Source organism: Pan paniscus, chromosome 23 (assembly GCF_029289425.2).
Source record: "Pan paniscus chromosome 23, NHGRI_mPanPan1-v2.0_pri, whole genome shotgun sequence".
NCBI lineage: Eukaryota > Metazoa > Chordata > Mammalia > Primates > Hominidae > Pan > Pan paniscus.
The window spans coordinates 23,888,812-23,960,900 of NC_085927.1; positions in this window are offsets into that span (position 1 = coordinate 23,888,812).

The following is a 72,089-nucleotide window of genomic DNA, read 5'->3' on the forward strand; positions in this document are numbered from 1 at the left end:
TGCAGACTTTACAAACAGAGTGTTTTCAAACTGCTCTATGAAAAGAAAGGTTAAACTCTGTGAGCTGAACGCACAAATCATTAAGTTGTTTCAGAGAATGATTCTGTCTAGTTTTTAAACGAAGATATTTCCTTTTCTGTCATTGGCCTCAATTCGCTTGAAATCTCCACATGTAAATTAAACAAAAAGAGTGTTTCAAATCTACTCTGTCTAAAACAAGGTTCAACTCTGTGAGTTGAATACACACACACAAAGAAGTTACTGGGAATTCTTCTGTGTAGCATTTTATGAAGAAATCCCTCTTCCAACGAAGGCTTCAAAGACGTCCAAATATCCACTTGCAGACTTTACAAACAGAGTGTTTCCAAACTGCTCTATGAAAAGAAAGTTTAAACTCCGTGAGCTGAACGCACAAATCAATACGCAGTTTCAGAGAATGATTCTGTAGAGTTTTTAAAGGAAGATATTTCCTTTTCTGCAATTGGCCTGAAAACGCTTGAAATCTCCAACTGCAAGTTCCAGAAAAAGAGAGTTTCAAATCTGCTCTGTCTAAAGAAAGGTTCAACTCTGTGAGCTTTATACACACAACACAAGGAAGTTACTGAGAAATCTTCTGTCTTGCATTATATGAAGAAATCCCGTTTCCAACGAAGGCCTCGTAAAGGTCCAAATATCCACTTGCAGACTTTACAAACAGAGGGTTTTCAAACTGCTCTATGAAAAGAAAGGTTAAACTCTGTCAGCTGAACGCACAAATCATTAAGATGTTTCAGAGAATGATTCTGTCTAGTTTTTAAACGAAGATATTTCCTTTTCTCTCATTGGCCTCAATTCGCTTGAAATCTCCACATGTAAATTAAACAAAAAGAGTGTTTCAAATCTACTCTGTCTAAAGGAAGGTTCAACTCTGTGAGTTGAATACACACACACAAAGAAGTTACTGAGAATTCTTCTGTCTAGCATTTTATGAAGAAATCCCGCTTCCAACGAAGACTTCAAGGAGATCCAAATATGCACTTGCAGACTTTACAAACAGAGTGTTTTCAAACTGGTCTATGAAAAGAACGGTTAAACTCTGTGAGCTGAACGCACAAATCATTACGTTGTTTCAGAGAATGATTCTGTCTAGTTTTTAAACGAAGATATTTCCTTTTGTGCAATTGGCCTGAAAACGCTTGAAATCTCCAACTGCAAATTCCACAAAAAGAGAGTTTCAAATCTGCTCTGTCTAAAGAAAGGTTCAACTCTGTGAGCTTTATACACACAACAGAAGGAAGTTACTGAGAAATCTTCTGTCTTGCATTATATGAAGAAATCCCGTTTCCAACGAAGGCTTCTTAAAGGTCCAAATATCCACTTGCAGACTTTACAAACAGAGTGTTTTCAAACTGCTCTATGAAAAGAAAGGTTAAACTCTGTGAGCTGAACGCACAAATCATTAAGTTGTTTCAGAGAATGATTCTGTCTAGTTTTTAAACGAAGATATTTCCTTTTCTGTCATTGGCCTCAATTCGCTTGAAATCTCCACATGTAAATTAAACAAAAAGAGTGTTTCAAATCTACTCTGTCTAAAACAAGGTTCAACTCTGTGAGTTGAATACACACACACAAAGAAGTTACTGGGAATTCTTCTGTGTAGCATTTTATGAAGAAATCCCTCTTCCAACGAAGGCTTCAAAGACGTCCAAATATCCACTTGCAGACTTTACAAACAGAGTGTTTCCAAACTGCTCTATGAAAAGAAAGTTTAAACTCCGTGAGCTGAACGCACAAATCAATACGCAGTTTCAGAGAATGATTCTGTAGAGTTTTTAAAGGAAGATATTTCCTTTTCTGCAATTGGCCTGAAAACGCTTGAAATCTCCAACTGCAAGTTCCAGAAAAAGAGAGTTTCAAATCTGCTCTGTCTAAAGAAAGGTTCAACTCTGTGAGCTTTATACACACAACACAAGGAAGTTACTGAGAAATCTTCTGTCTTGCATTATATGAAGAAATCCCGTTTCCAACGAAGGCCTCGTAAAGGTCCAAATATCCACTTGCAGACTTTACAAACAGAGGGTTTTCAAACTGCTCTATGAAAAGAAAGGTTAAACTCTGTCAGCTGAACGCACAAATCATTAAGATGTTTCAGAGAATGATTCTGTCTAGTTTTTAAACGAAGATATTTCCTTTTCTCTCATTGGCCTCAATTCGCTTGAAATCTCCACATGTAAATTAAACAAAAAGAGTGTTTCAAATCTACTCTGTCTAAAGGAAGGTTCAACTCTGTGAGTTGAATACACACACACAAAGAAGTTACTGAGAATTCTTCTGTCTAGCATTTTATGAAGAAATCCCGCTTCCAACGAAGACTTCAAGGAGATCCAAATATGCACTTGCAGACTTTATAAACAGAGTGTTTTCAAACTGCTCTATGAAAAGAACGGTTAAACTCTGTGAGCTGAACGCACAAATCATTACGTTGTTTCAGAGAATGATTCTGTCTAGTTTTTAAACGAAGATATTTCCTTTTCTGCAATTGGCCTGAAAACGCTTGAAATCTCCAACTGCAAATTCCACAAAAAGAGAGTTTCAAATCTGCTCTGTCTAAAGAAAGGTTCAACTCTGTGAGCTTTATACACACAACAGAAGGAAGTTACTGAGAAATCTTCTGTCTTGCATTATATGAAGAAATCCCGTTTCCAACGAAGGCTTCTTAAAGGTCCAAATATCCACTTGCAGACTTTACAAACAGAGTGTTTTCAAACTGCTCTATGAAAAGAAAGGTTAAACTCTGTGAGCTGAACGCTCAAATCATTAAGTTGTTTCAGAGAATGATTCTGTCTAGTTTTTAAACGAAGATATTTCCTTTTCTGTCATTGGCCTCAATTCGCTTGAAATCTCCACATGTAAATTAAACAAAAAGAGTGTTTCAAATCTACTCTGTCTAAAACAAGGTTCAACTCTGTGAGTTGAATACACACACACAAAGAAGTTACTGGGAATTCTTCTGTGTAGCATTTTATGAAGAAATCCCTCTTCCAACGAAGGCTTCAAAGACGTCCAAATATCCACTTGCAGACTTTACAAACAGAGTGTTTCCAAACTGCTCTATGAAAAGAAAGTTTAAACTCCGTGAGCTGAACGCACAAATCAATACGCAGTTTCAGAGAATGATTCTGTAGAGTTTTTAAAGGAAGATATTTCCTTTTCTGCAATTGGCCTGAAAACGCTTGAAATCTCCAACTGCAAGTTCCAGAAAAAGAGAGTTTCAAATCTGCTCTGTCTAAAGAAAGGTTCAACTCTGTGAGCTTTATACACACAACACAAGGAAGTTACTGAGAAATCTTCTGTCTTGCATTATATGAAGAAATCCCGTTTCCAACGAAGGCCTCGTAAAGGTCCAAATATCCACTTGCAGACTTTACAAACAGAGGGTTTTCAAACTGCTCTATGAAAAGAAAGGTTAAACTCTGTCAGCTGAACGCACAAATCATTAAGATGTTTCAGAGAATGATTCTGTCTAGTTTTTAAACGAAGATATTTCCTTTTCTCTCATTGGCCTCAATTCGCTTGAAATCTCCACATGTAAATTAAACAAAAAGAGTGTTTCAAATCTACTCTGTCTAAAGGAAGGTTCAACTCTGTGAGTTGAATACACACACACAAAGAAGTTACTGAGAATTCTTCTGTCTAGCATTTTATGAAGAAATCCCGCTTCCAACGAAGACTTCAAGGAGATCCAAATATGCACTTGCAGACTTTACAAACAGAGTGTTTTCAAACTGCTCTATGAAAAGAACGGTTAAACTCTGTGAGCTGAACGCACAAATCATTACGTTGTTTCAGAGAATGATTCTGTCTAGTTTTTAAACGAAGATATTTCCTTTTCTGCAATTGGCCTGAAAACGCTTGAAATCTCCAACTGCAAATTCCACAAAAAGAGAGTTTCAAATCTGCTCTGTCTAAAGAAAGGTTCAACTCTGTGAGCTTTATACACACAACAGAAGGAAGTTACTGAGAAATCTTCTGTCTTGCATTATATGAAGAAATCCCGTTTCCAACGAAGGCTTCTTAAAGGTCCAAATATCCACTTGCAGACTTTACAAACAGAGTGTTTTCAAACTGCTCTATGAAAAGAAAGGTTAAACTCTGTGAGCTGAACGCACAAATCATTAAGTTGTTTCAGAGAATGATTCTGTCTAGTTTTTAAACGAAGATATTTCCTTTTCTGTCATTGGCCTCAATTCGCTTGAAATCTCCACATGTAAATTAAACAAAAAGAGTGTTTCAAATCCACTCTGTCTAAAACAAGGTTCAACTCTGTGAGTTGAATACACACACACAAAGAAGTTACTGGGAATTCTTCTGTGTAGCATTTTATGAAGAAATCCCTCTTCCAACGAAGGCTTCAAAGACGTCCAAATATCCACTTGCAGACTTTACAAACAGAGTGTTTCCAAACTGCTCTATGAAAAGAAAGTTTAAACTCCGTGAGCTGAACGCACAAATCAATACGCAGTTTCAGAGAATGATTCTGTAGAGTTTTTAAAGGAAGATATTTCCTTTTCTGCAATTGGCCTGAAAACGCTTGAAATCTCCAACTGCAAGTTCCAGAAAAAGAGAGTTTCAAATCTGCTCTGTCTAAAGAAAGGTTCAACTCTGTGAGCTTTATACACACAACACAAGGAAGTTACTGAGAAATCTTCTGTCTTGCATTATATGAAGAAATCCCGTTTCCAACGAAGGCCTCGTAAAGGTCCAAATATCCACTTGCAGACTTTACAAACAGAGGGTTTTCAAACTGCTCTATGAAAAGAAAGGTTAAACTCTGTCAGCTGAACGCACAAATCATTAAGATGTTTCAGAGAATGATTCTGTCTAGTTTTTAAACGAAGATATTTCCTTTTCTCTCATTGGCCTCAATTCGCTTGAAATCTCCACATGTAAATTAAACAAAAAGAGTGTTTCAAATCTACTCTGTCTAAAGGAAGGTTCAACTCTGTGAGTTGAATACACACACACAAAGAAGTTACTGAGAATTCTTCTGTCTAGCATTTTATGAAGAAATCCCGCTTCCAACGAAGACTTCAAGGAGATCCAAATATGCACTTGCAGACTTTACAAACAGAGTGTTTTCAAACTGCTCTATGAAAAGAACGGTTAAACTCTGTGAGCTGAACGCACAAATCATTACGTTGTTTCAGAGAATGATTCTGTCTAGTTTTTAAACGAAGATATTTCCTTTTCTGCAATTGGCCTGAAAACGCTTGAAATCTCCAACTGCAAATTCCACAAAAAGAGAGTTTCAAATCTGCTCTGTCTAAAGAAAGGTTCAACTCTGTGAGCTTTATACACACAACAGAAGGAAGTTACTGAGAAATCTTCTGTCTTGCATTATATGAAGAAATCCCGTTTCCAACGAAGGCTTCTTAAAGGTCCAAATATCCACTTGCAGACTTTACAAACAGAGTGTTTTCAAACTGCTCTATGAAAAGAAAGGTTAAACTCTGTGAGCTGAACGCACAAATCATTAAGTTGTTTCAGAGAATGATTCTGTCTAGTTTTTAAACGAAGATATTTCCTTTTCTGTCATTGGCCTCAATTCGCTTGAAATCTCCACATGTAAATTAAACAAAAAGAGTGTTTCAAATCTACTCTGTCTAAAACAAGGTTCAACTCTGTGAGTTGAATACACACACACAAAGAAGTTACTGGGAATTCTTCTGTGTAGCATTTTATGAAGAAATCCCTCTTCCAACGAAGGCTTCAAAGACGTCCAAATATCCACTTGCAGACTTTACAAACAGAGTGTTTCCAAACTGCTCTATGAAAAGAAAGTTTAAACTCCGTGAGCTGAACGCACAAATCAATACGCAGTTTCAGAGAATGATTCTGTAGAGTTTTTAAAGGAAGATATTTCCTTTTCTGCAATTGGCCTGAAAACGCTTGAAATCTCCAACTGCAAGTTCCAGAAAAAGAGAGTTTCAAATCTGCTCTGTCTAAAGAAAGGTTCAACTCTGTGAGCTTTATACACACAACACAAGGAAGTTACTGAGAAATCTTCTGTCTTGCATTATATGAAGAAATCCCGTTTCCAACGAAGGCCTCGTAAAGGTCCAAATATCCACTTGCAGACTTTACAAACAGAGGGTTTTCAAACTGCTCTATGAAAAGAAAGGTTAAACTCTGTCAGCTGAACGCACAAATCATTAAGATGTTTCAGAGAATGATTCTGTCTAGTTTTTAAACGAAGATATTTCCTTTTCTGCAATTGGCCTGAAAACGCTTGAAATCTCCAACTGCAAATTCCACAAAAAGAGAGTTTCAAATCTGCTCTGTCTAAAGAAAGGTTCAACTCTGTGAGCTTTATACACACAACAGAAGGAGGTTACTGAGAAATCTTCTGTCTTGCATTATATGAAGAAATCCCGTTTCCAACGAAGGCTTCTTAAAGGTCCAAATATCCACTTGCAGACTTTACAAACAGAGTGTTTTCAAACTGCTCTATGAAAAGAAAGGTTAAACTCTGTGAGCTGAACGCACAAATCATTAAGTTGTTTCAGAGAATGATTCTGTCTAGTTTTTAAACGAAGATATTTCCTTTTCTGTCATTGGCCTCAATTCGCTTGAAATCTCCACATGTAAATTAAACAAAAAGAGTGTTTCAAATCTACTCTGTCTAAAACAAGGTTCAACTCTGTGAGTTGAATACACACACACAAAGAAGTTACTGGGAATTCTTCTGTGTAGCATTTTATGAAGAAATCCCTCTTCCAACGAAGGCTTCAAAGACGTCCAAATATCCACTTGCAGACTTTACAAACAGAGTGTTTCCAAACTGCTCTATGAAAAGAAAGTTTAAACACCGTGAGCTGAACGCACAAATCAATACGCAGTTTCAGAGAATGATTCTGTAGAGTTTTTAAAGGAAGATATTTCCTTTTCTGCAATTGGCCTGAAAACGCTTGAAATCTCCAACTGCAAGTTCCAGAAAAAGAGAGTTTCAAATCTGCTCTGTCTAAAGAAAGGTTCAACTCTGTGAGCTTTATACACACAACACAAGGAAGTTACTGAGAAATCTTCTGTCTTGCATTATATGAAGAAATCCCGTTTCCAACGAAGGCCTCGTAAAGGTCCAAATATCCACTTGCAGACTTTACAAACAGAGGGTTTTCAAACTGCTCTATGAAAAGAAAGGTTAAACTCTGTCAGCTGAACGCACAAATCATTAAGATGTTTCAGAGAATGATTCTGTCTAGTTTTTAAACGAAGATATTTCCTTTTCTCTCATTGGCCTCAATTCGCTTGAAATCTCCACATGTAAATTAAACAAAAAGAGTGTTTCAAATCTACTCTGTCTAAAGGAAGGTTCAACTCTGTGAGTTGAATACACACACACAAAGAAGTTACTGAGAATTCTTCTGTCTAGCATTTTATGAAGAAATCCCGCTTCCAACGAAGACTTCAGGGAGATCCAAATATGCACTTGCAGACTTTACAAACAGAGTGTTTTCAAACTGCTCTATGAAAAGAACGGTTAAACTCTGTGAGCTGAACGCACAAATCATTACGTTGTTTCAGAGAATGATTCTGTCTAGTTTTTAAACGAAGATATTTCCTTTTCTGCAATTGGCCTGAAAACGCTTGAAATCTCCAACTGCAAATTCCACAAAAAGAGAGTTTCAAATCTGCTCTGTCTAAAGAAAGGTTCAACTCTGTGAGCTTTATACACACAACAGAAGGAAGTTACTGAGAAATCTTCTGTCTTGCATTATATGAAGAAATCCCGTTTCCAACGAAGGCTTCTTAAAGGTCCAAATATCCACTTGCAGACTTTACAAACAGAGTGTTTTCAAACTGCTCTATGAAAAGAAAGGTTAAACTCTGTGAGCTGAACGCACAAATCATTAAGTTGTTTCAGAGAATGATTCTGTCTAGTTTTTAAACGAAGATATTTCCTTTTCTGTCATTGGCCTCAATTCGCTTGAAATCTCCACATGTAAATTAAACAAAAAGAGTGTTTCAAATCTACTCTGTCTAAAACAAGGTTCAACTCTGTGAGTTGAATACACACACACAAAGAAGTTACTGGGAATTCTTCTGTGTAGCATTTTATGAAGAAATCCCTCTTCCAACGAAGGCTTCAAAGACGTCCAAATATCCACTTGCAGACTTTACAAACAGAGTGTTTCCAAACTGCTCTATGAAAAGAAAGTTTAAACTCCGTGAGCTGAACGCACAAATCAATACGCAGTTTCAGAGAATGATTCTGTAGAGTTTTTAAAGGAAGATATTTCCTTTTCTGCAATTGGCCTGAAAACGCTTGAAATCTCCAACTGCAAGTTCCAGAAAAAGAGAGTTTCAAATCTGCTCTGTCTAAAGAAAGGTTCAACTCTGTGAGCTTTATACACACAACACAAGGAAGTTACTGAGAAATCTTCTGTCTTGCATTATATGAAGAAATCCCGTTTCCAACGAAGGCCTCGTAAAGGTCCAAATATCCACTTGCAGACTTTACAAACAGAGGGTTTTCAAACTGCTCTATGAAAAGAAAGGTTAAACTCTGTCAGCTGAACGCACAAATCATTAAGATGTTTCAGAGAATGATTCTGTCTAGTTTTTAAACGAAGATATTTCCTTTTCTGCAATTGGCCTGAAAACGCTTGAAATCTCCAACTGCAAATTCCACAAAAAGAGAGTTTCAAATCTGCTCTGTCTAAAGAAAGGTTCAACTCTGTGAGCTTTATACACACAACAGAAGGAAGTTACTGAGAAATCTTCTGTCTTGCATTATATGAAGAAATCCCGTTTCCAACGAAGGCTTCTTAAAGGTCCAAATATCCACTTGCAGACTTTACAAACAGAGTGTTTTCAAACTGCTCTATGAAAAGAAAGGTTAAACTCTGTGAGCTGAACGCACAAATCATTAAGTTGTTTCAGAGAATGATTCTGTCTAGTTTTTAAACGAAGATATTTCCTTTTCTGTCATTGGCCTCAATTCGCTTGAAATCTCCACATGTAAATTAAACAAAAAGAGTGTTTCAAATCTACTCTGTCTAAAACAAGGTTCAACTCTGTGAGTTGAATACACACACACAAAGAAGTTACTGGGAATTCTTCTGTGTAGCATTTTATGAAGAAATCCCTCTTCCAACGAAGGCTTCAAAGACGTCCAAATATCCACTTGCAGACTTTACAAACAGAGTGTTTCCAAACTGCTCTATGAAAAGAAAGTTTAAACTCCGTGAGCTGAACGCACAAATCAATACGCAGTTTCAGAGAATGATTCTGTAGAGTTTTTAAAGGAAGATATTTCCTTTTCTGCAATTGGCCTGAAAACGCTTGAAATCTCCAACTGCAAGTTCCAGAAAAAGAGAGTTTCAAATCTGCTCTGTCTAAAGAAAGGTTCAACTCTGTGAGCTTTATACACACAACACAAGGAAGTTACTGAGAAATCTTCTGTCTTGCATTATATGAAGAAATCCCGTTTCCAACGAAGGCCTCGTAAAGGTCCAAATATCCACTTGCAGACTTTACAAACAGAGTGTTTTCAAACTGCTCTATGAAAAGAAAGGTTAAACTCTGTCAGCTGAACGCACAAATCATTAAGATGTTTCAGAGAATGATTCTGTCTAGTTTTTAAACGAAGATATTTCCTTTTCTCTCATTGGCCTCAATTCGCTTGAAATCTCCACATGTAAATTAAACAAAAAGAGTGTTTCAAATCTACTCTGTCTAAAGGAAGGTTCAACTCTGTGAGTTGAATACACACACACAAAGAAGTTACTGAGAATTCTTCTGTCTAGCATTTTATGAAGAAATCCCGCTTCCAACGAAGACTTCAAGGAGATCCAAATATGCACTTGCAGACTTTACAAACAGAGTGTTTTCAAACTGCTCTATGAAAAGAACGGTTAAACTCTGTGAGCTGAACGCACAAATCATTACGTTGTTTCAGAGAATGATTCTGTCTAGTTTTTAAACGAAGATATTTCCTTTTCTGCAATTGGCCTGAAAACGCTTGAAATCTCCAACTGCAAATTCCACAAAAAGAGAGTTTCAAATCTGCTCTGTCTAAAGAAAGGTTCAACTCTGTGAGCTTTATACACACAACAGAAGGAAGTTACTGAGAAATCTTCTGTCTTGCATTATATGAAGAAATCCCGTTTCCAACGAAGGCTTCTTAAAGGTCCAAATATCCACTTGCAGACTTTACAAACAGAGTGTTTTCAAACTGCTCTATGAAAAGAAAGGTTAAACTCTGTGAGCTGAACGCACAAATCATTAAGTTGTTTCAGAGAATGATTCTGTCTAGTTTTTAAACGAAGATATTTCCTTTTCTGTCATTGGCCTCAATTCGCTTGAAATCTCCACATGTAAATTAAACAAAAAGAGTGTTTCAAATCTACTCTGTCTAAAACAAGGTTCAACTCTGTGAGTTGAATACACACACACAAAGAAGTTACTGGGAATTCTTCTGTGTAGCATTTTATGAAGAAATCCCTCTTCCAACGAAGGCTTCAAAGACGTCCAAATATCCACTTGCAGACTTTACAAACAGAGTGTTTCCAAACTGCTCTATGAAAAGAAAGTTTAAACTCCGTTAGCTGAACGCACAAATCAATACGCAGTTTCAGAGAATGATTCTGTAGAGTTTTTAAAGGAAGATATTTCCTTTTCTGCAATTGGCCTGAAAACGCTTGAAATCTCCAACTGCAAGTTCCAGAAAAAGAGAGTTTCAAATCTGCTCTGTCTAAAGAAAGGTTCAACTCTGTGAGCTGAATACACACAACACAAGGAAGTTACTGAGAAATCTTCTGTCTTGCATTATATGAAGAAATCCCGTTTCCAACGAAGGCCTCGTAAAGGTCCAAATATCCACTTGCAGACTTTACAAACAGAGGGTTTTCAAACTGCTCTATGAAAAGAAAGGTTAAACTCTGTCAGCTGAACGCACAAATCATTAAGATGTTTCAGAGAATGATTCTGTCTAGTTTTTAAACGAAGATATTTCCTTTTCTCTCATTGGCCTCAATTCGCTTGAAATCTCCACATGTAAATTAAACAAAAAGAGTGTTTCAAATCTACTCTGTCTAAAGGAAGGTTCAACTCTGTGAGTTGAATACACACACACAAAGAAGTTACTGAGAATTCTTCTGTCTAGCATTTTATGAAGAAATCCCGCTTCCAACGAAGACTTCAAGGAGATCCAAATATGCACTTGCAGACTTTACAAACAGAGTGTTTTCAAACTGCTCTATGAAAAGAACGGTTAAACTCTGTGAGCTGAACGCACAAATCATTACGTTGTTTCAGAGAATGATTCTGTCTAGTTTTTAAACGAAGATATTTCCTTTTCTGCAATTGGCCTGAAAACGCTTGAAATCTCCAACTGCAAATTCCACAAAAAGAGAGTTTCAAATCTGCTCTGTCTAAAGAAAGGTTCAACTCTGTGAGCTTTATACACACAACAGAAGGAAGTTACTGAGAAATCTTCTGTCTTGCATTATATGAAGAAATCCCGTTTCCAACGAAGGCTTCTTAAAGGTCCAAATATCCACTTGCAGACTTTACAAACAGAGTGTTTTCAAACTGCTCTATGAAAAGAAAGGTTAAACTCTGTGAGCTGAACGCACAAATCATTAAGTTGTTTCAGAGAATGATTCTGTCTAGTTTTTAAACGAAGATATTTCCTTTTCTGTCATTGGCCTCAATTCGCTTGAAATCTCCACATGTGAATTAAACAAAAAGAGTGTTTCAAATCTACTCTGTCTAAAACAAGGTTCAACTCTGTGAGTTGAATACACACACACAAAGAAGTTACTGGGAATTCTTCTGTGTAGCATTTTATGAAGAAATCCCTCTTCCAACGAAGGCTTCAAAGACGTCCAAATATCCACTTGCAGACTTTACAAACAGAGTGTTTCCAAACTGCTCTATGAAAAGAAAGTTTAAACTCCGTGAGCTGAACGCACAAATCAATACGCAGTTTCAGAGAATGATTCTGTAGAGTTTTTAAAGGAAGATATTTCCTTTTCTGCAATTGGCCTGAAAACGCTTGAAATCTCCAACTGCAAGTTCCAGAAAAAGAGAGTTTCAAATCTGCTCTGTCTAAAGAAAGGTTCAACTCTGTGAGCTTTATACACACAACACAAGGAAGTTACTGAGAAATCTTCTGTCTTGCATTATATGAAGAAATCCCATTTCCAACGAAGGCCTCGTAAAGGTCCAAATATCCACTTGCAGACTTTACAAACAGAGGGTTTTCAAACTGCTCTATGAAAAGAAAGGTTAAACTCTGTCAGCTGAACGCACAAATCATTAAGATGTTTCAGAGAATGATTCTGTCTAGTTTTTAAACGAAGATATTTCCTTTTCTCTCATTGGCCTCAATTCGCTTGAAATCTCCACATGTAAATTCAACAAAAAGAGTGTTTCAAATCTACTCTGTCTAAAGGAAGGTTCAACTCTGTGAGTTGAATACACACACACAAAGAAGTTACTGAGAATTCTTCTGTCTAGCATTTTATGAAGAAATCCCGCTTCCAACGAAGACTTCAAGGAGATCCAAATATGCACTTGCAGACTTTACAAACAGAGTGTTTTCAAACTGCTCTATGAAAAGAACGGTTAAACTCTGTGAGCTGAACGCACAAATCATTACGTTGTTTCAGAGAATGATTCTGTCTAGTTTTTAAACGAAGATATTTCCTTTTCTGCAATTGGCCTGAAAACGCTTGAAATCTCCAACTGCAAATTCCACAAAAAGAGAGTTTCAAATCTGCTCTGTCTAAAGAAAGGTTCAACTCTGTGAGCTTTATACACACAACAGAAGGAAGTTACTGAGAAATCTTCTGTCTTGCATTATATGAAGAAATCCCGTTTCCAACGAAGGCTTCTTAAAGGTCCAAATATCCACTTGCAGACTTTACAAACAGAGTGTTTTCAAACTGCTCTATGAAAAGAAAGGTTAAACTCTGTGAGCTGAACGCACAAATCATTAAGTTGTTTCAGAGAATGATTCTGTCTAGTTTTTAAACGAAGATATTTCCTTTTCTGTCATTGGCCTCAATTCGCTTGAAATCTCCACATGTAAATTAAACAAAAAGAGTGTTTCAAATCTACTCTGTCTAAAACAAGGTTCAACTCTGTGAGTTGAATACACACACACAAAGAAGTTACTGGGAATTCTTCTGTGTAGCATTTTATGAAGAAATCCCTCTTCCAACGAAGGCTTCAAAGACGTCCAAATATCCACTTGCAGACTTTACAAACAGGGTGTTTCCAAACTGCTCTATGAAAAGAAAGTTTAAACTCCGTGAGCTGAACGCACAAATCAATACGCAGTTTCAGAGAATGATTCTGTAGAGTTTTTAAAGGAAGATATTTCCTTTTCTGCAATTGGCCTGAAAACGCTTGAAATCTCCAACTGCAAGTTCCAGAAAAAGAGAGTTTCAAATCTGCTCTGTCTAAAGAAAGGTTCAACTCTGTGAGCTTTATACACACAACACAAGGAAGTTACTGAGAAATCTTCTGTCTTGCATTATATGAAGAAATCCCGTTTCCAACGAAGGCCTCGTAAAGGTCCAAATATCCACTTGCAGACTTTACAAACAGAGGGTTTTCAAACTGCTCTATGAAAAGAAAGGTTAAACTCTGTCAGCTGAACGCACAAATCATTAAGATGTTTCAGAGAATGATTCTGTCTAGTTTTTAAACGAAGATATTTCCTTTTCTCTCATTGGCCTCAATTCGCTTGAAATCTCCACATGTAAATTAAACAAAAAGAGTGTTTCAAATCTACTCTGTCTAAAGGAAGGTTCAACTCTGTGAGTTGAATACACACACACAAAGAAGTTACTGAGAATTCTTCTGTCTAGCATTTTATGAAGAAATCCCGCTTCCAACGAAGACTTCAAGGAGATCCAAATATGCACTTGCAGACTTTACAAACAGAGTGTTTTCAAACTGCTCTATGAAAAGAACGGTTAAACTCTGTGAGCTGAACGCACAAATCATTACGTTGTTTCAGAGAATGATTCTGTCTAGTTTTTAAACGAAGATATTTCCTTTTCTGCAATTGGCCTGAAAACGCTTGAAATCTCCAACTGCAAATTCCACAAAAAGAGAGTTTCAAATCTGCTCTGTCTAAAGAAAGGTTCAACTCTGTGAGCTTTATACACACAACAGAAGGAAGTTACTGAGAAATCTTCTGTCTTGCATTATATGAAGAAATCCCGTTTCCAACGAAGGCCTCGTAAAGGTCCAAATATCCACTTGCAGACTTTACAAACAGAGGGTTTTCAAACTGCTCTATGAAAAGAAAGGTTAAACTCTGTGAGCTGAACGCACAAATCATTAAGTTGTTTCAGAGAATGATTCTGTCTAGTTTTTAAACGAAGATATTTCCTTTTCTGTCATTGGCCTCAATTCGCTTGAAATCTCCACATGTAAATTAAACAAAAAGAGTGTTTCAAATCTACTCTGTCTAAAGGAAGGTTCAACTCTGTGAGTTGAATACACACACACAAAGAAGTTACTGAGAATTCTTCTGTCTAGCATTTTATGAAAATTCCCGCTTCCAACGAAGGCTTCAAAGAGGTCCAAATATCCACTTGCAGACTTTACAAACAGAGTGTTTTCAAACTGCTCTATGAAAAGAAAGGTTAAAGTCTGTGAGCTGAACGCACAAATCATTAAGTTGTTTCAGAGAATGATTCTGTCTAGTTTTTAAACGAAGATATTTCCTTTTGTACCATTGGCGTGAAATCGCTTGAAATCTCCAACTGCAAATTCCACAAAAAGAGAGTTTCAAATCTGCTCTGTCTAAAGAAAGGTTCAACTCTGTGAGCTGAATACACACACACAAAGAAGTTACTGAGAATTCTTCTGTCTAGCATTTTATGAAGAAATCCCGCTTCCAACGAAGACTTCAAGGAGATCCAAATATGCACTTGCAGACTTTACAAACAGAGTGTTTTCAAACTGCTCTATGAAAAGAACGGTTAAACTCTGTGAGCTGAACGCACAAATCATTACGTTGTTTCAGAGAATGATTCTGTCTAGTTTTTAAACGAAGATATTTCCTTTTCTGCAATTGGCCTGAAAACGCTTGAAATCTCCAACTGCAAATTCCACAAAAAGAGAGTTTCAAATCTGCTCTGTCTAAAGAAAGGTTCAACTCTGTGAGCTTTATACACACAACAGAAGGAAGTTACTGAGAAATCTTCTGTCTTGCATTATATGAAGAAATCCGGTTTCCAACGAAGGCCTCGTAAAGGTCCAAATATCCACTTGCAGACTTTACAAACAGAGGGTTTTCAAACTGCTCTATGAAAAGAAAGGTTAAACTCTGTGAGCTGAACGCACAAATCATTAAGTTGTTTCAGAGAATGATTCTGTCTAGTTTTTAAACGAAGATATTTCCTTTTCTGTCATTGGCCTCAATTCGCTTGAAATCTCCACATGTAAATTAAACAAAAAGAGTGTTTCAAATCTACTCTGTCTAAAGGAAGGTTCAACTCTGTGAGTTGAATACACACACACAAAGAAGTTACTGAGAATTCTTCTGTCTAGCATTTTATGAAAATTCCCGCTTCCAACGAAGGCTTCAAAGAGGTCCAAATATCCACTTGCAGACTTTACAAACAGAGTGTTTTCAAACTGCTCTATGAAAAGAAAGGTTAAAGTCTGTGAGCTGAACGCACAAATCATTAAGTTGTTTCAGAGAATGATTCTGTCTAGTTTTTAAACGAAGATATTTCCTTTTGTACCATTGGCGTGAAATCGCTTGAAATCTCCAACTGCAAATTCCACAAAAAGAGAGTTTCAAATCTGCTCTGTCTAAAGAAAGGTTCAACTCTGTGAGCTGAATACACACAACACAAGGAAGTTACTGAGAAATCTTCTGTCTTGCATTATATGAAGAAATCCCGTTTCCAACGAAGGCCTCTTAAAGGTCCAAATATCCACTTGCAGACTTTACAAACAGAGGGTTTTCAAACTGCTCTATGAAAAGAAAGGTTAAACTCTTTGAGCTGAACGCACAAATCATTAAGTTGTTTCAGAGAATGATTCTGTCTAGTTTTTAAACGAAGATATTTCCTTTTCTCTCATTGGCCTCAATTCGCTTGAAATCTCCACATGTAAATTCAACAAAAAGAGTGTTTCAAATCTACTCTGTCTAAAGGAAGGTTCAACACTGTGAGTTGAATACACACACACAAAGAAGTTACTGAGAATTCTTCTGTCTAGCATTTTATGAAGAAATCCCACTTCCAACGAAGACTTCAAGGAGATCCAAATATGCACTTGCAGACTTTACAAACAGAGTGTTTTCAAACTGCTCTATGAAAAGAACGGTTAAACTCTGTGAGCTGAACGCACAAATCATTACGTTGTTTCAGAGAATGATTCTGTCTAGTTTTTAAACGAAGATATTTCCTTTTCTGCAATTGGCCTGAAAACGCTTGAAATCTCCAACTGCAAATTCCACAAAAAGAGAGTTTCAAATCTGCTCTGTCTAAAGAAAGGTTCAACTCTGTGAGCTTTATACACACAACAGAAGGAAGTTACTGAGAAATCTTCTGTCTTGCATTATATGAAGAAATCCCGTTTCCAACGAAGGCCTCTTAAAGGTCCAAATATCCACTTGCAGACTTTACAAACAGAGTGTTTTCAAACTGCTCTATGAAAAGAAAGGTTAAACTCTGTGAGCTGAACGCACAAATCATTAAGTTGTTTCAGAGAATGATTCTGTCTAGTTTTTAAGCGAAGATATTTCCTTTTCTGTCATTGGCCTCAATTCGCTTGAAATCTCCACATGTAAATTAAACAAAAAGAGTGTTTCAAATCTACTCTGTCTAAAGGAAGGTTCAACTCTGTGAGTTGAATACACACACACAAAGAAGTTACTGGGAATTCTTCTGTGTAGCATTTTATGAAGAAATCCCTCTTCCAACGAAGGCTTCAAAGACGTCCAAATATCCACTTGCAGACTTTACAAACAGAGTGTTTTCAACCTGCTCTATGAAAAGAAAGGTTAAACCCGTGAGCTGAACGCACAAATCAATACGTTGTTTCAGAGAATGATTCTGTCTAGTTTTTAAACGAAGATATTTCCTTTTCTACCATTGGCCTGAAATCGCTTGAAATCTCCAACTGCAAATTCCACAAAAAGAGAGTTTCAAATCTGCTCTGTCTAAAGGAAGGTTCAACTCTGTGAGCTGAATACACACAACACAAGGAAGTTACTGAGAAATCTTCTGTCTTGCATTATATGAAGAAATCCCGTTTCCAACGAAGGCCTCTTAAAGGTCCAAATATCCACTTGCAGACTTTACAAACAGAGGGTTTTCAAACTGCTCTATGAAAAGAAAGGTTAAACTCTGTGAGCTGAACGCACAAATCATTAAGTTGTTTCAGAGAATGATTCTGTCTAGTTTTTAAACGAAGATATTTCCTTTTTTGTCATTGGCCTCAATTCGCTTGAAATCTCCACGTGTAAATTAAACAAAAAGAGTGTTTCAAATCTACTCTGTCTAAAGGAAGGTTCAACTCTGTGAGTTGAATACACACACACAAAGAAGTTACTGAGAATTCTTCTGTCTAGCATTTAATGAAGAAATCCCGCTTCCAACGAAGGCTTCAAATAGGTCCAAATATCCACTTGCAGACTTTACAAACAGAGTGTTTCCAAACTGCTCTATGAAAAGAAAGTTTAAACTCCGTGAGCTGAACGCACAAATCAATACGCAGTTTCAGAGAATGATTCTGTAGAGTTTTTAAAGGAAGATATTTCCTTTTCTGCAATTGGCCTGAAAACGCTTGAAATCTCCAACTGCAAGTTCCAGAAAAAGAGAGTTTCAAATCTGCTCTGTCTAAAGAAAGGTTCAACTCTGTGAGCTTTATACACACAACACAAGGAAGTTACTGAGAAATCTTCTGTCTTGCATTATATGAAGAAATCCCTTTTCCAACGAAGGCCTCTTAAAGGTCCATATATCCACTTGCAGACTTTACAAACAGAGTGTTTTCAGACTGATCTATGAAAAGAAAGGTTAAACTCTGTGAGCTGAACGCACAAATCATTAAGTTGTTTCAGAGAATGATTCTGTCTAGTTTTTAAACGAAGATATTTCCTTTTCTGTCATTGGCCTCAATTCGCTTGAAATCTCCACATGTAAATTAAACAAAAAGAGTGTTTCAAATCTACTCTGTCTAAAGGAAGGTTCAACTCTGTGAGTTGAATACACACACACAAAGAAGTTACTGGGAATTCTTCTGTCTAGCAGTTTATGAAGAAATCCCGCTTCCAACGAAGGCTTCAAAGACGTCCAAATATCCACTTGCAGACTTTACAAACAGAGTGTTTTCAACCTGCTCTATGAAAAGAAAGGTTAAACCCCGTGAGCTGAACGCACAAATCAATACGTTGTTTCAGAGAATGATTCTGTCTAGTTTTTAAACGAAGATATTTCCTTTTCTACCATTGGCCTGAAATCGCTTGAAATCTCCAACTGCAAATTCCACAAAAAGAGAGTTTCAAATCTGCTCTGTCTAAAGGAAGGTTCAACTCTGTGAGCTGAATACACACAACACAAGGAAGTTACTGAGAAATCTTCTGTCTTGCATTATATGAAGAAATCCCGTTTCCAACGAAGGCCTCTTAAAGGTCCAAATATCCACTTGCAGACTTTACAAACAGAGTGTTTTCAAACTGCTCTATGAAAAGAAAGGTTAAACTCTGTGAGCTGAACGCACAAATCATTAAGTTGTTTCAGAGAATGATTCTGTCTAGTTTTTAAACGAAGATATTTCCTTTTTTGTCATTGGCCTCAATTCGCTTGAAATCTCCACGTGTAAATTAAACAAAAAGAGTGTTTCAAATCTACTCTGTCTAAAGGAACGTTCAACTCTGTGAGTTGAATACACACACACAAAGAAGTTACTGAGAATTCTTCTGTCTAGCATTTAATGAAGAAATCCCGCTTCCAACGAAGGCTTCAAATAGGTCCAAATATCCACTTGCAGACTTTACAAACAGAGTGTTTCCAAGCTGCTCTATGAAAAGAAAGGTGAAACTCCGTGAGCTGAACGCACAAATCAATACGTTGTTTCAGAGAATGATTCTGTCTAGTTTTTAAACGAAGATATTTCCTTTTCTACCATTGGCGTGAAATCGCTTGAAATCTCCAACTGCAAATTCCACAAAAAGAGAGTTTCAAATCTGCTCTGTCTAAAGAAAGGTTCAACTCTGTGAGCTGAATACACACAACACAAGGAAGTTACTGAGAAATCTTCTGTCTTGCATTATATGAAGAATTCTCGTTTCCAACGAAGGCCTCGTAAAGGTCCAAATATCCACTTGCAGACTTTACAAACAGAGTGTTTTCAAACTGCTCTATGAAAAGAAAGGTTAAACTCTGTGAGCTGAACGCACAAATCATTAAGTTGTTTCAGAGAATGATTCTGTCTAGTTTTTAAACGAAGATATTTCCTTTTCTGTCATTGGCCTCAACTCGCTTGAAATCTCCACATGTAAATTGAACAAAAAGAGTGTTTCAAATCTACTCTGTCGAAAGGAAGGTTCAACTCTGTGAGTTGAATACACACACACAAAGAAGTTACTGAGAATTCTTCTGTCTAGCATTTTATGAAAAAATCCCGCTTCCAACGAAGGCTTCAAAGAGGTCCAAATATCCACTTGCAGACTTTAAAAACAGAGTGTTTTCAAACTGCTCTATGAAAAGAATGGTTAAACTCTGTGAGCTGAACGCACAAATCAATACGCAGTTGCAGAGAATGATTCTGTAGAGTTTTTAAAGGAAGATATTTCCTTTTCTGCTATTGGCCTGAAAACGCTTGAAATCTCCAACTGCAAATTCCAGCAAAAGAGAGTTTCAAATCTGCTCTGTCTAAAGAAAGGTTCAATTCTGTGAGCTTTATACACACAACACAAGGAAGTTACTGAGAAATCTTCTGTCTTGCATTATATGAAGAAATCCCGTTTCCAACGAAGGCCTCGTAAAGGTCCAAATATCCACTTGCAGACTTTACAAACAGACTGTTTTCAGACTGATCTATGAAAAGAAAGGTTAAACTCTGTGAGCTGAACGCACAAATCATTAAGTTGTTTCAGAGAATGATTCTGTCTAGTTTTTAAACGAAGATATTTCCTTTTCTGTCATTGGCCTCAATTCGCTTGAAATCTCCACATGTAAATTAAACAAAAAGAGTGTTTCAAATCTACTCTGTCTAAAGGAAGGTTCAACTCTGTGAGTTGAATACACACACACAAAGAAGTTACTGGGAATTCTTCTGTCTAGCAGTTTATGAAGAAATCCCGCTTCCAACGAAGGCTTCAAAGACGTCCAAATATCCACTTGCAGACTTTACAAACAGAGTGTTTTCAACCTGCTCTATGAAAAGAAAGGTTAAACCCCGTGAGCTGTACGCACAAATCAATACGTTGTTTCAGAGAATGATTCTGTCTAGTTTTTAAACGAAGATATTTCCTTTTCTACCATTGGCCTGAAATCGCTTGAAATCTCCAACTGCAAATTCCACAAAAAGAGAGTTTCAAATCTGCTCTGTCTAAAGGAAGGTTCAACTCTGTGAGCTGAATACACACAACACAAGGAAGTTACTGAGAAATCTTCTGTCTTGCATTATATGAAGAAATCCCGTTTCCAACGAAGGCCTCTTAAAGGTCCAAATATCCACTTGCAGACTTTACAAACAGAGTGTTTTCAAACTGCTCTATGAAAAGAAAGGTTAAACTCTGTGAGCTGAACGCACAAATCATTAAGTTGTTTCAGAGAATGATTCTGTCTAGTTTTTAAACGAAGATATTTCCTTTTTTGTCTTTGGCCTCAATTCGCTTGAAATCTCCACGTGTAAATTAAACAAAAAGAGTGTTTCAAATCTACTCTGTCTAAAGGAACGTTCAACTCTGTGAGTTGAATACACACACACAAAGAAGTTACTGAGAATTCTTCTGTCTAGCATTTTATGAAGAAATCCCGCTTCCAACGAAGGCTTCAAATAGGTCCAAATATCCACTTGCAGACTTTACAAACAGAGTGTTTCCAAACTGCTCTATGAAAAGAAAGGTGAAACTCCGTGAGCTGAACGCACAAATCAATACGTTGTTTCAGAGAATGATTCTGTCTAGTTTTTAAACGAAGATATTTCCTTTTGTACCATTGGCGTGAAATCGCTTGAAATCTCCAACTGCAAATTCCACAAAAAGAGAGTTTCAAATCTGCTCTGTCTAAAGAAAGGTTCAACTCTGTGAGCTGAATACACACAACAGAAGGAAGTTACTGAGAAATCTTCTGTCTTGCATTATATGAAGAAATCCCTTTTCCAACGAAGGCCTCTTAAAGGTCCAAATATCCACTTGCAGACTTTACAAACAGAGTGTTTTCAGACTGATCTATGAAAAGAAAGGTTAAACTCTGTGAGCTGAACGCACAAATCATTAAGTTGTTTCTGAGAATGATTCTGTCTAGTTTTTAAACGAAGATATTTCCTTTTCTGTCATTGGCCTCAATTCGCTTGAAATCTCCACATGTAAATTAAACAAAAAGACTGTTTCAAATCTACTCTCTCTAAAGGAAGGTTCAACTCTGTGTGTTGAATACACACACACAAAGAAGTTACTGAGAATTCTTCTGTCTAGCAGTTTATGAAGAAATCCCGCTTCCAACGAAGGCTTCAAAGACGTCCAAATATCCACTTGCAGACTTTACAAACAGGGTGTTTCCAAACAGCTCTATGAAAAGAAAGGTTAAACTCCGTGAGCTGAACCCACAAATCAATACGCAGTTTCAGAGAATGATTCTGTAGAGTTTTTAAAGGAAGATATTTCCTTTTCTGCAATTGGCCTGAAAACGCTTGAAATCTCCAACTGCAAATTCCAGAAAAAGAGAGTTTCAAATCTGCTCTGTCTAAAGAAAGGTTCAACTCTGTGAGCTTTATACACACAACACAAGGAAGTTACTGAGAAATCTTCTGTCTTGCATTATATGAAGAAATCCCTTTTCCAACGAAGGCCTCTTAAAGGTCCAAATATCCACTTGCAGACTTTACAAACTGAGTGTTTTCAGACTGATCTATGAAAAGAAAGGTTAAACTCTGTGAGCTGAACGCACAAATCATTAAGTTGTTTCAGAGAATGATTCTGTCTAGTTTTTAAACGAAGATATTTCCTTTTCTGTCATTGGCCTCAATTCGCTTGAAATCTCCACATGTAAATTAAACAAAAAGAGTGTTTCAAATCTACTCTGTCTAAAGGAAGGTTCAACTCTGTGAGTTGAATACACACACAAAGAAGTTACTGGGAATTCTTCTGTCTAGCATTTTATGAAGAAATCCCGCTTCCAACGAAGGCTTCAAAGACGTCCAAATATTCACTTGCAGACTTTACAAACAGAGTGTTTCCAAACTGCTCTATGAAAAGAAAGGTTAAACTCCGTGAGCTGAACGCACAAATCAATACGCAGTTTCAGAGAATGATTCTGTAGAGTTTTTAAAGGAAGATATTTCCTTTTCTGCAATTGGCCTGAAAACGCTTGAAATCTCCAACTGCAAATTCCAGAAAAAGAGAGTTTCAAATCTGCTCTGTCTAAAGAAAGTTTCAACTCTGTGAGCTTTATACACACAACAGAAGGAAGTTACTGAGAAATCTTCTGTCTTGCATTATATGAAGAAATCCCTTTTCCAACGAAGGCCTTTTAAAGGTCCAAATATCCACTTGCAGACTTTACAAACAGAGTGTTTTCAGACTGATCTATGAAAAGAAAGGTTAAACTCTGTGAGCTGAACGCACAAATCATTAAGTTGTTTGAGAGAATGATTCTGTCTAGTTTTTAAACGAAGATATTTCCTTTTCTGTCATTGGCCTCAATTCGCTTGAAATCTCCACATGTAAATTAAACAAAAAGAGTGTTTCAAATCTACTCTGTCTAAAGGAAGGTTCAACTCTGTGAGTTGAATACACACACACAAAGAAGTTACTGGGAATTCTTCTGTCTAGCAGTTTATGAAGAAATCCCGCTTCCAACGAAGGCTTCAAAGATGTCCAAATATCCACTTGCAGACTTTACAAACAGAGTGTTTTCAACCTGCTCTATGAAAAGAAAGGTTAAACCCCGTGAGCTGAACGCACAAATCAATACGTTGTTTCAGAGAATGATTCTGTCTAGTTTTTAAACGAAGATATTTCCTTTTCTACCATTGGCCTGAAATCGCTTGAAATCTCCAACTGCAAATTCCACAAAAAGAGAGTTTCAAATCTGCTCTGTCTAAAGGAAGGTTCAACTCTGTGAGCTGAATACACACAACACAAGGAAGTTACTGAGAAATCTTCTGTCTTGCATTATATGAAGAAATCCCGTTTCCAACGAAGGTCTCTTAAAGGTACAAATATCCACTTGCAGACTTTACAAACAGAGTGTTTTCAAACTGCTCTATGAAAAGAAAGGTTAAACTCTGTGAGCTGAACGCACAAATCATTAAGTTGTTTCAGAGAATGATTCTGTCTAGTTTTTAAACGAAGATATTTCCTTTTCTGTCATTGGCCTCAATTCGCTTGAAATCTCCACGTGTAAATTAAACAAAAAGAGTGTTTCAAATCTACTCTGTCTAAAGGAACGTTCAACTCTGTGAGTTGAATACATACACACAAAGAAGTTACTGAGAATTCTTCTGTCTAGCATTTTATGAAGAAATCCCGCTTCCAACGAAGGCTTCAAATAGGTCCAAATATCCACTTGCAGAGTTTACAAACAGAGTGTTTCCAAACTGCTCTATGAAAAGAAAGGTGAAACTCCGTGAGCTGAACGCACAAATCAATACGTTGTTTCAGAGAATGATTCTGTCTAGTTTTTAAACGAAGATATTTCCTTTTCTACCATTGGCGTGAAATCGCTTGAAATCTCCAACTGCAAATTCCACAAAAAGAGAGTTTCAAATCTGCTCTGTCTAAAGAAAGGTTCAACTCTGTGAGCTGAATACACACAACACAAGGAAGTTACTGAGAAATCTTCTGTCTTGCATTATATGAAGAAATCCCGTTTCCAACGAAGGCCTCGTAAAGGTCCAAATATCCCCTTGCAGACTTTACAAACAGAGGGTTTTCAAACTGCTCTATGAAAAGAAAGGTTAAACTCTGTGAGCTGAACGCACAAATCATTAAGTTGTTTCAGAGAATGATCCTGTCTAGTTTTTAAACGAAGATATTTCCTTTTCTGTCATTGGCCTCAATTCGCTTAAAATCTCCACATGTAAATTCAACAAAAAGAGTGTTTCAAATCTACTCTGTCTAAAGGAAGGTTCAACTCTGTGAGTTGAATACACACACACAAAGAAGTTACTGAGAATTCTTCTGTCTAGCAATTTATGAAGAAATCCCGCTTCCAACGAAGACTTCAAGGAGATCCAAATATGCACTTGCAGACTTTACAAACAGAGTGTTTTCAAACTGCTCTACGAAAAGAACGGTTAAACTCTGTGAGCTGAACGCACAAATCATTACGTTGTTTCAGAGAATGATTCTGTCTAGTTTTTAAACGAAGATATTTCCTTTTCTGCAATTGGCCTGAAAACGCTTGAAATCTCCAACTGCAAATTCCACAAAAAGAGAGTTTCAAATCTGCTCTGTCTAAAGAAAGGTTCAACTCTGTGAGCTTTATACACACAACAGAAGGAAGTTACTGAGAAATCTTCTGTCTTGCATTATATGAAGAAATCCCGTTTCCAACGAAGGCCTCTTAAAGGTCCAAATATCCACTTGCAGACTTTACAAACAGAGTGTTTTCAAACTGCTCTATGAAAAGAAAGGTTAAACTCTGTGAGTTGAACGCACAAATCATTAAGTTGTTTCAGAGAATGATTCTGTCTAGTTTTTAAACGAAGATATTTCCTTTTCTGTCATTGGCCTCAATTCGCTTGAAATCTCCACATGTAAATTAAACAAAAAGAGTGTTTCAAATCTACTCTGTCTAAAACAAGGTTCAACTCTGTGAGTTGAATACACACACACAAAGAAGTTACTGGGAATTCTTCTGTGTAGCATTTTATGAAGAAATCCCTCTTCCAACGAAGGCTTCAAAGACGTCCAAATATCCACTTGCAGACTTTACAAACAGAGTGTTTCCAAACTGCTCTATGAAAAGAAAGTTTAAACTCCGTGAGCTGAACGCACAAATCAATACGCAGTTTCAGAGAATGATTCTGTAGAGTTTTTAAAGGAAGATATTTCCTTTTCTGCAATTGGCCTGAAAACGCTTGAAATCTCCAACTGCAAGTTCCAGAAAAAGAGAGTTTCAAATCTGCTCTGTCTAAAGAAAGGTTCAACTCTGTGAGCTTTATACACACAACACAAGGAAGTTACTGAGAAATCTTCTGTCTTGCATTATATGAAGAAATCCCGTTTCCAACGAAGGCCTCGTAAAGGTCCAAATATCCACTTGCAGACTTTACAAACAGAGGGTTTTCAAACTGCTCTATGAAAAGAAAGGTTAAACTCTGTCAGCTGAACGCACAAATCATTAAGATGTTTCAGAGAATGATTCTGTCTAGTTTTTAAACGAAGATATTTCCTTTTCTCTCATTGGCCTCAATTCGCTTGAAATCTCCACATGTAAATTAAACAAAAAGAGTGTTTCAAATCTACTCTGTCTAAAGGAAGGTTCAACTCTGTGAGTTGAATACACACACACAAAGAAGTTACTGAGAATTCTTCTGTCTAGCATTTTATGAAGAAATCCCGCTTCCAACGAAGACTTCAAGGAGATCCAAATATGCACTTGCAGACTTTACAAACAGAGTGTTTTCAAACTGCTCTATGAAAAGAACGGTTAAACTCTGTGAGCTGAACGCACAAATCATTACGTTGTTTCAGAGAATGATTCTGTCTAGTTTTTAAACGAAGATATTTCCTTTTCTGCAATTGGCCTGAAAACGCTTGAAATCTCCAACTGCAAATTCCACAAAAAGAGAGTTTCAAATCTGCTCTGTCTAAAGAAAGGTTCAACTCTGTGAGCTTTATACACACAACAGAAGGAAGTTACTGAGAAATCTTCTGTCTTGCATTATATGAAGAAATCCCGTTTCCAACGAAGGCCTCGTAAAGGTCCAAATATCCACTTGCAGACTTTACAAACAGAGGGTTTTCAAACTGCTCTATGAAAAGAAAGGTTAAACTCTGTGAGCTGAACGCACAAATCATTAAGTTGTTTCAGAGAATGATTCTGTCTAGTTTTTAAACGAAGATATTTCCTTTTCTGTCATTGGCCTCAATTCGCTTGAAATCTCCACATGTAAATTAAACAAAAAGAGTGTTTCAAATCTACTCTGTCTAAAGGAAGGTTCAACTCTGTGAGTTGAATACACACACACAAAGAAGTTACTGAGAATTCTTCTGTCTAGCATTTTATGAAAATTCCCGCTTCCAACGAAGGCTTCAAAGAGGTCCAAATATCCACTTGCAGACTTTACAAACAGAGTGTTTTCAAACTGCTCTATGAAAAGAAAGGTTAAAGTCTGTGAGCTGAACGCACAAATCATTAAGTTGTTTCAGAGAATGATTCTGTCTAGTTTTTAAACGAAGATATTTCCTTTTGTACCATTGGCGTGAAATCGCTTGAAATCTCCAACTGCAAATTCCACAAAAAGAGAGTTTCAAATCTGCTCTGTCTAAAGAAAGGTTCAACTCTGTGAGCTGAATACACACAACACAAGGAAGTTACTGAGAAATCTTCTGTCTTGCATTATATGAAGAAATCCCGTTTCCAACGAAGGCCTCGTAAAGGTCCAAATATCCACTTGCAGACTTTACAAACAGAGGGTTTTCAAACTGCTCTATGAAAAGAAAGGTTAAACTCTTTGAGCTGAACGCACAAATCATTAAGTTGTTTCAGAGAATGATTCTGTCTAGTTTTTAAACGAAGATATTTCCTTTTCTCTCATTGGCCTCAATTCGCTTGAAATCTCCACATGTAAATTCAACAAAAAGAGTGTTTCAAATCTACTCTGTCTAAAGGAAGGTTCAACACTGTGAGTTGAATACACACACACAAAGAAGTTACTGAGAATTCTTCTGTCTAGCATTTTATGAAGAAATCCCACTTCCAACGAAGACTTCAAGGAGATCCAAATATGCACTTGCAGACTTTACAAACAGAGTGTTTTCAAACTGCTCTATGAAAAGAACGGTTAAACTCTGTGAGCTGAACGCACAAATCATTACGTTGTTTCAGAGAATGATTCTGTCTAGTTTTTAAACGAAGATATTTCCTTTTCTGCAATTGGCCTGAAAACGCTTGAAATCTCCAACTGCAAATTCCACAAAAAGAGAGTTTCAAATCTGCTCTGTCTAAAGAAAGGTTCAACTCTGTGAGCTTTATACACACAACAGAAGGAAGTTACTGAGAAATCTTCTGTCTTGCATTATATGAAGAAATCCCGTTTCCAACGAAGGCCTCTTAAAGGTCCAAATATCCACTTGCAGACTTTACAAACAGAGTGTTTTCAAACTGCTCTATGAAAAGAAAGGTTAAACTCTGTGAGCTGAACGCACAAATCATTAAGTTGTTTCAGAGAATGATTCTGTCTAGTTTTTAAGCGAAGATATTTCCTTTTCTGTCATTGGCCTCAATTCGCTTGAAATCTCCACATGTAAATTAAACAAAAAGAGTGTTTCAAATCTACTCTGTCTAAAGGAAGGTTCAACTCTGTGAGTTGAATACACACACACAAAGAAGTTACTGGGAATTCTTCTGTGTAGCATTTTATGAAGAAATCCCTCTTCCAACGAAGGCTTCAAAGACGTCCAAATATCCACTTGCAGACTTTACAAACAGAGTGTTTTCAACCTGCTCTATGAAAAGAAAGGTTAAACCCGTGAGCTGAACGCACAAATCAATACGTTGTTTCAGAGAATGATTCTGTCTAGTTTTTAAACGAAGATATTTCCTTTTCTACCATTGGCCTGAAATCGCTTGAAATCTCCAACTGCAAATTCCACAAAAAGAGAGTTTCAAATCTGCTCTGTCTAAAGGAAGGTTCAACTCTGTGAGCTGAATACACACAACACAAGGAAGTTACTGAGAAATCTTCTGTCTTGCATTATATGAAGAAATCCCGTTTCCAACGAAGGCCTCTTAAAGGTCCAAATATCCACTTGCAGACTTTACAAACAGAGGGTTTTCAAACTGCTCTATGAAAAGAAAGGTTAAACTCTGTGAGCTGAACGCACAAATCATTAAGTTGTTTCAGAGAATGATTCTGTCTAGTTTTTAAACGAAGATATTTCCTTTTTTGTCATTGGCCTCAATTCGCTTGAAATCTCCACGTGTAAATTAAACAAAAAGAGTGTTTCAAATCTACTCTGTCTAAAGGAAGGTTCAACTCTGTGAGTTGAATACACACACACAAAGAAGTTACTGAGAATTCTTCTGTCTAGCATTTAATGAAGAAATCCCGCTTCCAACGAAGGCTTCAAATAGGTCCAAATATCCACTTGCAGACTTTACAAACAGAGTGTTTCCAAACTGCTCTATGAAAAGAAAGTTTAAACTCCGTGAGCTGAACGCACAAATCAATACGCAGTTTCAGAGAATGATTCTGTAGAGTTTTTAAAGGAAGATATTTCCTTTTCTGCAATTGGCCTGAAAACGCTTGAAATCTCCAACTGCAAGTTCCAGAAAAAGAGAGTTTCAAATCTGCTCTGTCTAAAGAAAGGTTCAACTCTGTGAGCTTTATACACACAACACAAGGAAGTTACTGAGAAATCTTCTGTCTTGCATTATATGAAGAAATCCCTTTTCCAACGAAGGCCTCTTAAAGGTCCATATATCCACTTGCAGACTTTACAAACAGAGTGTTTTCAGACTGATCTATGAAAAGAAAGTTTAAACTCTGTGAGCTGAACGCACAAATCATTAAGTTGTTTCAGAGAATGATTCTGTCTAGTTTTTAAACGAAGATATTTCCTTTTCTGTCATTGGCCTCAATTCGCTTGAAATCTCCACATGTAAATTAAACAAAAAGAGTGTTTCAAATCTACTCTGTCTAAAGGAAGGTTCAACTCTGTGAGTTGAATACACACACACAAAGAAGTTACTGGGAATTCTTCTGTCTAGCAGTTTATGAAGAAATCCCGCTTCCAACGAAGGCTTCAAAGACGTCCAAATATCCACTTGCAGACTTTAAAAACAGAGTGTTTTCAAACTGCTCTATGAAAAGAATGGTTAAACTCTGTGAGCTGAACGCACAAATCAATACGCAGTTGCAGAGAATGATTCTGTAGAGTTTCTAAAGGAAGATATTCCCTTTTCTGCTATTGGCCTGAAAACGCTTGAAATCTCCAACTGCAAATTCCAGCAAAAGAGAGTTTCAAATCTGCTCTGTCTAAAGAAAGGTTCAATTCTGTGAGCTTTATACACACAACACAAGGAAGTTACTGAGAAATCTTCTGTCTTGCATTATATGAAGAAATCCCGTTTCCAACGAAGGCCTCGTAAAGGTCCAAATATCCACTTGCAGACTTTACAAACAGACTGTTTTCAGACTGATCTATGAAAAGAAAGGTTAAACTCTGTGAGCTGAACGCACAAATCATTAAGTTGTTTCAGAGAATGATTCTGTCTAGTTTTTAAACGAAGATATTTCCTTTTCTGTCATTGGCCTCAATTCGCTTGAAATCTCCACATGTAAATTAAACAAAAAGAGTGTTTCAAATCTACTCTGTCTAAAGGAAGGTTCAACTCTGTGAGTTGAATACACACACACAAAGAAGTTACTGGGAATTCTTCTGTCTAGCAGTTTATGAAGAAATCCCGCTTCCAACGAAGGCTTCAAAGACGTCCAAATATCCACTTGCAGACTTTACAAACAGAGTGTTTTCAACCTGCTCTATGAAAAGAAAGGTTAAACCCCGTGAGCTGTACGCACAAATCAATACGTTGTTTCAGAGAATGATTCTGTCTAGTTTTTAAACGAAGATATTTCCTTTTCTACCATTGGCCTGAAATCGCTTGAAATCTCCAACTGCAAATTCCACAAAAAGAGAGTTTCAAATCTGCTCTGTCTAAAGGAAGGTTCAACTCTGTGAGCTGAATACACACAACACAAGGAAGTTACTGAGAAATCTTCTGTCTTGCATTATATGAAGAAATCCCGTTTCCAACGAAGGCCTCTTAAAGGTCCAAATATCCACTTGCAGACTTTACAAACAGAGTGTTTTCAAACTGCTCTATGAAAAGAAAGGTTAAACTCTGTGAGCTGAACGCACAAATCATTAAGTTGTTTCAGAGAATGATTCTGTCTAGTTTTTAAACGAAGATATTTCCTTTTTTGTCTTTGGCCTCAATTCGCTTGAAATCTCCACGTGTAAATTAAACAAAAAGAGTGTTTCAAATCTACTCTGTCTAAAGGAACGTTCAACTCTGTGAGTTGAATACACACACACAAAGAAGTTACTGAGAATTCTTCTGTCTAGCATTTTATGAAGAAATCCCGCTTCCAACGAAGGCTTCAAATAGGTCCAAATATCCACTTGCAGACTTTACAAACAGAGTGTTTCCAAACTGCTCTATGAAAAGAAAGGTGAAACTCCGTGAGCTGAACGCACAAATCAATACGTTGTTTCAGAGAATGATTCTGTCTAGTTTTTAAAAGAAGATATTTCCTTTTGTACCATTGGCGTGAAATCGCTTGAAATCTCCAACTGCAAATTCCACAAAAAGAGAGTTTCAAATCTGCTCTGTCTAAAGAAAGGTTCAACTCTGTGAGCTGAATACACACAACACAAGGAAGGTACTGAGAAATCTTCTGTCTTGCATTATATGAAGAAATCCCTTTTCCAACGAAGGCCTCTTAAAGATCCAAATATCCACTTGCAGACTTTACAAACAGAGTGTTTTCAGACTGATCTATGAAAAGAAAGGTTAAACTCTGTGAGCTGAACGCACAAATCATTAAGTTGTTTCTGAGAATGATTCTGTCTAGTTTTTAAACGAAGATATTTCCTTTTCTGTCATTGGCCTCAATTCGCTTGAAATCTCCACATGTAAATTAAACAAAAAGACTGTTTCAAATCTACTCTCTCTAAAGGAAGGTTCAACTCTGTGTGTTGAATACACACACACAAAGAAGTTACTGAGAATTCTTCTGTCTAGCAGTTTATGAAGAAATCCCGCTTCCAACGAAGGCTTCAAAGACGTCCAAATATCCACTTGCAGACTTTACAAACAGGGTGTTTCCAAACAGCTCTATGAAAAGAAAGGTTAAACTCCGTGAGCTGAACCCACAAATCAATACGCAGTTTCAGAGAATGATTCTGTAGAGTTTTTAAAGGAAGATATTTCCTTTTCTGCAATTGGCCTGAAAACGCTTGAAATCTCCAACTGCAAATTCCAGAAAAAGAGAGTTTCAAATCTGCTCTGTCTAAAGAAAGGTTCAACTCTGTGAGCTTTATACACACAACACAAGGAAGTTACTGAGAAATCTTCTGTCTTGCATTATATGAAGAAATCCCTTTTCCAACGAAGGCCTCTTAAAGGTCCAAATATCCACTTGCAGACTTTACAAACAGAGTGTTTTCAGACTGATCTATGAAAAGAAAGGTTAAACTCTGTGAGCTGAACGCACAAATCATTAAGTTGTTTCAGAGAATGATTCTGTCTAGTTTTTAAACGAAGATATTTCCTTTTCTGTCATTGGCCTCAATTCGCTTGAAATCTCCACATGTAAATTAAACAAAAAGAGTGTTTCAAATCTACTCTGTCTAAAGGAAGGTTCAACTCTGTGAGTTGAATACACACACAAAGAAGTTACTGGGAATTCTTCTGTCTAGCATTTTATGAAGAAATCCCGCTTCCAACGAAGGCTTCAAAGACGTCCAAATATTCACTTGCAGACTTTACAAACAGAGTGTTTCCAAACTGCTCTATGAAAAGAAAGGTTAAACTCCGTGAGCTGAACGCACAAATCAATACGCAGTTTCAGAGAATGATTCTGTAGAGTTTTTAAAGGAAGATATTTCCTTTTCTGCAATTGGCCTGAAAACCCTTGAAATCTCCAACTGCAAATTCCAGAAAAAGAGAGTTTCAAATCTGCTCTGTCTAAAGAAAGGTTCAACTCTGTGAGCTTTATACACACAACAGAAGGAAGTTACTGAGAAATCTTCTGTCTTGCATTATATGAAGAAATCCCTTTTCCAACGAAGGCCTTTTAAAGGTCCAAATATCCACTTGCAGACTTTACAAACAGAGTGTTTTCAGACTGATCTATGAAAAGAAAGGTTAAACTCTGTGAGCTGAACGCACAAATCATTAAGTTGTTTGAGAGAATGATTCTGTCTAGTTTTTAAACGAAGATATTTCCTTTTCTGTCATTGGCCTCAATTCGCTTGAAATCTCCACATGTAAATTAAACAAAAAGAGTGTTTCAAATCTACTCTGTCTAAAGGAAGGTTCAACTCTGTGAGTTGAATACACACACACAAAGAAGTTACTGGGAATTCTTCTGTCTAGCAGTTTATGAAGAAATCCCGCTTCCAACGAAGGCTTCAAAGATGTCCAAATATCCACTTGCAGACTTTACAAACAGAGTGTTTTCAACCTGCTCTATGAAAAGAAAGGTTAAACCCCGTGAGCTGAACGCACAAATCAATACGTTGTTTCAGAGAATGATTCTGTCTAGTTTTTAAACGAAGATATTTCCTTTTGTACCATTGGCGTGAAATCGCTTGAAATCTCCAACTGCAAATTCCACAAAAAGAGAGTTTCAAATCTGCTCTGTCTAAAGAAAGGTTCAACTCTGTGAGCTGAATACACACAACACAAGGAAGTTACTGAGAAATCTTCTGTCTTGCATTATATGAAGAAATCCCGTTTCCAACGAAGGCCTCGTAAAGGTCCAAATATCCACTTGCAGACTTTCCAAACAGAGGGTTTTCAAACTGCTCTATGAAAAGAAAGGTTAAACTCTTTGAGCTGAACGCACAAATCATTAAGTTGTTTCAGAGAATGATTCTGTCTAGTTTTTAAACGAAGATATTTCCTTTTCTCTCATTGGCCTCAATTCGCTTGAAATCTCCACATGTAAATTCAACAAAAAGAGTGTTTCAAATCTACTCTGTCTAAAGGAAGGTTCAACACTGTGAGTTGAATACACACACACAAAGAAGTTACTGAGAATTCTTCTGTCTAGCATTTTATGAAGAAATCCCACTTCCAACGAAGACTTCAAGGAGATCCAAATATGCACTTGCAGACTTTACAAACAGAGTGTTTTCAAACTGCTCTATGAAAAGAACGGTTAAACTCTGTGAGCTGAACGCACAAATCATTACGTTGTTTCAGAGAATGATTCTGTCTAGTTTTTAAACGAAGATATTTCCTTTTCTGCAATTGGCCTGAAAACGCTTGAAATCTCCAACTGCAAATTCCACAAAAAGAGAGTTTCAAATCTGCTCTGTCTAAAGAAAGGTTCAACTCTGTGAGCTTTATACACACAACAGAAGGAAGTTACTGAGAAATCTTCTGTCTTGCATTATATGAAGAAATCCCGTTTCCAACGAAGGCCTCTTAAAGGTCCAAATATCCACTTGCAGACTTTACAAACAGAGTGTTTTCAAACTGCTCTATGAAAAGAAAGGTTAAACTCTGTGAGCTGAACGCACAAATCATTAAGTTGTTTCAGAGAATGATTCTGTCTAGTTTTTAAGCGAAGATATTTCCTTTTCTGTCATTGGCCTCAATTCGCTTGAAATCTCCACATGTAAATTAAACAAAAAGAGTGTTTCAAATCTACTCTGTCTAAAGGAAGGTTCAACTCTGTGAGTTGAATACACACACACAAAGAAGTTACTGGGAATTCTTCTGTGTAGCATTTTATGAAGAAATCCCTCTTCCAACGAAGGCTTCAAAGACGTCCAAATATCCACTTGCAGACTTTACAAACAGAGTGTTTTCAACCTGCTCTATGAAAAGAAAGGTTAAACCCGTGAGCTGAACGCACAAATCAATACGTTGTTTCAGAGAATGATTCTGTCTAGTTTTTAAACGAAGATATTTCCTTTTCTACCATTGGCCTGAAATCGCTTGAAATCTCCAACTGCAAATTCCACAAAAAGAGAGTTTCAAATCTGCTCTGTCTAAAGGAAGGTTCAACTCTGTGAGCTGAATACACACAACACAAGGAAGTTACTGAGAAATCTTCTGTCTTGCATTATATGAAGAAATCCCGTTTCCAACGAAGGCCTCTTAAAGGTCCAAATATCCACTTGCAGACTTTACAAACAGAGGGTTTTCAAACTGCTCTATGAAAAGAAAGGTTAAACTCTGTGAGCTGAACGCACAAATCATTAAGTTGTTTCAGAGAATGATTCTGTCTAGTTTTTAAACGAAGATATTTCCTTTTTTGTCATTGGCCTCAATTCGCTTGAAATCTCCACGTGTAAATTAAACAAAAAGAGTGTTTCAAATCTACTCTGTCTAAAGGAAGGTTCAACTCTGTGAGTTGAATACACACACACAAAGAAGTTACTGAGAATTCTTCTGTCTAGCATTTAATGAAGAAATCCCGCTTCCAACGAAGGCTTCAAATAGGTCCAAATATCCACTTGCAGACTTTACAAACAGAGTGTTTCCAAACTGCTCTATGAAAAGAAAGTTTAAACTCCGTGAGCTGAACGCACAAATCAATACGCAGTTTCAGAGAATGATTCTGTAGAGTTTTTAAAGGAAGATATTTCCTTTTCTGCAATTGGCCTGAAAACGCTTGAAATCTCCAACTGCAAGTTCCAGAAAAAGAGAGTTTCAAATCTGCTCTGTCTAAAGAAAGGTTCAACTCTGTGAGCTTTATACACACAACACAAGGAAGTTACTGAGAAATCTTCTGTCTTGCATTATATGAAGAAATCCCTTTTCCAACGAAGGCCTCTTAAAGGTCCATATATCCACTTGCAGACTTTACAAACAGAGTGTTTTCAGACTGATCTATGAAAAGAAAGGTTAAACTCTGTGAGCTGAACGCACAAATCATTAAGTTGTTTCAGAGAATGATTCTGTCTAGTTTTTAAACGAAGATATTTCCTTTTCTGTCATTGGCCTCAATTCGCTTGAAATCTCCACATGTAAATTAAACAAAAAGAGTGTTTCAAATCTACTCTGTCTAAAGGAAGGTTCAACTCTGTGAGTTGAATACACACACACAAAGAAGTTACTGGGAATTCTTCTGTCTAGCAGTTTATGAAGAAATCCCGCTTCCAACGAAGGCTTCAAAGACGTCCAAATATCCACTTGCAGACTTTAAAAACAGAGTGTTTTCAAACTGCTCTATGAAAAGAATGGTTAAACTCTGTGAGCTGAACGCACAAATCAATACGCAGTTGCAGAGAATGATTCTGTAGAGTTTTTAAAGGAAGATATTTCCTTTTCTGCTATTGGCCTGAAAACGCTTGAAATCTCCAACTGCAAATTCCAGCAAAAGAGAGTTTCAAATCTGCTCTGTCTAAAGAAAGGTTCAATTCTGTGAGCTTTATACACACAACACAAGGAAGTTACTGAGAAATCTTCTGTCTTGCATTATATGAAGAAATCCCGTTTCCAACGAAGGCCTCGTAAAGGTCCAAATATCCACTTGCAGACTTTACAAACAGACTGTTTTCAGACTGATCTATGAAAAGAAAGGTTAAACTCTGTGAGCTGAACGCACAAATCATTAAGTTGTTTCAGAGAATGATTCTGTCTAGTTTTTAAACGAAGATATTTCCTTTTCTGTCATTGGCCTCAATTCGCTTGAAATCTCCACATGTAAATTAAACAAAAAGAGTGTTTCAAATCTACTCTGTCTAAAGGAAGGTTCAACTCTGTGAGTTGAATACACACACACAAAGAAGTTACTGGGAATTCTTCTGTCTAGCAGTTTATGAAGAAATCCCGCTTCCAACGAAGGCTTCAAAGACGTCCAAATATCCACTTGCAGACTTTACAAACAGAGTGTTTTCAACCTGCTCTATGAAAAGAAAGGTTAAACCCCGTGAGCTGTACGCACAAATCAATACGTTGTTTCAGAGAATGATTCTGTCTAGTTTTTAAACGAAGATATTTCCTTTTCTACCATTGGCCTGAAATCGCTTGAAATCTCCAACTGCAAATTCCACAAAAAGAGAGTTTCAAATCTGCTCTGTCTAAAGGAAGGTTCAACTCTGTGAGCTGAATACACACAACACAAGGAAGTTACTGAGAAATCTTCTGTCTTGCATTATATGAAGAAATCCCGTTTCCAACGAAGGCCTCTTAAAGGTCCAAATATCCACTTGCAGACTTTACAAACAGAGTGTTTTCAAACTGCTCTATGAAAAGAAAGGTTAAACTCTGTGAGCTGAACGCACAAATCATTAAGTTGTTTCAGAGAATGATTCTGTCTAGTTTTTAAACGAAGATATTTCCTTTTTTGTCTTTGGCCTCAATTCGCTTGAAATCTCCACGTGTAAATTAAACAAAAAGAGTGTTTCAAACATACTCTGTCTAAAGGAACGTTCAACTCTGTGAGTTGAATACACACACACAAAGAAGTTACTGAGAATTCTTCTGTCTAGCATTTTATGAAGAAATCCCGCTTCCAACGAAGGCTTCAAATAGGTCCAAATATCCACTTGCAGACTTTACAAACAGAGTGTTTCCAAACTGCTCTATGAAAAGAAAGGTGAAACTCCGTGAGCTGAACGCACAAATCAATACGTTGTTTCAGAGAATGATTCTGTCTAGTTTTTAAACGAAGATATTTCCTTTTGTACCATTGGCGTGAAATCGCTTGAAATCTCCAACTGCAAATTCCACAAAAAGAGAGTTTCAAATCTGCTCTGTCTAAAGAAAGGTTCAACTCTGTGAGCTGAATACACACACCACAAGGAAGGTACTGAGAAATCTTCTGTCTTGCATTATATGAAGAAATCCCTTTTCCAACGAAGGCCTCTTAAAGGTCCAAATATCCACTTGCAGACTTTACAAACAGAGTGTTTTCAGACTGATCTATGAAAAGAAAGGTTAAACTCTGTGAGCTGAACGCACAAATCATTAAGTTGTTTCTGAGAATGATTCTGTCTAGTTTTTAAACGAAGATATTTCCTTTTCTGTCATTGGCCTCAATTCGCTTGAAATCTCCACATGTAAATTAAACAAAAAGACTGTTTCAAGTCTACTCTCTCTAAAGGAAGGTTCAACTCTGTGTGTTGAATACACACACACAAAGAAGTTACTGAGAATTCTTCTGTCTAGCAGTTTATGAAGAAATCCCGCTTCCAACGAAGGCTTCAAAGACGTCCAAATATCCACTTGCAGACTTTACAAACAGGGTGTTTCCAAACAGCTCTATGAAAAGAAAGGTTAAACTCCGTGAGCTGAACCCACAAATCAATACGCAGTTTCAGAGAATGATTCTGTAGAGTTTTTAAAGGAAGATATTTCCTTTTCTGCAATTGGCCTGAAAACGCTTGAAATCTCCAACTGCAAATTCCAGAAAAAGAGAGTTTCAAATCTGCTCTGTCTAAAGAAAGGTTCAACTCTGTGAGCTTTATACACACAACACAAGGAAGTTACTGAGAAATCTTCTGTCTTGCATTATATGAAGAAATCCCTTTTCCAACGAAGGCCTCTTAAAGGTCCAAATATCCACTTGCAGACTTTACAAACAGAGTGTTTTCAGACTGATCTATGAAAAGAAAGGTTAAACTCTGTGAGCTGAACGCACAAATCATTAAGTTGTTTCAGAGAATGATTCTGTCTAGTTTTTAAACGAAGATATTTCCTTTTCTGTCATTGGCCTCAATTCGCTTGAAATCTCCACATGTAAATTAAACAAAAAGAGTGTTTCAAATCTACTCTGTCTAAAGGAAGGTTCAACTCTGTGAGTTGAATACACACACAAAGAAGTTACTGGGAATTCTTCTGTCTAGCATTTTATGAAGAAATCCCGCTTCCAACGAAGGCTTCAAAGACGTCCAAATATTCACTTGCAGACTTTACAAACAGAGTGTTTCCAAACTGCTCTATGAAAAGAAAGGTTAAACTCCGTGAGCTGAACGCACAAATCAATACGCAGTTTCAGAGAATGATTCTGTAGAGTTTTTAAAGGAAGATATTTCCTTTTCTGCAATTGGCCTGAAAACGCTTGAAATCTCCAACTGCAAATTCCAGAAAAAGAGAGTTTCAAATCTGCTCTGTCTAAAGAAAGGTTCAACTCTGTGAGCTTTATACACACAACAGAAGGAAGTTACTGAGAAATCTTCTGTCTTGCATTATATGAAGAAATCCCTTTTCCAACGAAGGCCTTTTAAAGGTCCAAATATCCACTTGCAGACTTTACAAACAGAGTGTTTTCAGACTGATCTATGAAAAGAAAGGTTAAACTCTGTGAGCTGAACGCACAAATCATTAAGTTGTTTGAGAGAATGATTCTGTCTAGTTTTTAAACGAAGATATTTCCTTTTCTGTCATTGGCCTCAATTCGCTTGAAATCTCCACATGTAAATTAAACAAAAAGAGTGTTTCAAATCTACTCTGTCTAAAGGAAGGTTCAACTCTGTGAGTTGAATACACACACACAAAGAAGTTACTGGGAATTCTTCTGTCTAGCAGTTTATGAAGAAATCCCGCTTCCAACGAAGGCTTCAAAGATGTCCAAATATCCACTTGCAGACTTTACAAACAGAGTGTTTTCAACCTGCTCTATGAAAAGAAAGGTTAAACCCCGTGAGCTGAACGCACAAATCAATACGTTGTTTCAGAGAATGATTCTGTCTAGTTTTTAAACGAAGATATTTCCTTTTCTACCATTGGCCTGAAATCGCTTGAAATCTCCAACTGCAAATTCCACAAAAAGAGAGTTTCAAATCTGCTCTGTCTAAAGGAAGGTTCAACTCTGTGAGCTGAATACACACAACACAAGGAAGTTACTGAGAAATCTTCTGTCTTGCATTATATGAAGAAATCCCGTTTCCAACGAAGGTCTCTTAAAGGTACAAATATCCACTTGCAGACTTTACAAACAGAGTGTTTTCAAACTGCTCTATGAAAAGAAAGGTTAAACTCTGTGAGCTGAACGCACAAATCATTAAGTTGTTTCAGAGAATGATTCTGTCTAGTTTTTAAACGAAGATATTTCCTTTTCTGTCATTGGCCTCAATTCGCTTGAAATCTCCACGTGTAAATTAAACAAAAAGAGTGTTTCAAATCTACTCTGTCTAAAGGAACGTTCAACTCTGTGAGTTGAATACATACACACAAAGAAGTTACTGAGAATTCTTCTGTCTAGCATTTTATGAAGAAATCCCGCTTCCAACGAAGGCTTCAAATAGGTCCAAATATCCACTTGCAGACTTTACAAACAGAGTGTTTCCAAACTACTCTATGAAAAGAAAGGTGAAACTCCGTGAGCTGAACGCACAAATCAATACGTTGTTTCAGAGAATGATTCTGTCTAGTTTTTAAACGAAGATATTTCCTTTTCTACCATTGGCGTGAAATCGCTTGAAATCTCCAACTGCAAATTCCACAAAAAGAGAGTTTCAAATCTGCTCTGTCTAAAGAAAGGTTCAACTCTGTGAGCTGAATACACACAACACAAGGAAGTTACTGAGAAATCTTCTGTCTTGCATTATATGAAGAAATCCCTTTTCCAACGAAGGCCTCGTAAAGGTCCAAATATCCCCTTGCAGACTTTACAAACAGAGGGTTTTCAAACTGCTCTATGAAAAGAAAGGTTAAACTCTGTGAGCTGAACGCACAAATCATTAAGTTGTTTCAGAGAATGATCCTGTCTAGTTTTTAAACGAAGATATTTCCTTTTCTGTCATTGGCCTCAATTCGCTTGAAACCTCCACATGTAAATTCAACAAAAAGAGTGTTTCAAATCTACTCTGTCTAAAGGAAGGTTCAACTCTGTGAGTTGAATACACACACACAAAGAAGTTACTGAGAATTCTTCTGTCTAGCATTTTATGAAGAAATCCCGCTTCCAACGAAGACTTCAAGGAGATCCAAATATGCACTTGCAGACTTTACAAACAGAGTGTTTTCAAACTGCTCTATGAAAAGAACGGTTAAACTCTGTGAGCTGAACGCACAAATCATTACGTTGTTTCAGAGAATGATTCTGTCTAGTTTTTAAACGAAGATATTTCCTTTTCTGCAATTGGCCTGAAAACGCTTGAAATCTCCAACTGCAAATTCCACAAAAAGAGAGTTTCAAATCTGCTCTGTCTAAAGAAAGGTTCAACTCTGTGAGCTTTATACACACAACAGAAGGAAGTTACTGAGAAATCTTCTGTCTTGCATTATATGAAGAAATCCCGTTTCCAACGAAGGCCTCTTAAAGGTCCAAATATCCACTTGCAGACTTTACAAACAGAGTGTTTTCAAACTGCTCTATGAAAAGAAAGGTTAAACTCTGTGAGCTGAACGCACAAATCATTAAGTTGTTTCAGAGAATGATTCTGTCTAGTTTTTAAACGAAGATATTTCCTTTTCTGTCATTGGCCTCAATTCGCTTGAAATCTCCACATGTAAATTAAACAAAAAGAGTGTTTCAAATCTACTCTGTCTAAAACAAGGTTCAACTCTGTGAGTTGAATACACACACACAAAGAAGTTACTGGGAATTCTTCTGTGTAGCATTTTATGAAGAAATCCCTCTTCCAACGAAGGCTTCAAAGACGTCCAAATATCCACTTGCAGACTTTACAAACAGAGTGTTTCCAAACTGCTCTATGAAAAGAAAGTTTAAACTCCGTGAGCTGAACGCACAAATCAATACGCAGTTTCAGAGAATGATTCTGTAGAGTTTTTAAAGGAAGATATTTCCTTTTCTGCAATTGGCCTGAAAACGCTTGAAATCTCCAACTGCAAGTTCCAGAAAAAGAGAGTTTCAAATCTGCTCTGTCTAAAGAAAGGTTCAACTCTGTGAGCTTTATACACACAACACAAGGAAGTTACTGAGAAATCTTCTGTCTTGCATTATATGAAGAAATCCCGTTTCCAACGAAGGCCTCGTAAAGGTCCAAATATCCACTTGCAGACTTTACAAACAGAGGGTTTTCAAACTGCTCTATGAAAAGAAAGGTTAAACTCTGTCAGCTGAACGCACAAATCATTAAGATGTTTCAGAGAATGATTCTGTCTAGTTTTTAAACGAAGATATTTCCTTTTCTCTCATTGGCCTCAATTCGCTTGAAATCTCCACATGTAAATTAAACAAAAAGAGTGTTTCAAATCTACTCTGTCTAAAGGAAGGTTCAACTCTGTGAGTTGAATACACACACACAAAGAAGTTACTGAGAATTCTTCTGTCTAGCATTTTATGAAGAAATCCCGCTTCCAACGAAGACTTCAAGGAGATCCAAATATGCACTTGCAGACTTTACAAACAGAGTGTTTTCAAACTGCTCTATGAAAAGAACGGTTAAACTCTGTGAGCTGAACGCACAAATCATTACGTTGTTTCAGAGAATGATTCTGTCTAGTTTTTAAACGAAGATATTTCCTTTTCTGCAATTGGCCTGAAAACGCTTGAAATCTCCAACTGCAAATTCCACAAAAAGAGAGTTTCAAATCTGCTCTGTCTAAAGAAAGGTTCAACTCTGTGAGCTTTATACACACAACAGAAGGAAGTTACTGAGAAATCTTCTGTCTTGCATTATATGAAGAAATCCCGTTTCCAACGAAGGCCTCGTAAAGGTCCAAATATCCACTTGCAGACTTTACAAACAGAGGGTTTTCAAACTGCTCTATGAAAAGAAAGGTTAAACTCTGTGAGCTGAACGCACAAATCATTAAGTTGTTTCAGAGAATGATTCTGTCTAGTTTTTAAACGAAGATATTTCCTTTTCTGTCATTGGCCTCAATTCGCTTGAAATCTCCACATGTAAATTAAACAAAAAGAGTGTTTCAAATCTACTCTGTCTAAAGGAAGGTTCAACTCTGTGAGTTGAATACACACACACAAAGAAGTTACTGAGAATTCTTCTGTCTAGCATTTTATGAAAATTCCCGCTTCCAACGAAGGCTTCAAAGAGGTCCAAATATCCACTTGCAGACTTTACAAACAGAGTGTTTTCAAACTGCTCTATGAAAAGAAAGGTTAAAGTCTGTGAGCTGAACGCACAAATCATTAAGTTGTTTCAGAGAATGATTCTGTCTAGTTTTTAAACGAAGATATTTCCTTTTGTACCATTGACGTGAAATCGCTTGAAATCTCCAACTGCAAATTCCACAAAAAGAGAGTTTCAAATCTGCTCTGTCTAAAGAAAGGTTCAACTCTGTGAGCTGAATACACACAACACAAGGAAGTTACTGAGAAATCTTCTGTCTTGCATTATATGAAGAAATCCCGTTTCCAACGAAGGCCTCGTAAAGGTCCAAATATCCACTTGCAGACTTTACAAACAGAGGGTTTTCAAACTGCTCTATGAAAAGAAAGGTTAAACTCTTTGAGCTGAACGCACAAATCATTAAGTTGTTTCAGAGAATGATTCTGTCTAGTTTTTAAACGAAGATATTTCCTTTTCTCTCATTGGCCTCAATTCGCTTGAAATCTCCACATGTAAATTCAACAAAAAGAGTGTTTCAAATCTACTCTGTCTAAAGGAAGGTTCAACTCTGTGAGTTGAATACACACACACAAAGAAGTTACTGAGAATTCTTCTGTCTAGCATTTTATGAAGAAATCCCACTTCCAACGAAGACTTCAAGGAGATCCAAATATGCACTTGCAGACTTTACAAACAGAGTGTTTTCAAACTGCTCTATGAAAAGAACGGTTAAACTCTGTGAGCTGAACGCACAAATCATTACGTTGTTTCAGAGAATGATTCTGTCTAGTTTTTAAACGAAGATATTTCCTTTTCTGCAATTGGCCTGAAAACGCTTGAAATCTCCAACTGCAAATTCCACAAAAAGAGAGTTTCAAATCTGCTCTGTCTAAAGAAAGGTTCAACTCTGTGAGCTTTATACACACAACAGAAGGAAGTTACTGAGAAATCTTCTGTCTTGCATTATATGAAGAAATCCCGTTTCCAACGAAGGCCTCTTAAAGGTCCAAATATCCACTTGCAGACTTTACAAACAGAGTGTTTTCAAACTGCTCTATGAAAAGAAAGGTTAAACTCTGTGAGCTGAACGCACAAATCATTAAGTTGTTTCAGAGAATGATTCTGTCTAGTTTTTAAGCGAAGATATTTCCTTTTCTGTCATTGGCCTCAATTCGCTTGAAATCTCCACATGTAAATTAAACAAAAAGAGTGTTTCAAATCTACTCTGTCTAAAGGAAGGTTCAACTCTGTGAGTTGAATACACACACACAAAGAAGTTACTGGGAATTCTTCTGTGTAGCATTTTATGAAGAAATCCCTCTTCCAACGAAGGCTTCAAAGACGTCCAAATATCCACTTGCAGACTTTACAAACAGAGTGTTTTCAACCTGCTCTATGAAAAGAAAGGTTAAACCCGTGAGCTGAACGCACAAATCAATACGTTGTTTCAGAGAATGATTCTGTCTAGTTTTTAAACGAAGATATTTCCTTTTCTACCATTGGCCTGAAATCGCTTGAAATCTCCAACTGCAAATTCCACAAAAAGAGAGTTTCAAATCTGCTCTGTCTAAAGGAAGGTTCAACTCTGTGAGCTGAATACACACAACACAAGGAAGTTACTGAGAAATCTTCTGTCTTGCATTATATGAAGAAATCCCGTTTCCAACGAAGGCCTCTTAAAGGTCCAAATATCCACTTGCAGACTTTACAAACAGAGGGTTTTCAAACTGCTCTATGAAAAGAAAGGTTAAACTCTGTGAGCTGAACGCACAAATCATTAAGTTGTTTCAGAGAATGATTCTGTCTAGTTTTTAAACGAAGATATTTCCTTTTTTGTCATTGGCCTCAATTCGCTTGAAATCTCCACGTGTAAATTAAACAAAAAGAGTGTTTCAAATCTACTCTGTCTAAAGGAAGGTTCAAATCTGTGAGTTGAATACACACACACAAAGAAGTTACTGAGAATTCTTCTGTCTAGCATTTAATGAAGAAATCCCGCTTCCAACGAAGGCTTCAAATAGGTCCAAATATCCACTTGCAGACTTTACAAACAGAGTGTTTCCAAACTGCTCTATGAAAAGAAAGTTTAAACTCCGTGAGCTGAACGCACAAATCAATACGCAGTTTCAGAGAATGATTCTGTAGAGTTTTTAAAGGAAGATATTTCCTTTTCTGCAATTGGCCTGAAAACGCTTGAAATCTCCAACTGCAAGTTCCAGAAAAAGAGAGTTTCAAATCTGCTCTGTCTAAAGAAAGGTTCAACTCTGTGAGCTTTATACACACAACACAAGGAAGTTACTGAGAAATCTTCTGTCTTGCATTATATGAAGAAATCCCTTTTCCAACGAAGGCCTCTTAAAGGTCCAAATATCCACTTGCAGACTTTACAAACAGAGTGTTTTCAGACTGATCTATGAAAAGAAAGGTTAAACTCTGTGAGCTGAACGCACAAATCATTAAGTTGTTTCAGAGAATGATTCTGTCTAGTTTTTAAACGAAGATATTTCCTTTTCTGTCATTGGCCTCAATTCGCTTGAAATCTCCACATGTAAATTAAACAAAAAGAGTGTTTCAAATCTACTCTGTCTAAAGGAAGGTTCAACTCTGTGAGTTGAATACACACACACAAAGAAGTTACTGGGAATTCTTCTGTCTAGCAGTTTATGAAGAAATCCCGCTTCCAACGAAGGCTTCAAAGACGTCCAAATATCCACTTGCAGACTTTACAAACAGAGTGTTTTCAACCTGCTCTATGAAAAGAAAGGTTAAACCCCGTGAGCTGAACGCACAAATCAATACGTTGTTTCAGAGAATGATTCTGTCTAGTTTTTAAACGAAGATATTTCCTTTTCTACCATTGGCCTGAAATCGCTTGAAATCTCCAACTGCAAATTCCACAAAAAGAGAGTTTCAAATCTGCTCTGTCTAAAGGAAGGTTCAACTCTGTGAGCTGAATACACACAACACAAGGAAGTTACTGAGAAATCTTCTGTCTTGCATTATATGAAGAAATCCCGTTTCCAACGAAGGCCTCTTAAAGGTCCAAATATCCACTTGCAGACTTTACAAACAGAGTGTTTTCAAACTGCTCTATGAAAAGAAAGGTTAAACTCTGTGAGCTGAACGCACAAATCATTAAGTTGTTTCAGAGAATGATTCTGTCTAGTTTTTAAACGAAGATATTTCCTTTTTTGTCTTTGGCCTCAATTCGCTTGAAATCTCCACGTGTAAATTAAACAAAAAGAGTGTTTCAAATCTACTCTGTCTAAAGGAACGTTCAACTCTGTGAGTTGAATACACACACACAAAGAAGTTACTGAGAATTCTTCTGTCTAGCATTTTATGAAGAAATCCCGCTTCCAACGAAGGCTTCAAATAGGTCCAAATATCCACTTGCAGACTTTACAAACAGAGTGTTTCCAAACTGCTCTATGAAAAGAAAGGTGAAACTCCGTGAGCTGAACGCACAAATCAATACGTTGTTTCAGAGAATGATTCTGTCTAGTTTTTAAACGAAGATATTTCCTTTTGTACCATTGGCGTGAAATCGCTTGAAATCTCCAACTGCAAATTCCACAAAAAGAGAGTTTCAAATCTGCTCTGTCTAAAGAAAGGTTCAACTCTGTGAGCTGAATACACACAACACAAGGAAGGTACTGAGAAATCTTCTGTCTTGCATTATATGAAGAAATCCCTTTTCCAACGAAGGCCTCTTAAAGGTCCAAATATCCACTTGCAGACTTTACAAACAGAGTGTTTTCAGACTGATCTATGAAAAGAAAGGTTAAACTCTGTGAGCTGAACGCACAAATCATTAAGTTGTTTCTGAGAATGATTCTGTCTAGTTTTTAAACGAAGATATTTCCTTTTCTGTCATTGGCCTCAATTCGCTTGAAATCTCCACATGTAAATTAAAGAAAAAGAGTGTTTCAAATCTACTCTGTCTAAAGGAAGGTTCAACTCTGTGAGTTGAATACACACACACAAAGAAGTTACTGGGAATTCTTCTGTCTAGCATTTTATGAAGAAATCCCGCTTCCAACGAAGGCTTCAAAGACGTCCAAATATCCACTTGCAGACTTTACAAACAGGGTGTTTCCAAACAGCTCTATGAAAAGAAAGGTTAAACTCCGTGAGCTGAACGCACAAATCAATACGCAGTTTCAGAGAATGATTCTGTAGAGTTTTTAAAGGAAGATATTTCCTTTTCTGCAATTGGCCTGAAAACGCTTGAAATCTCCAACTGCAAATTCCAGAAAAAGAGAGTTTCAAATCTGCTCTGTCTAAAGAAAGGTTCAACTCTGTGAGCTTTATACACACAACACAAGGAAGTTACTGAGAAATCTTCTGTCTTGCATTATATGAAGAAATCCCTTTTCCAACGAAGGCCTCTTAAAGGTCCAAATATCCACTTGCAGACTTTACAAACAGAGTGTTTTCAGACTGATCTATGAAAAGAAAGGTTAAACTCTGTGAGCTGAACGCACAAATCATTAAGTTGTTTCAGAGAATGATTCTGTCTAGTTTTTAAACGAAGATATTTCCTTTTCTGTCATTGGCCTCAATTCGCTTGAAATCTCCACATGTAAATTAAACAAAAAGAGTGTTTCAAATCTACTCTGTCTAAAGGAAGGTTCAACTCTGTGAGTTGAATACACACACAAAGAAGTTACTGGGAATTCTTCTGTCTAGCATTTTATGAAGAAATCCCGCTTCCAACGAAGGCTTCTAAGACGTCCAAATATTCACTTGCAGACTTTACAAACAGAGTGTTTCCAAACTGCTCTATGAAAAGAAAGGTTAAACTCCGTGAGCTGAACGCACAAATCAATACGCAGTTTCAGAGAATGATTCTGTAGAGTTTTTAAAGGAAGATATTTCCTTTTCTGCAATTGGCCTGAAAACGCTTGAAATCTCCAACTGCAAATTCCAGAAAAAGAGAGTTTCAAATCTGCTCTGTCTAAAGGAAGGTTCAACTCTGTGAGCTGAATACACACAACACAAGGAAGTTACTGAGAAATCTTCTGTCTTGCATTATATGAAGAAATCCCGTTTCCAACGAAGGTCTCTTAAAGGTACAAATATCCACTTGCAGACTTTACAAACAGAGTGTTTTCAAACTGCTCTATGAAAAGAAAGGTTAAACTCTGTGAGCTGAACGCACAAATCATTAAGTTGTTTCAGAGAATGATTCTGTCTAGTTTTTAAACGAAGATATTTCCTTTTCTGTCATTGGCCTCAATTCGCTTGAAATCTCCACGTGTAAATTAAACAAAAAGAGTGTTTCAAATCTACTCTGTCTAAAGGAACGTTCAACTCTGTGAGTTGAATACATACACACAAAGAAGTTACTGAGAATTCTTCTGTCTAGCATTTTATGAAGAAATCCCGCTTCCAACGAAGGCTTCAAATAGGTCCAAATATCCACTTGCAGACTTTACAAACAGAGTGTTTCCAAACTGCTCTATGAAAAGAAAGGTGAAACTCCGTGAGCTGAACGCACAAATCAATACGTTGTTTCAGAGAATGATTCTGTCTAGTTTTTAAACGAAGATATTTCCTTTTCTACCATTGGCGTGAAATCGCTTGAAATCTCCAACTGCAAATTCCACAAAAAGAGAGTTTCAAATCTGCTCTGTCTAAAGAAAGGTTCAACTCTGTGAGCTGAATACACACAACACAAGGAAGTTACTGAGAAATCTTCTGTCTTGCATTATATGAAGAAATCCCGTTTCCAACGAAGGCCTCGTAAAGGTCCAAATATCCCCTTGCAGACTTTACAAACTGAGGGTTTTCAAACTGCTCTATGAAAAGAAAGGTTAAACTCTGTGAGCTGAACGCACAAATCATTAAGTTGTTTCAGAGAATGATTCTGTCTAGTTTTTAAACGAAGATATTTCCTTTTCTGTCATTGGCCTCAATTCGCTTGAAATCTCCACATGTAAATTCAACAAAAAGAGTGTTTCAAATCTACTCTGTCTAATGGAAGGTTCAACTCTGTGAGTGGAATACACACACACAAAGAAGTTACTGAGAATTCTTCTGTCTAGCATTTCATGAAGAAATACCGCTTCCAACGAAGACTTCAAAGAGATCCAAATATGCACTTGCAGACTTTACAAACAGAGTGTTTTCAAACTGCTCTATGAAAAGAACAGTTAAACTCTGTGAGCTGAACGCACAAATCATTACGTTGTTTCAGAGAATGATTCTGTCTAGTTTTTAAACGAAGATATTTCCTTTTCTGCAATTGGCCTGAAAACGCTTGAAATCTCCAACTGCAAATTCCACAAAAAGAGAGTTTCAAATCTGCTCTGTCTAAAGAAAGGTTCAACTCTGTGAGCTTTATACACACAACAGAAGGAAGTTACTGAGAAATCTTCTGTCTTGCATTATATGAAGAAATCCCTTTTCCAACGAAGGCCTCTTAAAGGTCCAAATATCCACTTGCAGACTTTACAAACAGAGTGTTTTCAGACTGATCTATGAAAAGAAAGGTTAAACTCTGTGAGCTGAACGCACAAATCATTAAGTTGTTTCAGAGAATGATTCTGTCTAGTTTTTAAACGAAGATATTTCCTTTTCTGTCATTGGCCTCAATTCGCTTGAAATCTCCACATGTAAATTAAACAAAAAGAGTGTTTCAAATCTACTCTGACTAAAGGAGGGTTCAACTCTGTGAGTTGAATACACACACAAAGAAGTTACTGGGAATTCTTCTGTCTAGCATTTTATGAAGAAATCCCGCTTCCAACGAAGGCTTCAAAGACGTCCAAATATTCACTTGCAGACTTTACAAACAGAGTGTTTCCAAACTGCTCTATGAAAAGAAAGGTTAAACTCCGTGAGCTGAACGCACAAATCAATACGCAGTTTCAGAGAATGATTCTGTAGAGTTTTTAAAGGAAGATATTTCCTTTTCTGCAATTGGCCTGAAAACGCTTGAAATCTCCAACTGCAAATTCCAGAAAAAGAGAGTTTCAAATCTGCTCTGTCTAAAGAAAGGTTCAACTCTGTGAGCTTTATACACACAACAGAAGGAAGTTACTGAGAAATCTTCTGTCTTGCATTATATGAAGAAATCCCTTTTCCAACGAAGGCCTTTTAAAGGTCCAAATATCCACTTGCAGACTTTACAAACAGAGTGTTTTCAGACTGATCTATGAAAAGAAAGGTTAAACTCTGTGAGCTGAACGCACAAATCATTAAGTTGTTTCAGAGAATGATTCTGTCTAGTTTTTAAACGAAGATATTTCCTTTTCTGTCATTGGCCTCAACTCGCTTGAAATCTCCACATGTAAATTGAACAAAAAGAGTGTTTCAAATCTACTCTGTCTAAAGGAAGGTTCAACTCTGTGAGTTGAATACACACACACAAAGAAGTTACTGAGAATTCTTCTGTCTAGCATTTTATGAAAAAATCCCGCTTCCAACGAAGGCTTCAAAGAGGTCCAAATATCCACTTGCAGACTTTAAAAACAGAGTGTTTTCAAACTGCTCTATGAAAAGAATGGTTAAACTCTGTGAGCTGAACGCACAAATCAATACGCAGTTGCAGAGAATGATTCTGTAGAGTTTTTAAAGGAAGATATTTCCTTTTCTGCTATTGGCCTGAAAACGCTTGAAATCTCCAACTGCAAATTCCAGCAAAAGAGAGTTTCAAATCTGCTCTGTCTAAAGAAAGGTTCAACTCTGTGAGCTTTATACACACAACACAAGGAAGTTACTGAGAAATCTTCTGTCTTGCATTATATGAAGAAATCCCGTTTCCAACGAAGGCCTCGTAAACGTCCAAATATCCACTTGCAGACTTTACAAACAGAGTGTTTTCAGACTGATCTATGAAAAGAAAGGTTAAACTCTGTGAGCTGAACGCACAAATCATTAAGTTGTTTCAGAGAATGATTCTGTCTAGTTTTTAAACGAAGATATTTCCTTTTCTGTCATTGGCCTCAATTCGCTTGAAATCTCCACATGTAAATTAAACAAAAAGAGTGTTTCAAATCTACTCTGTCTAAAGGAAGGTTCAACTCTGTGAGTTGAATACACACACACAAAGAAGTTACTGGGAATTCTTCTGTCTAGCAGTTTATGAAGAAATCCCGCTTCCAACGAAGGCTTCAAAGACGTCCAAATATCCACTTGCAGACTTTACAAACAGAGTGTTTTCAACCTGCTCTATGAAAAGAAAGGTTAAACCCCGTGAGCTGAACGCACAAATCAATACGTTGTTTCAGAGAATGATTCTGTCTAGTTTTTAAACGAAGATATTTCCTTTTCTACCATTGGCCTGAAATCGCTTGAAATCTCCAACTGCAAATTCCACAAAAAGAGAGTTTCAAATCTGCTCTGTCTAAAGGAAGGTTCAACTCTGTGAGCTGAATACACACAACACAAGGAAGTTACTGAGAAATCTTCTGTCTTGCATTATATGAAGAAATCCCGTTTCCAACGAAGGCCTCTTAAAGGTCCAAATATCCACTTGCAGACTTTACAAACAGAGTGTTTTCAAACTGCTCTATGAAAAGAAAGGTTAAACTCTGTGAGCTGAACGCACAAATCATTAAGTTGTTTCAGAGAATGATTCTGTCTAGTTTTTAAACGAAGATATTTCCTTTTTTGTCTTTGGCCTCAATTCGCTTGAAATCTCCACGTGTAAATTAAACAAAAAGAGTGTTTCAAATCTACTCTGTCTAAAGGAACGTTCAACTCTGTGAGTTGAATACACACACACAAAGAAGTTACTGAGAATTCTTCTGTCTAGCATTTTATGAAGAAATCCCGCTTCCAACGAAGGCTTCAAATAGGTCCAAATATCCACTTGCAGACTTTACAAACAGAGTGTTTCCAAACTGCTCTATGAAAAGAAAGGTGAAACTCCGTGAGCTGAACGCACAAATCAATACGTTGTTTCAGAGAATGATTCTGTCTAGTTTTTAAACGAAGATATTTCCTTTTGTACCATTGTCGTGAAATCGCTTGAAATCTCCAACTGCAAATTCCACAAAAAGAGAGTTTCAAATCTGCTCTGTCTAAAGAAAGGTTCAACTCTGTGAGCTGAATACACACAACACAAGGAAGGTACTGAGAAATCTTCTGTCTTGCATTATATGAAGAAATCCCTTTTCCAACGAAGGCCTCTTAAAGGTCCAAATATCCACTTGCAGACTTTACAAACAGAGTGTTTTCAGACTGATCTATGAAAAGAAAGGTTAAACTCTGTGAGCTGAACGCACAAATCATTAAGTTGTTTCTGAGAATGATTCTGTCTAGTTTTTAAACGAAGATATTTCCTTTTCTGTCATTGGCCTCAATTCGCTTTAAATCTCCACATGTAAATTAAAGAAAAAGAGTGTTTCAAATCTACTCTGTCTAAAGGAAGGTTCAACTCTGTGAGTTGAATACACACACACAAAGAAGTTACTGGGAATTCTTCTGTCTAGCATTTTATGAAGAAATCCCGCTTCCAACGAAGGCTTCAAAGACGTCCAAATATCCACTTGCAGACTTTACAAACAGGGTGTTTCCAAACAGCTCTATGAAAAGAAAGGTTAAACTCCGTGAGCTGAACCCACAAATCAATACGCAGTTTCAGAGAATGATTCTGTAGAGTTTTTAAAGGAAGATATTTCCTTTTCTGCAATTGGCCTGAAAACGCTTGAAATCTCCAACTGCAAATTCCAGAAAAAGAGAGTTTCAAATCTGCTCTGTCTAAAGAAAGGTTCAACTCTGTGAGCTTTATACACACAACACAAGGAAGTTACTGAGAAATCTTCTGTCTTGCATTATATGAAGAAATCCCTTTTCCAACGAAGGCCTCTTAAAGGTCCAAATATCCACTTGCAGACTTCACAAACAGAGTGTTTTCAGACTGATCTATGAAAAGAAAGGTTAAACTCTGTGAGCTGAACGCACAAATCATTAAGTTGTTTCAGAGAATGCTTCTGTCTAGTTTTTAAACGAAGATATTTCCTTTTCTGTCATTGGCCTCAATTCGCTTGAAATCTCCACATGTAAATTAAACAAAAAGAGTGTTTCAAATCTACTCTGTCTAAAGGAAGGTTCAACTCTGTGAGTTGAATACACACACAAAGAAGTTACTGGGAATTCTTCTGTCTAGCATTTTATGAAGAAATCCCGCTTCCAACGAAGGCTTCAAAGACGTCCAAATATTCACTTGCAGACTTTACAAACAGAGTGTTTCCAAACTGCTCTATGAAAAGAAAGGTGAAACTCCGTGAGCTGAACGCACAAATCAATACGTTGTTTCAGAGAATGATTCTGTCTAGTTTTTAAACGAAGATATTTCCTTTTCTACCATTGGCCTGAAATCGCTTGAAATCTCCAACTGCAAATTCCACAAAAAGAGAGTTTCAAATCTGCTCTGTCTAAAGGAAGGTTCAACTCTGTGAGCTGAATACACACAACACAAGGAAGTTACTGAGAAATCTTCTGTCTTGCATTATATGAAGAAATCCCGTTTCCAACGAAGGTCTCTTAAAGGTACAAATATCCACTTGCAGACTTTACAAACAGAGTGTTTTCAAACTGCTCTATGAAAAGAAAGGTTAAACTCTGTGAGCTGAACGCACAAATCATTAAGTTGTTTCAGAGAATGATTCTGTCTAGTTTTTAAACGAAGATATTTCCTTTTCTGTCATTGGCCTCAATTCGCTTGAAATCTCCACGTGTAAATTAAACAAAAAGAGTGTTTCAAATCTACTCTGTCTAAAGGAACGTTCAACTCTGTGAGTTGAATACATACACACAAAGAAGTTACTGAGAATTCTTCTGTCTAGCATTTTATGAAGAAATCCCGCTTCCAACGAAGGCTTCAAATAGGTCCAAATATCCACTTGCAGACTTTACAAACAGAGTGTTTCCAAACTGCTCTATGAAAAGAAAGGTGAAACTCCGTGAGCTGAACGCACAAATCAATACGTTGTTTCAGAGAATGATTCTGTCTAGTTTTTAAACGAAGATATTTCCTTTTCTACCATTGGCGTGAAATCGCTTGAAATCTCCAACTGCAAATTCCACAAAAAGAGAGTTTCAAATCTGCTCTGTCTAAAGAAAGGTTCAACTCTGTGAGCTGAATACACACAACACAAGGAAGTTACTGAGAAATCTTCTGTCTTGCATTATATGAAGAAATCCCGTTTCCAACGAAGGTCTCTTAAAGGTACAAATATCCACTTGCAGACTTTACAAACAGAGTGTTTTCAAACTGCTCTATGAAAAGAAAGGTTAAACTCTGTGAGCTGAACGCACAAATCATTAAGTTGTTTCAGAGAATGATTCTGTCTAGTTTTTAAACGAAGATATTTCCTTTTCTGTCATTGGCCTCAATTCGCTTGAAATCTCCACGTGTAAATTAAACAAAAAGAGTGTTTCAAATCTACTCTGTCTAAAGGAAGGTTCAACTCTGTGAGTTGAATACACACACAAAGAAGTTACTGGGAATTCTTCTGTCTAGCATTTTATGAAGAAATCCCGCTTCCAACGAAGGCTTCAAATAGGTCCAAATATCCACTTGCAGACTTTACAAACAGAGTGTTTCCAAACTGCTCTATGAAAAGAAAGGTGAAACTCCGTGAGCTGAACGCACAAATCAATACGTTGTTTCAGAGAATGATTCTGTCTAGTTTTTAAACGAAGATATTTCCTTTTCTACCATTGGCCTGAAATCGCTTGAAATCTCCAACTGCAAATTCCACAAAAAGAGAGTTTCAAATCTGCTCTGTCTAAAGGAAGGTTCAACTCTGTGAGCTGAATACACACAACACAAGGAAGTTACTGAGAAATCTTCTGTCTTGCATTATATGAAGAAATCCCGTTTCCAACGAAGGTCTCTTAAAGGTACAAATATCCACTTGCAGACTTTACAAACAGAGTGTTTTCAAACTGCTCTATGAAAAGAAAGGTTAAACTCTGTGAGCTGAACGCACAAATCATTAAGTTGTTTCAGAGAATGATTCTGTCTAGTTTTTAAACGAAGATATTTCCTTTTCTGTCATTGGCCTCAATTCGCTTGAAATCTCCACGTGTAAATTAAACAAAAAGAGTGTTTCAAATCTACTCTGTCTAAAGGAACGTTCAACTCTGTGAGTTGAATACATACACACAAAGAAGTTACTGAGAATTCTTCTGTCTAGCATTTTATGAAGAAATCCCGCTTCCAACGAAGGCTTCAAATAGGTCCAAATATCCACTTGCAGACTTTACAAACAGAGTGTTTCCAAACTGCTCTATGAAAAGAAAGGTGAAACTCCGTGAGCTGAACGCACAAATCAATACGTTGTTTCAGAGAATGATTCTGTCTAGTTTTTAAACGAAGATATTTCCTTTTCTACCATTGGCGTGAAATCGCTTGAAATCTCCAACTGCAAATTCCACAAAAAGAGAGTTTCAAATCTGCTCTGTCTAAAGAAAGGTTCAACTCTGTGAGCTGAATACACACAACACAAGGAAGTTACTGAGAAATCTTCTGTCTTGCATTATATGAAGAAATCCCGTTTCCAACGAAGGCCTCGTAAAGGTCCAAATATCCCCTTGCAGACTTTACAAACAGAGGGTTTTCAAACTGCTCTATGAAAAGAAAGGTTAAACTCTGTGAGCTGAACGCACAAATCATTAAGTTGTTTCAGAGAATGATTCTGTCTAGTTTTTAAACGAAGATATTTCCTTTTCTGTCATTGGCCTCAATTCGCTTGAAATCTCCACATGTAAATTCAACAAAAAGAGTGTTTCAAATCTACTCTGTCTAATGGAAGGTTCAACTCTGTGAGTGGAATACACACACACAAAGAAGTTACTGAGAATTCTTCTGTCTAGCATTTCATGAAGAAATACCGCTTCCAACGAAGACTTCAAAGAGATCCAAATATGCACTTGCAGACTTTACAAACAGAGTGTTTTCAAACTGCTCTATGAAAAGAACAGTTAAACTCTGTGAGCTGAACGCACAAATCATTACGTTGTTTCAGAGAATGATTCTGTCTAGTTTTTAAACGAAGATATTTCCTTTTCTGCAATTGGCCTGAAAACGCTTGAAATCTCCAACTGCAAATTCCACAAAAAGAGAGTTTCAAATCTGCTCTGTCTAAAGAAAGGTTCAACTCTGTGAGCTTTATACACACAACAGAAGGAAGTTACTGAGAAATCTTCTGTCTTGCATTATATGAAGAAATCCCTTTTCCAACGAAGGCCTCTTAAAGGTCCAAATATCCACTTGCAGACTTTACAAACAGAGTGTTTTCAGACTGATCTATGAAAAGAAAGGTTAAACTCTGTGAGCTGAACGCACAAATCATTAAGTTGTTTCAGAGAATGATTCTGTCTAGTTTTTAAACGAAGATATTTCCTTTTCTGTCATTGGCCTCAATTCGCTTGAAATCTCCACATGTAAATTAAACAAAAAGAGTGTTTCAAATCTACTCTGTCTAAAGGAGGGTTCAACTCTGTGAGTTGAATACACACACAAAGAAGTTACTGGGAATTCTTCTGTCTAGCATTTTATGAAGAAATCCCGCTTCCAACGAAGGCTTCAAAGACGTCCAAATATTCACTTGCAGACTTTACAAACAGAGTGTTTCCAAACTGCTCTATGAAAAGAAAGGTTAAACTCCGTGAGCTGAACGCACAAATCAATACGTTGTTTCAGAGAATGATTCTGTCTAGTTTTTAAACGAAGATATTTCCTTTTGTACCATTGGCGTGAAATCGCTTGAAATCTCCAACTGCAAATTCCACAAAAAGAGAGTTTCAAATCTGCTCTGTCTAAAGAAAGGTTCAACTCTGTGAGCTGAATACACACAACACAAGGAAGTTACTGAGAAATCTTCTGTCTTGCATTATATGAAGAAATCCCGTTTCCAACGAAGGCCTCTTAAAGGTCCAAATATCCACTTGCAGACTTTACAAACAGAGGGTTTTCAAACTGCTCTATGAAAAGAAAGGTTAAACTCTGTGAGCTGAACGCACAAATCATTAAGTTGTTTCAGAGAATGATTCTGTCTAGTTTTTAAACGAAGATATTTCCTTTTCTGTCATTGGCCTCAATTCGCTTGAAATCTCCACATGTAAATTCAACAAAAAGAGTGGTTCAAATCTACTCTGTCTAATGGAAGGTTCAACTCTGTGAGTGGAATACACACACACAAAGAAGTTACTGAGAATTCTTCTGTCTAGCATTTCATGAAGAAATACCGCTTCCAACGAAGACTTCAATGAGATCCAAATATGCACTTGCAGACTTTACAAACAGAGTGTTTTCAAACTGCTCTATGAAAAGAACAGTTAAACTCTGTGAGCTGAACGCACAAATCATTACGTTGTTTCAGAGAATGATTCTGTCTAGTTTTTAAACGAAGATATTTCCTTTTCTGCAATTGGCCTGAAAACGCTTGAAATCTCCAACTGCAAATTCCACAAAAAGAGAGTTTCAAATCTGCTCTGTCTAAAGAAAGGTTCAACTCTGTGAGCTTTATACACACAACAGAAGGAAGTTACTGAGAAATCTTCTGTCTTGCATTATATGAAGAAATCCCGTTTCCAACGAAGGCCTCTTAAAGGTCCAAATATCCACTTGCAGACTTTACAAACAGAGTGTTTTCAAACTGCTCTATGAAAAGAAAGGTTAAACTCTGTGAGCTGACCGCACAAATCATTAAGTTGTTTCAGAGAATGATTCTGTCTAGTTTTTAAACGAAGATATTTCCTTTTCTGTCATTGGCCTCAATTCGCTTGAAATCTCCACATGTAAATTAAACAAAAAGAGTGTTTCAAATCTACTCTGTCTAAAGGAAGGTTCAACTCTGTGAGTTGAATACACACACACAAAAAAGTTACTGGGAATTCTTCTGTCTAGCATTTTATGAAGAAATCCCGCTTCCAACGAAGGCTTCAAAGACGTCCAAATATCCACTTGCAGACTTTACAAACAGAGTGTTTCCAAACTGCTCTATGAAAAGAAAGGTTAAACTCCGTGAGCTGAACGCACAAATCAATACGCAGTTTCAGAGAATGATTCTGTAGAGTTTTTAAAGGAAGATATTTCCTTTTCAGCAATTGGCCTGAAATCGCTTGAAATCTCCAACTGCAAATTCCACAAAAAGAGAGTTTCAAATCTGCTCTGTCTAAAGAAAGGTTCAACTCTGTGAGCTTTATACACACAACACAAGGAAGTTACTGAGAAATCTTCTGTCTTGCATTATATGAAGAAATCCCTTTTCCAACGAAGGCCTCTTAAAGGTCCAAATATCCACTTGCAGACTTTACAAACAGAGTGTTTTCAGACTGATCTATGAAAAGAAAGGTTAAACTCTGTGAGCTGAACGCACAAATCATTAAGTTGTTTCAGAGAATGATTCTGTCTAGTTTTTAAACGAAGATATTTCCTTTTCTGTCATTGGCCTCAATTCGCTTGAAATCTCCACATGTAAATTAAACAAAAAGAGTGTTTCAAATCTACTCTGTCTAAAGGAAGGTTCAACTCTGTGAGTTGAATACACACACACAAAGAAGTTACTGAGAATTCTTCTGTCTAGCATTTTATGAAAAAATCCCGCCTCCAACGAAGGCTTCAAAGAGGTCCAAATATCCAATGGCAGACTTTACAAACAGAGTGTTTTCAACCTGCTCTATGAAAAGAAAGGTTAAACCCCGTGAGCTGAACGCACAAATCAATACGTTGTTTCAGAGAATGATTCTGTCTAGTTTTTAAACGAAGATATTTCCTTTTCTACCATTGGCCTGAAATCGCTTGAAATCTCCAACTGCAAATTCCACAAAAAGAGAGTTTCAAATCTGCTCTGTCTAAAGGAAGGTTCAACTCTGTGAGCTGAATACACACAACACAAGGAAGTTACTGAGAAATCTTCTGTCTTGCATTATATGAAGAAATCCCGTTTCCAACGAAGGCCTCTTAAAGGTCCAAATATCCACTTGCAGACTTTACAAACAGAGTGTTTTCAAACTGCTCTATGAAAAGAAAGGTTAAACTCTGTGAGCTGAACGCACAAATCATTAAGTTGTTTCAGAGAATGATTCTGTCTAGTTTTTAAACGAAGATATTTCCTTTTGTACCATTGGCGTGAAATCGCTTGAAATCTCCAACTGCAAATTCCACAAAAAGAGAGTTTCACATCTGCTCTGTCTAAAGAAAGGTTCAACTCTGTGAGCTGAATACACACAACACAAGGAAGTTACTGAGAAATGTTCTGTCTTGCATTATATGAAGATATCCCGTTTCCAACGAAGGCCTCTTAAAGGTCCAAATATCCACTTGCAGACTTTACAAACAGAGTGTTTTCAAACTGCTCTATGAAAAGAAAGGTTAAACTCTGTGAGCTGAACGCACAAATCATTAAGTTGTTTCAGAGAATGATTCTGTCTAGTTTTTAAACGAAGATATTTCCTTTTCTGTCATTGGCCTCAATTCGCTTGAAATCTCCACATGTAAATTAAACAAAAAGAGTGTTTCAAATCTACTCTGTCTAAAGGAAGGTTCAACTCTGTGAGTTGAATACACACACAAAAAAAAGTTACTGGGAATTCTTCTGTCTAGCATTTTATGAAGAAATCCCGCTTCCAACGAAGGCTTCAAAGACGTCCAAATATCCACTTGCAGACTTTACAAACAGAGTGTTTCCAAACTGCTCTATGAAAAGAAAGGTTAAACTCCGTGAGCTGAACGCACAAATCAATACGCAGTTTCAGAGAATGATTCTGTAGAGTTTTTAAAGGAAGATATTTCCTTTTCTGCAATTGGCCTGAAAACGCTTGAAATCTCCAACTGCAAATTCCAGAAAAAGAGAGTTTCAAGTCTGCTCTGTCTAAAGAAAGGTTCAACTCTGTGAGCTGAATACACACAACACAAGGAAGTTACTGAGAAATCTTCTGTCTTGCACTATATGAAGAAATCCCTTTTCCAACGAAGGCCTCTTAAAGGTCCAAATATCCACTTGCAGACTTTACAAACAGGGTGTTTTCAGACTGATCTATGAAAAGAAAGGTTAAACTCTGTGAGCTGAACGCACAAATCATTAAGTTGTTTCAGAGAATGATTCTGTTTAGTTTTTAAACGAAGATATTTCCTTTTCTGTCATTGGCCTCAATTCGCTTGAAATCTCCACATGTAAATTAAACAAAAAGAGTGTTTCAAATCTACTCTGTCTAAAGGAAGGTTCAACTCTGTGAGTTGAATACACACACACAAAGAAGTTACTGAGAATTCTTCTGTCTAGCATTTTATGAAAAAATCCCGCCTCCAACGAAGGCTTCAAAGAGGTCCAAATATCCACTTGCAGACTTTACAAACAGAGTGTTTTCAAACTGCTCTATGAAAAGAAAGGTTAAACTCTGTGAGCTGAACGACACAAATCATTAAGTTGTTTCAGAGAATGATTCTGTCTAGTTTTTAAACGAAGATATTTCCTTTTGTACCATTGGCATGAAATCGCTTGAAATCTCCAACTGCAAATTCCACAAAAAGAGAGTTTCAAATCTGCTCTGTCTAAAGAAAGGTTCAACTCTGTGAGCTGAATACACTCAACACAAGGAAGTTACTGAGAAGTCTTCTGTCTTGCATTATATGAAGAAATCCCGTTTCCAACGAAGGCCTCGTAAAGGTCCAAATATCCACTTGCAGACTTTACAAACAGAGGGTTTTCAAACTGCTCTATGATAAGAAAGGTTAAACTCTGTGAGCTGAACGCACAAATCATTAAGTTGTTTCAGAGAATGATTCTGTCTAGTTTTTAAACGATGATATTTCCTTTTCTCTCATTGGCCTCAATTCGCTTGAAATCTCCACATGTAAATTAAACAAAAAGAGTGTTTCAAATCTACTCTGTCTAAAGGAAGGTTCAACTCTGTGAGTTGAATACACACACACAAAGAAGTTACTGAGAATTCTTCTGTCTAGCATTTTATGAAGAAATCCCGCTTACAACGAAGACTTCAAAGAGATCCAAATATGCACTTGCAGACTTTACAAACAGAGTGTTTTCAAACTGCTCTATGAAAAGAACGGTTAAACTCTGTGAGCTGAACGCACAAATCAATACGTTGTTTCAGAGAATGATTCTGTCTAGTTTTTAAACGAAGATATTTCCTTTTGTACCATTGGCGTGAAATCGCTTGAAATCTCCAACTGCAAATTCCACAAAAAGAGAGTTTCAAATCTGCTCTGTCTAAAGAAAGGTTCAACTCTGTGAGCTGAATACACACAACACAAGGAAGTTACTGAGAAATCTTCTGTCTTGCATTATATGAAGAAATCCCGTTTCCAACGAAGGCCTCGTAAAGGTCCAAATATCCACTTGCAGACTTTACAAACAGAGGGTTTTCAAACTGCTCTATGAAAAGAAAGGTTAAACTCTGTGAGCTGAACGCACAAATCATTAAGTTGTTTCAGAGAATGATTCTGTCTAGTTTTTAAACGAAGATATTTCCTTTTCTGTCATTGGCCTCAATTCGCTTGAAATCTCCACATGTAAATTCAACAAAAAGAGTGTTTCAAATCTACTCTGTCTAATGGAAGGTTCAACTATGTGAGTGGAATACACACACACAAAGAAGTTACTGAGAATTCTTCTGTCTAGCATTTCATGAAGAAATACCGCTTCCAACGAAGACTTCAATGAGATCCAAATATGCACTTGCAGACTTTACAAACAGAGTGTTTTCAAACTGCTCTATGAAAAGAACAGTTAAACTCTGTGAGCTGAACGCACAAATCATTACGTTGTTTCAGAGAATGATTCTGTCTAGTTTTTAAACGAAGATATTTCCTTTTCTGCAATTGGCCTGAAAACGCTTGAAATCTCCAACTGCAAATTCCACAAAAAGAGAGTTTCAAATCTGCTCTGTCTAAAGAAAGGTTCAACTCTGTGAGCTTTATACACACAACAGAAGGAAGTTACTGAGAAATCTTCTGTCTTGCATTATATGAAGAAATCCCGTTTCCAACGAAGGCCTCTTAAAGGTCCAAATATCCACTTGCAGACTTTACAAACAGAGTGTTTTCAAACTGCTCTATGAAAAGAAAGGTTAAACTCTGTGAGCTGACCGCACAAATCATTAAGTTGTTTCAGAGAATGATTCTGTCTAGTTTTTAAACGAAGATATTTCCTTTTCTGTCATTGGCCTCAATTCGCTTGAAATCTCCACATGTAAATTAAACAAAAAGAGTGTTTCAAATCTACTCTGTCTAAAGGAAGGTTCAACTCTGTGAGTTGAATACACACACACAAAAAAGTTACTGGGAATTCTTCTGTCTAGCATTTTATGAAGAAATCCCGCTTCCAACGAAGGCTTCAAAGACGTCCAAATATCCACTTGCAGACTTTACAAACAGAGTGTTTCCAAACTGCTCTATGAAAAGAAAGGTTAAACTCCGTGAGCTGAACGCACAAATCAATACGCAGTTTCAGAGAATGATTCTGTAGAGTTTTTAAAGGAAGATATTTCCTTTTCAGCAATTGGCCTGAAATCGCTTGAAATCTCCAACTGCAAATTCCACAAAAAGAGAGTTTCAAATCTGCTCTGTCTAAAGAAAGGTTCAACTCTGTGAGCTTTATACACACAACACAAGGAAGTTACTGAGAAATCTTCTGTCTTGCATTATATGAAGAAATCCCTTTTCCAACGAAGGCCTCTTAAAGGTCCAAATATCCAATTGCAGACTTTACAAACAGAGTGTTTTCAGACTGATCTATGAAAAGAAAGGTTAAACTCTGTGAGCTGAACGCAGAAATCATTAAGTTGTTTCAGAGAATGATTCTGTCTAGTTTTTAAACGAAGATATTTCCTTTTCTGTCATTGGCCTCAATTCGCTTGAAATCTCCACATGTAAATTAAACAAAAAGAGTGTTTCAAATCTACTCTGTCTAAAGGAAGGTTCAACTCTGTGAGTTGAATACACACACACAAAGAAGTTACTGAGAATTCTTCTGTCTAGCATTTTATGAAAAAATCCCGCCTCCAACGAAGGCTTCAAAGAGGTCCAAATATCCAATGGCAGACTTTACAAACAGAGTGTTTTCAAACTGCTCTATGAAAAGAAAGGTTAAACTCTGTGAGCTGAACGACACAAATCATTAAGTTGTTTCAGAGAATGATTCTGTCTAGTTTTTAAACGAAGATATTTCCTTTTGTACCATTGGCGTGAAATCGCTTGAAATCTCCAACTGCAAATTCCACAAAAAGAGAGTTTCAAATCTGCTCTGTCTAAAGAAAGGTTCAACTCTGTGAGCTGAATACACTCAACACAAGGAAGTTACTGAGAAGTCTTCTGTCTTGCATTATATGAAGAAATCCCGTTTCCAACGAAGGCCTCGTAAAGGTCCAAATATCCACTTGCAGACTTTACAAACAGAGGGTTTTCAAACTGCTCTATGAAAAGAAAGGTTAAACTCTGTGAGCTGAACGCACAAATCATTAAGTTGTTTCAGAGAATGATTCTGTCTAGTTTTTAAACGAAGATATTTCCTTTTGTACCATTGGCGTGAAATCGCCTGAAATCTCCAACTGCAAATTCCACAAAAAAGAGAGTTTCACATCTGCTCTGTCTAAAGAAAGGTTCAACTCTGTGAGCTGAATACACACAACACAAGGAAGTTACTGAGAAATGTTCTGTCTTGCATTATATGAAGAGATCCCGTTTCCAACGAAGGCCTCTTAAAGGTCCAAATATCCACTTGCAGACTTTACAAACAGAGTGTTTTCAAACTGCTCTATGAAAAGAAAGGTTAAACTCTGTGAGCTGAACGCACAAATCATTAAGTTGTTTCAGAGAATGATTCTGTCTAGTTTTTAAACGAAGATATTTCCTTTTCTGTCATTGGCCTCAATTCGCTTGAAATCTCCACATGTAAATTAAACAAAAAGAGTGTTTCAAATCTACTCTGTCTAAAGGAAGGTTCAACTCTGTGAGTTGAATACACACACACAAAGAAGTTACTGAGAATTCTTCTGTCTAGCATTTTATGAAGAAATCCCGCTTACAACGAAGACTTCAAAGTGATCCAAATATGCACTTGCAGACTTTACAAACAGAGTGTTTTCAAACTGCTCTATGAAAAGAACGGTTAAACTCTGTGAGCTGAATGCACAAATCATTACGTTGTTTCAGAGAATGATTCTGTCTAGTTTTTAATCGAAGATATTTCCTTTTCTGCAATAGGCCTGAAAACGCTTGAAATCTCCAACTGCAAATTCCACAAAAAGAGAGTTTCAAATCTGCTCTGTCTAAAGAAAGGTTCAACTCTGTGAGCTTTATACACACAACAGAAGGAAGTTACTGAGAAATCTTCTGTCTTGCATTATATGAAGAAATCCCGTTTCCAACGAAGGCCTCTTAAAGGTCCAAATATCCACTTGCAGACTTTACAAACAGAGTGTTTTCAAACTGCTCTATGAAAAGAAAGGTTAAACTCTGTGAGCTGAACGCACAAATCATTAAGTTGTTTCAGAGAATGATTCTGTCTAGTTTTTAAACGAAGATATTTCCTTTTCTGTCATTGGCCTCAATTCGCTTGAAATCTCCACATGTAAATTAGACAAAAAGAGTGTTTCAAATCTACTCTGTCTAAAGGAAGGTTCAACTCTGTGAGTTGAATACACACACACAAAGAAGTTACTGGGAATTCTTCTGTCTAGCAGTTTATGAAGAAATCCCGCTTCCAACGAAGGCTTCAAAGACGTCCAAATATCCACTTGCAGACTTTATAAACAGAGTGTTTTCAACCTGCTCTATGAAAAGAAAGGTTAAACCCCGTGAGCTGAACGCACAAATCAATACGTTGTTTCAGAGAATGATTCTGTCTAGTTTTTAAACGAAGATATTTCCTTTTCTACCATTGGCCTGAAATCGCTTGAAATCTCCAACTGCAAATTCCACAAAAAGAGAGTTTCAAATCTGCTCTGTCTAAAGGAAGGTTCAACTCTGTGAGCTGAATACACACAACACAAGGAAGTTACTGAGAAATCTTCTGTCTTGCATTATATGAAGAAATCCCGTTTCCAACGAAGGCCTCTTAAAGGTCCAAATATCCACTTGCAGACTTTACAAACAGAGTGTTTTCAAACTGCTCTATGAAAAGAAAGGTTAAACTCTGTGAGCTGAACGCACAAATCATTAAGTTGTTTCAGAGAATGATTCTGTCTAGTTTTTAAACGAAGATATTTCCTTTTGTACCATTGGCGTGAAATCGCTTGAAATCTCCAACTGCAAATTCCACAAAAAGAGAGTTTCACATCTGCTCTGTCTAAAGAAAGGTTCAACTCTGTGAGCTGAATACACACAACACAAGGAAGTTACTGAGAAATGTTCTGTCTTGCATTATATGAAGAGATCCCGTTTCCAACGAAGGCCTCTTAAAGGTCCAAATATCCACTTGCAGACTTTACAAACAGAGTGTTTTCAAACTGCTCTATGAAAAGAAAGGTTAAACTCTGTGAGCTGAACGCACAAATCATTAAGTTGTTTCAGAGAATTATTCTGTCTAGTTTTTAAACGAAGATATTTCCTTTTCTGTCATTGGCCTCAATTCGCTTGAAATCTCCACATGTAAATTAAACAAAAAGAGTGTTTCAAATCTACTCTGTCTAAAGGAAGGTTCAACTCTGTGAGTTGAACACACACACAAAAAAAAGTTACTGGGAATTCTTCTGTCTAGCATTTTATGAAGAAATCCCGCTTCCAACGAAGGCTTCAAAGACGTCCAAATATCCACTTGCAGACTTTACAAACAGAGTGTTTCCAAACTGCTCTATGAAAAGAAAGGTTAAACTCCGTGAGCTGAACGCACAAATCAATACGCAGTTTCAGAGAATGATTCTGTAGAGTTTTTAAAGGAAGATATTTCCTTTTCTGCAATTGGCCTGAAAACGCTTGAAATCTCCAACTGCAAATTCCAGAAAAAGAGAGTTTCAAGTCTGCTCTGTCTAAAGAAAGGTTCAACTCTGTGAGCTTTATACACACAACACAAGGAAGTTACTGAGAAATCTTCTGTCTTGCACTATATGAAGAAATCCCTTTTCCAACGAAGGCCTCTTAAAGGTCCAAATATCCACTTGCAGACTTTACAAACAGAGTGTTTTCAGACTGATCTATGAAAAGAAAGGTTAAACTCTGTGAGCTGAACGCACAAATCATTAAGTTGTTTCAGAGAATGATTATGTCTAGTTTTTAAACGAAGATATTTCCTTTTCTGTCATTGGCCTCAATTCGCTTGAAATCTCCACATGTAAATTAAACAAAAAGAGTGTTTCAAATCTACTCTGTCTAAAGGAAGGTTCAACTCTGTGAGTTGAGTACACACACACAAAGAAGTTACTGAGAATTCTTCTGTCTAGCATTTTATGAAAAAATCCCGCCTCCAACGAAGGCTTCAAAGAGGTCCAAATATCCAATTGCAGACTTTACAAACAGAGTGTTTTCAAACTGCTCTATGAAAAGAAAGGTTAAACTCTGTGAGCTGAACGACACAAATCATTAAGTTGTTTCAGAGAATGATTCTGTCTAGTTTTTAAACGAAGATATTTCCTTTTCTACCATTGGCGTGAAATCGCTTGAAATCTCCAACTGCAAATTCCACAAAAAGAGAGTTTCAAATCTGCTCTGTCTAAAGAAAGGTTCAACTCTGTGAGCTGAATACACTCAACACAAGGAAGTTACTGAGAAGTCTTCTGTCTTGCATTATATGAAGAAATCCCGTTTCCAACGAAGGCCTCGTAAAGGTCCAAATATCCACTTGCAGACTTTACAAACAGAGGGTTTTCAAACTGCTCTATGAGAAGGAAGGTTAAACTCTGTGAGCTGAACGCACAAATCATTAAGTTGTTTCAGAGAATGATTCTGTCTAGTTTTTAAACGATGATATTTCCTTTTCTCTCATTGGCCTCAATTCGCTTGAAATCTCCACATGTAAATTAAACAAAAAGAGTGTTTCAAATCTACTCTGTCTAAAGGAAGGTTCAACTCTGTGAGTTGAATACACACACACAAAGAAGTTACTGAGAATTCTTCTGTCTAGCATTTTATGAAGAAATCCCGCTTACAACGAAGACTTCAAAGAGATCCAAATATGCACTTGCAGACTTTACAAACAGAGTGTTTTCAAACTGCTCTATGAAAAGAACGGTTAAACTCTGTGAGCTGAATGCACAAATCAATACGTTGTTTCAGAGAATGATTCTGTCTAGTTTTTAAACGAAGATATTTCCTTTTCTACCATTGGCGTGAAATCGCTTGAAATCTCCAACTGCAAATTCCACAAAAAGAGAGTTTCAAATCTGCTCTGTCTAAAGAAAGGTTCAACTCTGTGAGCTGAATACACACAACACAAGGAAGTTACTGAGAAATCTGTCTTGCATTATATGAAGAATTCTCGTTTCCAACGAAGGCCTCGTAAAGGTCCAAATATCCACTTGCAGACTTTACAAACAGAGTGTTTTCAAACTGCTCTATGAAAAGAAAGGTTAAACTCTGTGAGCTGAACGCACAAATCATTAAGTTGTTTCAGAGAATGATTCTGTCTAGTTTTTAAACGAAGATATTTCCTTTTCTGTCATTGGCCTCAATTCGCTTGAAATCTCCACATGTAAATTAAACAAAAAGAGTGTTTCAAATCTACTCTGTCTAAAGGAAGGTTCAACTCTGTGAGTTGAATACACACACACAAAGAAGTTACTGAGAATTCATCTGTCTAGCATTTTATGAAAAAATCCCGCTTCCAACGAAGGCTTCAAAGAGGTCCAAATATCCACTTGCAGACTTTACAAACAGAGTGTTTTCAAACTGCTCTATGAAAAGAAAGGTTAAACTCTGTGAGCTGAACGCACAAATCATTAAGTTGTTTCAGAGAATGATTCTGTCTAGTTTTTAAACGAAGATATTTCCTTATGTACCATTGGCGTGAAATAGCTTGAAATCTCCAAATGCAAATTCCACAAAAAGAGAGTTTCACATCTGCTCCGTCTAAAGAAAGGTTCAACTCTGTGAGCTGAATACACACAACACAAGGAAGTTACTGAGAAATCTTCTGTCTTGCATTATATGAAGAAATCCCGTTTCCAACGAAGGCCTCTTAAAGGTCCAAATATCCACTTGCAGACTTTACAAACAGAGGGTTTTCAAACTGCTCTATGAAAAGAAAGGTTAAACTCTGTGTGCTGAACGCACAAATAATTAAGTTGTTTCAGAGAATGATTCTGTCTAGTTTTTAAACGAAGATATTTCCTTTTCTGTCATTGGCCTCAATTCGCTTGAAATCTCCACATGTAAATTAAACAAAAAGAGTGTTTCAAATCTACTCTGTCTAAAGGAAGGTTCAACTCTGTGAGTTGAATACACACACACAAAGAAGTTACTGGGAATTCTTCTGTCTAGCAGTTTATGAAGAAATCCCGCTTCCAACGAAGGCTTCAAAGATGTCCAAATATCCACTTGCAGACTTTACAAACAGAGTGTTTTCATCCTGCTCTATGAAAAGAAAGGTTAAACCCCGTGAGCTGAACGCACAAATCAATACGTTGTTTCAGAGAATGATTCTGTCTAGTTTTTAAACGAAGATATTTCCTTTTCTACCTTTGGCGTGAAATCGCTTGAAATCTCCAACTGCAAATTCCACAAAAAGAGAGTTTCAAATCTGCTCTGTCTAAAGAAAGGTTCAACTCTGTGAGCTGAATACACACAACACAAGGAAGTTACTGAGAAGTCTGTCTTGCATTATATGAAGAATTCTCGTTTCCAACGAAGGCCTCTTAAAGGTCCAAATATCCACTTGCAGACTTTACAAAGAGAGTGTTTTCAAACTGCTCTATGAAAAGAAAGGTTAAACTCTGTGAGCTGAACGCACAAATCATTAAGTTGTTTCAGAGAATGATTCTGTCTAGTTTTTAAACGAAGATATATCCTTTTGTACCATTGGCGTGAAATCGCTTGAAATCTCCAAATGCAAATTCCACAAAAAGAGAGTTTCACATCTGCTCTGTCTAAAGAAAGGTTCAACTCTGTGAGCTGAATACACACAACACAAGGAAGTTACTGAGAAATCTTCTGTCTTGCATTATATGAAGAGATCCCGTTTCCAACGAAGGCCTCTTAAAGGTCCAAATATCCACTTGCAGACTTTACAAACAGAGTGTTTTCAAACTGCTCTATGAAAAGAAAGTTAAACTCTGTGAGCTGAACGCACAAATCATTAAGTTGTTTCAGAGAATGATTCTGTCTAGTTTTTAAACGAATATATTTCCTTTTCTGTCATTGGCCTCAATTCGCTTGAAATCTCCACATGTAAATTAAACAAAAAGAGTGTTTCAAATCTACTCTGTCTAAAGGAAGGTTCAACTCTGTGAGTTGAATACACACACACAAAAAAGTTATTGGGAATTCTTCTGTCTAGCATTTTATGAAGAAATTCCGCTTCCAACGAAGGCTTCAAAGACGTCCAAATATCCACTTGCAGACTTTACAAAAAGAGTGTTTCCAAACTGCTCTATGAAAAGAAAGGTTAAACTCCGTGAGCTGAACGCACAAATCAATACGCAGTTTCAGAGAATGATTCTGTAGAGTTTTTAAAGGAAGATATTTCCTTTTCTGCAATTGGCCTGAAAACGCTTGAAATCTCCAACTGCAAATTCCAGAAAAAGAGAGTTTCAAGTCTGCTCTGTCTAAAGAAAGGTTCAACTCTGTGAGCTTTATACACACAACACAAGGAAGTTACTGAGAAATCTTCTGTCTTGCATTATATGAAGAAATCCCTTTTCCAACGAAGGCCTCTGAAAGGTCCAAATATCCACTTGCAGACTTTACAAACAGAGTGTTTTCAGACTGATCTATGAAAAGAAAGGTTAAACTCTGTGAGCTGAACGCACAAATCATTAAGTTGTTTCAGAGAATGATTCTGTCTAGTTTTTAAACGAAGATATTTCCTTTTCTGTCATTGGCCTCAATTCGCTTGAAATCTCCACATGTAAATTAAACAAAAAGAGTGTTTCAAATCTACTCTGTCTAAAGGAAGGTTCAACTCTGTGAGTTGAATACACACACACAAAGAAGTTACTGGGAATTCTTCTGTCTAGCAGTTTATGAAGAAATCCGGCTTCCAACGAAGGCTTCAAAAACGTCCAAATATCCACTTGCAGACTTTACAAACAGAGTGTTTTCAACCTGCTCTATGAAAAGAAAGGTTAAATCCCGTGAGCTGAACGCACAAATCAATAAGTTGTTTCAGAGAATGATTCTGTCTAGTTTTTAAACGAAGATATTTCCTTTTCTACCATTGGCCTGAAATCGCTTGAAATCTCCAACTGCAAATTCCAAAAAAAGAGAGTTTCAAATCTGCTCTGTCTAAAGGAAGGTTCAACTCTGTGAGCTGAATACACACAACACAAGGAAGTTACTGAGAAATCTTCTGTCTTGCATTATATGAAGAAATCCCGTTTCCAACGAAGGCCTCTTAAAGGTCCAAATATCCACTTGCAGACTTTACAAACAGAGTGTTTTCAAACTGCTCTACGAAAAGAAAGGTTAAACTCTGTGAGCTGAACGCACAAATCATTACGTTGTTTCAGAGAATGATTCTGTCTAGTTTTTAAACGAAGATATTTCCTTTTCTGCAATAGGCCTGAAAACGCTTGAAATCTCCAACTGCAAATTCCACAAAAAGAGAGTTTCAAATCTGCTCTGTCTAAAGAAAGGTTCAACTCTGTGAGCTTTATACACACAACAGAAGGAAATTACTGAGAAATCTTCTGTCTTGCATTATATGAAGAAATCCCGTTTCCAACGAAGGCCTCTTAAAGGTCCAAATATCCACTTGCAGACTTTACAAACAGAGTGTTTTCAAACTGCTCTATGAAAAGAAAGGTTAAACTCTGTGAGCTGAACGCACAAATCATTAATTGTTTCAGAGAATGATTCTGTCTAGTTTTTAAACGAAGATATTCCCTTTTCTGTCATTGGCCTCAATTCGCTTGAAATCTCCACATGTAAATTAGACAAAAAGAGTGTTTCAAATCTACTCTGTCTAAAGGAAGGTTCAATTCTGTGAGTTGAATACACACACACAAAGAAGTTACTGGGAATTCTTCTGTCTAGCAGTTTATGAAGAAATCCCGCTTCCAACGAAGGCTTCAAAGACGTCCAAATATCCACCTGCAGACTTTACAAACAGAGTGTTTTCAACCTGCTCTATGAAAAGAAAGGTTAAACCCCGTGAACTGAACGCACAAATCAATACGTTGTTTCAGAGAATGATTCTGTCTAGTTTTTAAACGAAGATATTTCCTTTTCTGCAATTGGCCTGAAAACGCTTGAAATCTCCAACTGCAAATTCCACAAAAAGAGAGTTTCAAATCTGCTCTGTCTAAAGGAAGGTTCAACTCTGTGAGCTGAATACACACAACACAAGGAAGTTACTGAGAAATCTTCTGTCTTGCATTATATGAAGAAATCCCGTTTCCAACGAAGGCCTCGTAAAGGTCCAAATATCCACTTGCAGACTTTACAAACAGAGTGTTTTCAAACTGCTCTATGAAAAGAAAGGTTAAACTCTGTGAGCTGAATGCACAAATCATTAAGTTGTTTCAGAGAATGATTCTGTCTAGTTTTTAAACGAAGATATTTCCTTTTTTGTCATTGGCCTCAATTCGCTTGAAATCTCCACGTGTAAATTAAACGAAAAGAGTGTTTCAAATCTACTCTGTCTAATGGAAGGTTCAACTCTGTGAGTGGAATACACACACACAAAGAAGTTACTGAGAATTCTTCTGTCTAGCATTTCATGAAGAAATACCGCTTCCAACGAAGACTTCAAAGAGATCCAAATATGCACTTGCAGACTTTACAAACAGAGTGTTTTCAAACTGCTCTATGAAAAGAACAGTTAAACTCTGTGAGCTGAACGCACAAATCATTACGTTGTTTCAGAGAATGATTCTGTCTAGTTTTTAAACGAAGATATTTCCTTTTCTGCAATTGGCCTGAAAACGCTTGAAATCTCCAACTGCAAATTCCACAAAAAGAGAGTTTCAAATCTGCTCTGTCTAAAGAAAGGTTCAACTCTGTGAGCTTTATACACACAACAGAAGGAAGTTACTGAGAAATCTTCTGTCTTGCATTATATGAAGAAATCCCTTTTCCAACGAAGGCCTCTTAAAGGTCCAAATATCCACTTGCAGACTTTACAAACAGAGTGTTTTCAGACTGATCTATGAAAAGAAAGGTTAAACTCTGTGAGCTGAACGCACAAATCATTAAGTTGTTTCAGAGAATGATTCTGTCTAGTTTTTAAACGAAGATATTTCCTTTTCTGTCATTGGCCTCAATTCGCTTGAAATCTCCACATGTAAATTAAACAAAAAGAGTGTTTCAAATCTACTCTGTCTAAAGGAGGGTTCAACTCTGTGAGTTGAATACACACACAAAGAAGTTACTGGGAATTCTTCTGTCTAGCATTTTATGAAGAAATCCCGCTTCCAACGAAGGCTTCAAAGACGTCCAAATATTCACTTGCAGACTTTACAAACAGAGTGTTTCCAAACTGCTCTATGAAAAGAAAGGTTAAACTCCGTGAGCTGAACGCACAAATCAATACGCAGTTTCAGAGAATGATTCTGTAGAGTTTTTAAAGGAAGATATTTCCTTTTCTGCAATTGGCCTGAAAACGCTTGAAATCTCCAACTGCAAATTCCAGAAAAAGAGAGTTTCAAATCTGCTCTGTCTAAAGAAAGGTTCAACTCTGTGAGCTTTATACACACAACAGAAGGAAGTTACTGAGAAATCTTCTGTCTTGCATTATATGAAGAAATCCCTTTTCCAACGAAGGCCTTTTAAAGGTCCAAATATCCACTTGCAGACTTTACAAACAGAGTGTTTTCAGACTGATCTATGAAAAGAAAGGTTAAACTCTGTGAGCTGAATGCACAAATCATTAAGTTGTTTCAGAGAATGATTCTGTCTAGTTTTTAAACGAAGATATTTCCTTTTCTGTCA